At 56.0% G+C, this 68,418-nt stretch overlaps 4 protein-coding genes and 1 long non-coding RNA gene across 5 annotated transcripts; 2 read left to right on the plus strand and 3 right to left on the minus strand.

The window, feature by feature from the left end:
• Positions 1-816: 816 nt before the first annotated feature.
• Positions 817-15,866, minus strand: FADS3 (fatty acid desaturase 3). Its single transcript, XM_087821912.1, has 12 exons — positions 15,636-15,866; positions 6,846-6,956; positions 6,164-6,361; positions 5,315-5,416; positions 5,062-5,184; positions 4,731-4,791; positions 4,049-4,125; positions 3,521-3,618; positions 3,040-3,136; positions 2,800-2,879; positions 2,491-2,616; positions 817-1,179 (listed from the first exon to the last, which is right to left on the minus strand). The coding sequence occupies exons 1-12, from the start codon at positions 15,864-15,866 to the stop codon at positions 1,128-1,130; spliced, it is 1,356 nt and encodes a 451-aa protein (XP_087678038.1). The 3' UTR covers positions 817-1,127.
• A 7,008-nt stretch (positions 15,867-22,874) lies between these two features.
• Positions 22,875-40,090, minus strand: RAB3IL1 (RAB3A interacting protein like 1). The gene is made up of 10 exons (XM_016200463.2): positions 40,028-40,090; positions 31,577-31,835; positions 31,104-31,199; positions 30,954-31,031; positions 30,120-30,338; positions 28,838-28,966; positions 28,640-28,752; positions 27,054-27,153; positions 24,882-24,948; positions 22,875-23,869 (listed from the first exon to the last, which is right to left on the minus strand). Exons 1-10 carry the CDS (start codon positions 40,036-40,038, stop codon positions 23,787-23,789), a joined length of 1,155 nt encoding a protein of 384 aa, XP_016055949.2. The 5' UTR covers positions 40,039-40,090; the 3' UTR covers positions 22,875-23,786.
• Positions 40,091-40,470: 380 nt separating this feature from the next.
• Positions 40,471-44,879, plus strand: LOC107527683 (uncharacterized). Its single transcript, XR_001602296.2, has 3 exons — positions 40,471-40,553; positions 43,774-43,818; positions 44,704-44,879. It is a non-coding gene; the product is annotated as an uncharacterized LOC107527683 (long non-coding RNA).
• Positions 44,880-54,593: 9,714 nt separating this feature from the next.
• Positions 54,594-63,883, plus strand: BEST1 (bestrophin 1). Its single transcript, XM_087822297.1, is given in 13 exon segments — positions 54,594-54,745; positions 56,199-56,293; positions 56,771-56,875; positions 56,878-56,923; positions 56,925-56,998; positions 57,547-57,701; positions 58,083-58,160; positions 58,496-58,648; positions 59,971-60,051; positions 60,358-60,509; positions 61,864-62,401; positions 62,403-62,503; positions 63,829-63,883. Coding segments are annotated over 13 exon segments (1,785 nt in total).
• Positions 63,884-64,225: 342 nt separating this feature from the next.
• On the minus strand, positions 64,226-66,677 carry FTH1 (ferritin heavy chain 1). The gene is made up of 4 exons (XM_087822395.1): positions 66,523-66,677; positions 65,053-65,199; positions 64,634-64,759; positions 64,226-64,546 (listed from the first exon to the last, which is right to left on the minus strand). The coding sequence occupies exons 1-4, from the start codon at positions 66,637-66,639 to the stop codon at positions 64,385-64,387; spliced, it is 552 nt and encodes a 183-aa protein (XP_087678521.1). The 5' UTR covers positions 66,640-66,677; the 3' UTR covers positions 64,226-64,384.
• Between the last annotated feature and the right edge of the window lie 1,741 nt (positions 66,678-68,418).

Below are 68,418 nucleotides of genomic sequence, written 5' to 3' on the forward strand. Positions count from 1 at the left end.
GGACCCTTCACTTCAGCTTGGAGATGAAGTGCGTGGGTACTGGGATTGCAGGGGTCCAGCAGCCCAGCTCTCCCACCTTCAGGAAGCCCCAATGGGCAACTCAAAGCCCTCCACAGAACTGTCAAAGACCACAGGCCTAAGGCCACTGCACCCACTTTTCAGATGAGCCTGAAGCTTAGGGAAACACAGTGCCTGCCTAAGGATACCAGCCAAGCCAGGGCGAGCCCCTGGATGCTGATCTGACTCCAGAGATGGCAACGGCCACTTCTCAAGAGCCCAGCTTAGTCACTGCGGCAACTGCAAAGCACCTGGCTCCAGGCAGACACTGGGGAAAGCGGTATTACCTCCTGTGGGTGACTGAGTGCAGTCCCCCACTGGTGCACCCCCACTGGTGCATTGACAAGTGTGATACTGAGATGAGCAGGTGGCCCACTGCCCATGCTCTAAGAGGCCTTTCATCCCAGAGGCTGCGGGAGGGGGCCAGCACAGGTCCAGAACATACTGGCTTCCCCATCCTATGCTCTGGGACCACCTGCAGAATGGCCCTCAGCCCTGGGCCCTGGTCCACTGGGCCAGCCCCTGTCCCACTGTGACCAGGAGTAAAATGAGGTGAGCCCATGTGACCACCTGAGCTTGATGGTGAGTGGGTGAAGAACAGGAAAGGACCAGGCCCTCAGGAGATGGAAGCCCAAGCTGTCAGCTCCCCGACACAGAGCAGAGGGGAACTCTGAAAGCCCCCATCCACCCCCCCCAACACCCTGACGGCCCAAGGGCCTGAACGCCTCTCGGGGATCTTGGCAGAATCCAGCTCCAAAATTCATGCAAGTTCAATACTTTATTCCATAATATATCTGGGTTTGTTTTTATATAAAAATAACAGTTTCCCTAAATTTTTGCTCCAGGAAAACATGCCGTGCTCACCATGTGGCTTTATGTACCATCGCCCTTGCCCCCCTCCTGTTGGGCCCAGAGCTGTGGCCCTAGGGCTGCCCAGCAGACAAGCCAGAGGACCAAGGGGAAGATGGCCGACCAGGGGGGCAGCAGGGTTCCCCAGGCCCAGGTGGGGTGGGGGGTTGGGGAGCCTGCCTGCGCCCTCGTGGCGGATGCTGGGGCCCTGGGTGCTGCCTTCACTCTTGGAGGTAGGCTTTCAGCCAGATGTTGCCAGACTTCTTCAGGGACCTGGGAGGTAGGGGTGGATGTGGGTGTTGGGGACTCAACTGCAAGACACCAACCCCATCTCCCCAAGATGATGAGTGTGAGTAGAGGTATCCCCATTCCCGAGTCCCCTTCCCCTGGGGAGGCAGCTGGGTGGGAATGAAGGGGTGGACTGGGAAATGAGGCTACCCTCCCATGAACTGGAGTGGAATCTGGACCTGGGTGGGGACAGGGGGAGGGGCAGAGCCAAGGCCAAATCCAGGAAGGAGCCAGGGTGGGCCTGACCCTCCTCCAGCTCTGTCTATTGCCTCCTTCTGCTGGGCCCTGCAACCCAGAGACTTCTAAGGCCTGGCCCCTGGCCACCACTAACCCGACGTCAGGCAGAGGAGCCAGAAATATCAACGACTTGCTAGGAAACCCTCTGCCCGGTGTTCTAACAGCGCCAGGCTGAGCGCAGGGGTTCAGAGGATGAGGCTGGGAAGGGCCGTGAAGGAGAGGCAGGAGTTCAAACACCAGGACATAAGGAAGGGCATCCAAGTAGAGGGAACAGCGTGTGTCCAGGCACAGAGGTGGAAGAGCTCTGGCTGGGGAATCTGACCTCTGGTCCCCACTGCCAAGGCTGCCACCTGGCCAAGCCCATCAGCCCTCGCCAGGACAGCTGGAGGAACCTCCGCGCTGTTCTATCTGCTTCGACTCCAGCCCCGTCAGTGCATTCGCCCGGCCAGCGCACCTTCCCAGAATCCAACTCCCGCGGGTCCCTCCTCCGCTCAGCGGCCCCCACACCCCAGCACCTGCTCGAGGCTTTTGCACTGCTGTTCCCTTGCCGGGAATATTCTTCCCCTGGATGTCTCCATGGCCGGCCCTCTCCCCTCCCTGTCTCTGCTCACTTGTCACCTCAATACCAGCCACCTGCCACCCTAGTGAAAACTGTAATCTCTGCCTGGTGCTCCCCAGCCCCTCTCCCGCCCCCACCCTTAGGTTTTGCTATTTTTTTTGTTTTTTTGCCAAAGCACTTCTCCCTTTCTCACGTTTTCTGTCATTTACTTATTTTAAGTGCTTGCTTTCTGTCTCCCCTGCTAGGACATCAGCGCCTACAAAGCAGGGATCTCAGCCTATTTTCCAGCTGGTGTCTTTGTGGCACCCAGGACAGGACCGGGGCCCATGGCAGGTGGCATGTGAGTGAACACTGGGAAGGGAGGCCACAGGATGAGCAGAGAACGGCTGACGGGAAAGGCCTCAAGGGTCAGCTCTTAGAGAGGGACTGGTGAGGGCTCAGAGGGGACTGACGGGGACCAGGGTGAACAGGGGCCCCGGGGAGCCGCCATGAGCCCTTACCCAACGATGTCCACTAGTGCGGTGAGGAAGGGCTTCACCTCATATGTGAGGCCGTGCTTGGCACACAGCGCCTTGACCAGCGGTGCAACCCTGTGGTAGTTGTGCCTGGGCATCGTGGGGAAGAGGCTGGTGGGGAGGAGAGCACATGCTGGCAACTGAGGTGGGGAGGTGCCAGAGGGACCACCACCCATCCCCACCCAGGCCCTGCTCCCTACTCCTCCTGGGCCCCAGGGATTCCAGGGCTCTTGTCTTGGCCTCCCCAGGGAAGACTCACTTCCACCCTTGCTGGGCCCCAGGGCCTCTACTCACTGGTGCTCGATCTGGAAGTTGAGGTGCCCGCTGAACCAGTCGATGAAGAGTGAGGGCTCCACGTTGCAGGTGGCTGCCAGCTGCCAGGAGCAGGCGGGGGCACAGGTGAGGGAGGCTGACAGAAGCCCTGACCCACGCATTCCCTGAACCTGGTAGCTCCATCAGGGTCCCCTTCCATCTCAGCTGTGACCCCCCCCCCACCCCAGGAGGTACCAGTCCCGGTCCACCTGTGCTGCCCACCTGCAAGCTGACCCAGTCCCGGTGCTTCTCGTGGCCAATCTCCTTGGGGATGTGGTTCATCTGTGTGACCCACACGAACCAGTGGCTCTCCAGGACCCTGTGGGGAAAGCCCAGGCACTGCCCCATGTCCAACACACCACTTACACCAGACCTGGGCCTCAGCTTCCTCATCTGTACAATGGGATTGTGGCAAGCTCTCCCTTGCTGGTGTTTGAAGCAGCTGAGAGGAGCAGGCTCCATGCCAGACTGAGCCCACAGCAGCCCAAGAGAGTGAGCAGCCACAGGGCCCCTTCCGCCAGACCCACTGTCAACGGGAGCCCGCCCCTCTCCTGTCTCTTGATTCTTCCACACCCCAGGGAGGCAGTCTCGCTGTTCCCATTGTGCGGAGGGGGAAATGGAGGCCCTGAGAGTGGAGCACTGTGGTCAGGGCGCCCTGCCGCCGGTGCATGACCACCCACTCCTGCCATTCTGAACCGCGTACCTGACGGCCACGAAGAGCAGCAGCGCCCCGGAAACGCTGTAGAAGGGGATGTAGGACATGAAGAAGCGGTAGTAGAAGCTGGCGGCCCAGAGCAAGTCCTGCAGGGGCGGAGGACAGAGGTCTTGAAGCAGCTGGGGGGAGCTGAGCTCATCCGCCCCCTCCGCTGGCATGCCTCGGAGCCCTGGACAGGTCACCGCCCGTCTCTGGGCCTTGGTTTTTTCAGCCAGGTAAAGGGACAGGGTCCTTGCCCTGCCAACTGAGCACGGAAGTGAAGGTGCCATGGAGGAGCTGAGAGGGGGAACCAAGGGCTGCCTGGGAGACAAATGCCTGGAGGAGTCGGCCCAGCCGATCCCACCCCCAGGGAGGACACCCCAAGCCCTGAGCTCACACTGGCTCTCCCCCTGCACACATGACGCACTGTTGCATGCACACACACACACCTGTTTGCATTCGTGGACAGGGCTGCCCCCCGAAGCACCCCCTTCTGCCACAGCTGTAAGCCTGGGACCCGGAGCGGGGCGCACTCACCCTCCACTGCATGCACACCAGCATGTAGGCCAGATTCTCCACCTCGAAGTTCACCAGCGTGAGCAGCGGCGGGCCGACTGCAAGGAGGCGGGGGAAGGCTCAGGCACAGGGCGGGCGCCGGCAGGGTGGGCAGACACGGTGGGGTGCAGCGCTCTGTGGCTCCAGGGACACCAGTGGGACTTGGTGTCGGGCCCAGCCAGCTGGGATGACCCTGCAGCACCCACAGGGCCTGGTCGTCCCCAGGCTGACCCTTGCCTCACTGCCTCCTGTGTCCCTTCTGCAGGTCAGGGCCAGCTTTACATGTCCCCACCCTGTCCCCTTTGGCCACATCCCATGAATCCTCATCCTGTCCACCCCAACAACTGCTCAAACTCTCTAGAGCTCTGGACCACCCTGATGTGAGGGCAGGAAGGGGTTCAGAAAGCTCCGGGCAGGGCTGTGACGACTCGCCCGAGGGTACCCCGGGGCAGAGGGACTGGCAGGGGCAGAGGCCTGGCTGCAGGCAGGGGCAGCGGAGCAGAGGCTGGGAGAGGCTTGGGGGTGCCACGATGAGGATGGTTAACATGCCTCTTCCCCAAGAGGTTGCTGGACGCTGCCCAGCAGACGTGAGGCAGACAGTGCGAGCTCAGGCGTGATCCCCACCCCAGCAGTCCCCACGTTGCGGGGACAGAGGAACACTCACTCAGGAAGAAGTACAGGTGCTGGTGGTTGTAGGGTAAGTATCTCCGCTTCTTCCTGCCGTACTGTGGAGACGGGCGTGGCTGGGAGGGCAGCTCCCCAGGCCCCTCCTTCTGGGCAGGGGCAGGGGCAGGGGAAGGGGCAGGGGCAACTCTGGCTTCTATCACCAGCAGACTGGGGGGGGGGAGTACATCTGGGGTAGGGGCTCAGCCTGGAACTAGAATGGGGGGCTTGGTCAGGGGCTCAGGCTGGGCCACAGTAGGGGACCCCAGGAGCTACAAGTCCCCCCTCAGCTGCAGGCCCAGCCGGTGTGTGTCCATGTCCTCCCCACGAACCTCAACAGATGACTCCCCCAAGAGGAAGATGGGCGCCAAGGTCACATCGGGGTCTTTGTGGGAGATGTTGGGCTTGGCGTGATGCTGGAAATGACGGAAGTTCCACCAGTGGGCAGAGAAGCCCTGCAGGAGAGGAGGGGGCTTTCAGGGGTGGGCCAGGCCGTGTCCACCACTCCATGCCTGTGCGCTTGGGCAGTCGCAGCATGGCACCCCAACTCAGCCCCTGGTTGCCCACCACCCACCCCACCCTCACCTTCAGCTGTCCCATCACAAACTGCTGGGCCACGTGGTTCCACCGGGACTTCCTGAAAACAGAGGTGTGGCCCAGGTCGTGCTGTAGATACCAGCTCTGAGCCTGGGGAGAGAGGCAGGTTCAAGAGACCTGGCACCTGACTCCGGCCATGGGGGAGGGTGTTGGCTGGCTGGGGGCCCAACCTGGAGTCCCAGTGAGTCCCCCCAGCTCATTGGGCACACCCACAGCTGATGCTGCAGTTTATGACCCTGTACACCAGCTTCCTCTTTTTACAGAACACTGAGTTTCGGGAGGTCTCGGGGCCTGCACGTCACGGAGCTGTCGGGCGGCAGCCCTCTGGATTCCCGTCTGTGCTTGCTCAGGGGTAAGTAAGGAGCTTCCTTAGCTCCTTAAATGCAACTTGAGCCTGGCTGGTGGCTCAGTGGTTGAGCACTGACCCATGAACCAGGAGGTCACAGTTCGATTCCCAGTCAGGGCACATGCCCATTTGGGGCTCGATCCCCAGTAGGGGGTGTGCAGGAGGCAGCCGATTGATGATTCTCTCATTATTGATGTTTCTATCTCTCTTTCCCTCTCCTTTCCTCTTTGAAAACTATATATATATACACACACATATATATATACTATATATATATATATATATACACACACACATATATATATACATATGTGTGTGTGTGTGTATATAAATGCAGCTTGACCCTCAGATACACACCTTATGGGGTCTCTGGCTGGTCGTTCATTCATTCGTTCATTCATTCATTCATTCATTCATTCAGCAAATATGTCCAGAATGTCCACATGTGTCTGTTGGGCACTTTAGGGGCTGCAGGACAGTGCTGGGTTCACCTGGGAGACGGTCAGGATGAGGGCGGTGACAGTGCTGGGCACCCAGCCGGGGCCGAGGAGGTAGATGACAAGCCAGGCGAGCACCTCCATGGCCAGGATGTGGCCCAGCAGGAGAGCGAAGAAGGTGGGGTTGGCCTCAAACAGCTTCATGTCCTTGGCTGCCTGGCGCAGGGCTCGGAAGTCCTCAGCCAGCTGGGCCTGCCACGGTGAGTGGCCAGTCAGGCAAGGAAATCAAGTCCCGGTTATCCCCAGAAACCCTCCCTAGCCACTCCTCCCGTTCCAGGCCCAAGGGGTGTGGCCCAAGGGGTGTGGCCAAAGGGGTCACAGAGACAAGAGCACCAGGCTTGGGGTGTGACCTGGGTACTGCCTGGAGGCAAAGGCTCCCCTGCAAAAGGTAGGGGTATGTGAGAAGCAGAAAAAGCCAGAGAGGGCAAACCCCTTAAAGCTTAGCTCATCAAAATCCTCATTGTAGATGGGATGCTGGGCCCAGAGAAGGGAAGGGCTTGCCTGGCCACAAGTGGGCTCCTGGCAGGCATCCCACAGCTCCTCCTACAACTGCCAAGGAAGGGATGGCAAACCAGCCTTGGCCCCGGGTCCCCTTGGGGCAATGCAGATGGAGCTGCTCCCGGCCACGCCCCACACCCTCCCGGGGTGGCTTGGCCTCCACCAGGGCCCTGCTCACATTCTGGAGTCCATCCTGGCTGGGCTCCTCTGGGGCCAGCTCTCCGATCAGCAGGGGCTGCAGGAACTTGCGCACAAAGTTGAGGTCCTGGTGGAAGGCATGGAAGGCATCCTGAGGGAGAGCAGACAGTCAGGTGGGCAGACAGACAGACAGCTGGAGCAGCACCCAGAGGCATCAGACAGGATGGAAGGACTGCTGATGGAAGGACAGAGCAGACAACACAGATGGACAGAGAGTCAGCCGGCTGTCCAGCGGTCAGAGAAATAGCTCCACAGAGGCCAGCCTTGCCCATGAGCCTGCCCTGGTCCTCCCCGGGCCTTGGTGCCCTGCCAGCCAGGCCCAGCTGCTGCAACCAGCACAGGAGGCCCTTCTCCAAACGTGGCTGGTGAATAAAAATCTGGATTTGCACAAAGGTCCAGACTCCTGATTTCCTTCATGACAGGGGTCAACTTTTCCAAAAAAACCCACAAAACTCCTGGAAAGTTTTCTTAAAATCACATGCTTTTCTACTGCATATAAAATAAGGTCTGGGTCACATATGTCACATTTACCCAGTGGGGGGGTAAGGGGTTACGACGGCGACTTGTACTTGCCCAGTGGGGGGGTAGGGGGTTACGACAGCAACTTGTACTTGAGGACCACTGGGCCACCAGGAGAAAATCAGTTGAGGGCCACACAGACTGAGTTTTTGGAGGTTTGCAAGGAAGATACTCCAACAGTTAAACCCATTTAATTTTAAAAGCAGGAACAGTGGCCTGGGCTTTGCTGAGGTGTCAGTGAGCTTGAACTTCATACCTGGGGCTCACTCAGTCTCCTGATCTAGTCTTGGTCTAATTGGCTCGTTGCTGTTCACAGTTCTTCATCTGATTTTTATCCTTGGACTTTCCGAGGTTCTCTCACAGCCACCCAGCAGCCTGAACTGAAGAAGCAGTGACTAGGTGCTATCCCCATGGGCCTGGGCTGGGTGACTGCTGGCTGCTAAAGGAAATACCTGCAAAGAAGGCTGACTGAGACCAGGGGCAGGTCTCCTATTGTTCTCTGACTAATAAACCTACCAGCTTCTAGTGAGTGACAGCCGGGCCCCTGTACTTACTGTCAGATGCCCCACAGTCCTGGGGGAAGGAAGCAGCTTGGGCATCCCTCAGGCCCCACTCAGAGGCCACACCTGAGGGATGCCTGCTCTCTTACTGGCCCAGGGCAGCCTGGGATGGTGGGGGTGGGGGTTGAGTTGGGAGGTTGAGGCTCCTGGAATAACCTAGGCTCTCGGGAAGGGGAGAGGGGGCTGTGTAGGCTGTTATGTGCAGACCGTCTCTCCTGGAAGAATCTTGATGGAGGGGCAACACGGCTGGGAGGAAGGGGGCTGGAGGGGAGGCTGGCCCCACAGGAAGCTGCCAGGACCCTGACCAGCACTGGAGGCAAGACTGCCCTTGGGGCTCAGCAGACTCCACCCAGGGTGGTGTTGGGCGAATCTGTTTTGCCTGGAACTAGGCAAATTCAGGGGCAACTCTAGGGGGCAAGACTCCAGGGCCATTCTGGCTCTGGACTGCAAAGTTTTTCCCCTTAATTTAATAAAATATCTATGTTTTTATTGATTTTAGAGAGAGAGGAGGGGGGAGGGAGAGAAAGAGAGAAACATGGATCAGCTGCCTCCCGCATGCACCCCAACCAGGGATGGAGCCCGAACCCTTCAGTGGATGGGACACCGCTCAACCAGCTTAGCCCCAATGGCCAGGGCTTTATTCTTTTAACTGTGATAAAACATACAGAAAATTTACCATTTTAACCATTTTTTACGTGTATAGCTCACATTGTTGGGCAACCATCACCACCATCCATCTCCAGAACTTTTCCATCTTCCCAAACCGAACGCTGTGCCCATTAAATACCAACTCCCATCCCCTCCCCCAGCCCGTGGCACCCACAATTCTGCTTTCTGTCCCTATGACTGCGACTAGTCTCAGGACCTCACAGAAATCATACAGTATCTGTCCTTTTGTGACTGACTTGTCACTTAGCGTGTCTTCAGGGTTCATCTAGGTTGCAACCTGGGTCAGAATTTCCTTCCTCTTTAAGGCCAAGTGAGCAATGAATGTGATCCCCTCGTTTCCCTCAAAACTGCCCCGGGGCACAGAGGCACGCTCCCAGGGACCAGGGGTGCACAGCGGCCACAGAAATGCCCTCAGCACCCGATGCTTGGCACCAGCTGTGCTGACACCTGCGGGCACACCCACCCCACCTCGAATGACCACTCGGACACACCCGCACCCTGGGGAACACCCACACGGTCAGAGCCCGCAAGCACACGCGGCCCGCACACAAACACAGAGCAGCACGCGCTGTGCTGGCCACCCAGGACTTCCCGCCCCCCAGTCCTTTCTTGCTCCATCTGTGTCTGCTCTGGGGCCACCCCAGCCACCCAGCCGACTCCCAGGTGCTCCAGGGCCATGCCGTGAGCTGAGGTGCTTTGGGAGTAGGTGGGCTTCCCCGACTCCTTTCCCTTGGTCCTGGGGATGCACTAGGGAGAGGACAGAGCCAGGTCCACCCAAGCGACTGCCAGCCGGGTCTATCCCTTGGAGTGACGGGGGAGGTGCGATGGCCCAGGGCCCCTGGCCAGGGTTAGGGGAAGGGGCTGGGCGGGTCCTTGGAGAACAGGTCCTTGGAGAGAAGGGCAGCTCCTGGGCTTCCATGCTCTTGGCACCAGCAAGGTGGATCCCTGGCCCCAGACCAAATGCCGATGCACCAGCAAATAGCCTTTCCTGGAACACTGGCTGGGGCCCTGTAACCTAGTCCTCTCTGGGCCTCTGCTTAAGGACCCAGGGACCCGACAGGGGACTCAGAGAGCCTAAGCCACTTATCCAGCTCCACCTGATGGAGGTTGGATCAGAACCAGGTCTGACTGTGCTTGTGGCCACTGGGCAGTAGCCCCAGGGTGGCCCCTCCTGGGCCAGAGGGGAGGCAGTGGACCTCCTAGGTGTGTGGGGGGATCCTTGCCATGAGGCTGGTCACCGTCCCAAGCAGCCAAGGACCTGGCTGCTCTGAGTCTGGGCTCTGGGGGACAGGAGGGTGGTCCTGGTGTTTCTTTTCTTTTTTAATCCTCACTGAGGATATTTTTTTTCATTGCTTTTTCAGAGAGAGAGAAACATCGATGTGAGAGAGACACATCCATTGGTTGCCTCCCACATATGCACTGACCGGGGCTGGGGATCAAGCCTACAACCGAGGTATGTGCCCTTGGCTGGAATTGAATCTGAGACTCTTCAGTCCGCGGGCCGGTGCTCTAACCACTGAGCAAAACAGGTTAGGGTGGTCCTGGCATTTTTTGGCCACACTGATTGAGTTTCAGGGATCTGCAAGAGGCACTGCGGTCACCCACCCCTAGTGCATTCGGAAGTGTCCTTCCAGGGACACGTGTGCAAACCCCGTGACCCTCCCCCACCTGACAAGTTGAAGGTGGCACTCAAGGTCTCTCATTGGGTCTTGGGACAAAGTTGGGAGTAACTGCTGGAATAAAAATTGTGCCCCTAAACGTAAGCTGCTGGTGGCTGCGACAGGCTCTATTCACAGCGGTGTCTTATGAGCAGGGGCTGGAGTAGGTGTGAGTCAGTGGAGAAGAGCCAGCCCTCCACAGCCCACGAAGCAGGGGTAGGAACCACTTTACTGCTGCGGGAACACAGGCTCAGTGCGGTGGGAACACCTGCCCAGGTCAGAGTTTGCGGCGGCAGAGTTGGGGTTAAAACCCAGGTCCACCTTCTGCGATGCCCACACCCTCTCAGGATAGAGCCACCACACAGCCCTGCCTCAGTCCCCCAGAAACCCTGGAGTGGCTCCTGCCCCACCCCCAGCCCTGAGCTCCCTGCAGCAGCTGGTTTAGGGGCGGACGTGTAGGGGGCAGGAGCCAGTCTGCCTGAGATGGAATCTGAGCTGCCACTTATGAGCCAGGCCAGGGAGCCACAAAGACCACACCCCGCTCTCCATTCTCTATTTTCTCACCAGCAAGTCAGAAACCACCAATGTCGCTCTCATGGGCCTGTGGGGAGGACCTAGTCAGTGCAATGGAGCACTTAAGGGCCCGGCATCCAGCGAGCTCTGACCTGAGCCTCCACCAGCCTGACGTGTCTCCTAAGACCACTCGGATTTACTGCCTGGAAGGGTGGGTGTGCAGGTGACATCTTATGACATGCTGTTTGTCCTGCATGGTCAAGTCCTGGCCAATTTGAGGCCGAAGAAAGACAGGATTGGTGACATCCCTCTGTCCCGGAGACACAGTGGGGGAAGGGAGCATTTCTGGCCACTCTCCAAAGATTCTAGAATGTTCCAGACCAGAAAGAGGGTGGAGCAGGGCTGCTGGAGTGGTCTGGGTCTGCTCCTTAAGCCTCTGCTGAGAAGGTGGCAGTGGGTTTTGGAGATGGGGGATCAGGGGATATGCCTCCAGGGACACCCAAGGAATTCTTCCCTCCCTCTCCCAGGTGGGAAGACAGAGCAGGAACTTGTGCCCAGCACTCAGACACTCCTTCTCATCCTCTCCCTGCCACTCCTCACAGATGGCCAACAGGCAAGCTCTATCAGTATCCTCGTTTTACAGATGGGGAAACCGAGGCACAAGTGGCCAAAGGGTACACACTGTGGACAGGGCACATCCAATGCCCACCCTTGCAGCTCAGGACAGATGCCCCCAAAAGCCACCCCTGTCTCCTCAGCACTGCTGGTGTCCCTGGTGATAGGCTGGCACACCTGTCAGGGCCTCCTCCACCCGGCACCCTTGGCCTCACAAGTGTCACTGACCCAGTGGTGGCCCCAAAGCAGCCAGGCCCTCTGGCTCTGGCTCTTCTCGGCTGTTCCATGAGCAGCCCACAGCAGCTTGGGACCCTTGGGAAGAAACAGGGAGGCTGCCAGCACCCTCACCTCGGCACACTGCGTTCCTGCCCAGTGCCGGGCCATCCGGCTCCCCGCCCAGGGAGGGAGCAGGTCACAGCAGCAACCCTGGGGAGGGGCTTGGGGGGTGGGACACTGAAGAAAATACCTACGGAGCCCAGAGAGGTCACATGTCATTAAGCAGCAGGGCTTTCACGGCAGCCAGCGTAGTGGATGGAAGCAGAGTATGGGCTCTGGAGCCAGATCCTCCAAGTTCATGACTGGTCCCCTCTGCACCCCGCCCTCACTCCAGAGCCTCAGGATCTGCCCTGCTTCTCCCCAACTCCCACCCAGACACAACCCCACCCTTCAAGCCCAAGGAACAAGGCCCTGCTGTTCAAGGGCCCCAAGAAGGTTCTTTTACATCACCCATATTCAGCCTCAGTCTCCTCATATGCAAAATGGGTTAACACTAGTACCCCCTCAGAAGGTTGTTATCTGAAGGCCACACTGAGCTACATCCCAGTGGCTCCCCCCGCGCACCTGCACTCACAACATCTCTTGCCCTCTGCCCTGGCTACACCTGCCTTTTGAGACCCATCATTTCTTCCTTCAGTCCCCTGCCCTTCTCCTGGGATGCTCTGCCTTCCCCCTCCCCATTAGGGATCATTTAAAATCTATATCAAATGCCCCTGGTTTCCCTGCTGTACCCTGCAAGGCCCCCTAAGAATAAAACAGAAGTTCAGCAGGCGCAGCCCCTGCTACCCCTCAACCTAACCACCGGCCCCTCTCCCCACTGCTCGACTCCAGCCACACAGGGAGCCTTGCTGCTCCTTGAATGGCAGAGCAGGTCCCACCTCAAAGCCTGTGCTCTAGCTGGTCTGCCTGCCAGGAACTGCCCCCTGGCAGAGGGTCTGTGCACAGCTGTATCTTCAGAGGTGAGCACAGACCCTGGCGCTTAGGATATGCTCACTGCATATCTACTGATGGGTATGGTAACCCGACAGCTGAAGAATGAATATATGAAATAAACAGCTAAATCTCAGTGTCACGTGTGGTGGAGAGCATGGGCTGTGGGTTCAAATCCCGGACCTAACTTTTAATTTCAAGTCATTTTGCCTCTCTGAGTCCATTTCCTTACCTGTAAAGTGGGAATCATGACAAGAGTACCTGCCTCACAGGGTATCCTGGGGATTAAAAGAGAGGGTATCTATAAATCTGACTTCACAGCTGCAGTGGGTGCTCAGTGCCCGGCCCTGGTACACTTCTGACCATGGAGTATTGTGAGCCCTTGGGATACGACACAACCTCTTTCGCAACAGCCAGGCCTTGCTTCTCCCCAGCTGGCTCCCCTCCCCTCAGGCTGCCTATGACTCTTAGACAAACCTGGCCCAGGGCCCAGAGCATTCTCCCCAGGGTACCCGCTTTGTATCCCAGGATGGCCACAGGCTGACTTAATGGCACAGGAACTCTGGGAATTTCCTGGCAGGAAGCCTTCTGTTGCCTGGACATGAGAACAGCTGATGGACAGCCAGGGGACGCCACCCTGGCAAGACAGCTGCCCTGCCCCCACCTGTGCTCCAGGACCTGGGATAGGAGGCCTGGGGTCCGGGCTTGACCACACAAAGCACTGGGCTGGTCCAACCCCTGGTCTGCCTGGTGGGCCCATTATGGACAAAGACTGGGGTCTCCCAGCCTCAGCCACCTCCTAACTGCTTTGGCCTGAACAGACCAGGTGTTTCTGGCAACTCCATCCCCGGGTTTGGGGCCTTAAAGAAGCTAAGAAATGGTTTAATGCAACTTTTCCTGTTACAGACATAGGCAGAACCAGACAAGGTGACCCAGCAAAGGGGTGGCTACGCCATGGCTGTCCCCATGCACAATACAGTTTGCAGGGCACACCCACACTCATTACCCAGCAACATATACTGACCAGGAACAAAGGCACGGCAGCTGCAGCTACAGAGTTATGAAAGCGCAGTCCTGCCCTCAGTCAGATTGCTGTTGGGCTCAGCTCTCCCCATTTTACAGATAAGGAAAATGAGGCTCAGAGGAATGACATGCCTGGTTCAAGGTCACTCGGGGCCTCCAATGGCTGAGCCATGACCCAGCCCCAGGGAAGATTATTTTTTGGAAACAAGAAATAAACTTCATTGATGATGAATCAATAAGAAAACTGTCAAATGGAGGTTTTGGGGTCAAGAACTAACTGTATGATGGGGTTCCCACGTGGGAGGGTCCCCAGCACAGGCCTGGGCAGCAAGGAGGAAAATGCAGTTAATGAATGCTCCCCTCATCTTCTTCTCACCTGCCTCCATCCTGTCCTACAGATCAGAGGTTGAAAAAGGCCGGAGCAGGCATCCATAGGATCCTGGAGGGGTGGCCAGGGTTCAGTCAGGCTGAGGGGGGAGGGGCTGTGGCGCCTCGCACCCCCCACACCCCGACAGAAGTGCACACACATACAACCACACACAGACACGCACAGCATTCGCACACATACAGGCCTGTACATGGTCACACACCTGTTGGCCACGGTTAGCTTCAGCGCCGTGGCCACCACTCGACCTCTCAGCACCTAGGGACAAGGCTTCTGTCAGTTTCTGGAGTTTTAGGAGGCTTCTGGCCCTAACCCCTCAGCTTTCTGGGCTGGAATTGGGGAAGAAAGACCTCTTTCCTCTAAAACAGCTATTTTCAACCCATGTGCCGCGGTAGGTACACTAGTGTGCCACAAGAAATGTTAAAACATGCAATACCTGACTATTTAGTTAGGGCACTGACCTCTTTTCCTTTAGATTGTCAAATAAAAAAATGACAACAGTCAACACAACAATAGCCATCTGGTATGAATGAATCTAAATTATACCTTTTTCTTCTGATGGGCAAAAATATATATTTTTTGGTGTGTTGCAGAATTTTAGTGATTAGTCCATGTGCCATGAGATGAGAAAGGTTGGAAACTGCTGCCCTAAGAGTCCTGTGAAGATTGCACAACACATGGCAGAAGGCAGTGGGCAGAGAGCAGGTGGCCTGGCAACAGGGACCCTGGCCTTCTTGGGATAGAACACAATCTCTTTTGCTGCCTAAAGTTTTGACAGTTAGGAATTCATCCCCTGGGATCTTGAAGACCTTTCTGGTACCCAGTGCGGTCCACCTAGTATTTTGGAAGGTCAAGGACAGAGCATCATGGCTCCAACTCCTGTTGCCCCCATGGGGGACTTCAGGAAAGGGGTTCATGAGGAGTCCCAGTTGGCTGCTCTGCCACTGGGCTCCAGCCAGCCAGTCTCAATGGACCAGGCCACACCCCTCCTTGGCCAAGGCAAGTCTAGACATGGGCTGGGAAGGGGAAGAGGGGGTCCCCAGGAGCCAGCCTGTTCCTGGGGTGACTGTGGACCCAGCCTGGCTGGCAAAGTTCTCCCACCTGCATCTGCCAGCCCAGGAGAGGTGAGTCACTGATCCTTACTGATATTCACAGCAGCTCCAGCCCAAGCCACACACCTTTGGGCCCAGCCCAACCCCTGCTGCCCAGTCCCCAGTCTCTGATGGCACATCTTTGCCCATCCGCTAGGGTCTTGGCCCTACCCCTGGCGCCCAGCATGGGACCTGGTCTGGGGGAACGCAGAACTGAGAGGAGCAACCTCAGAGCAACAAGAAGGGTCCTCTTTAGGGGGCTCTTTTGGCCATGACACGCCCACCTCCGAGAGCCCCCTCCTCCAGCCCAGCCCTGGTCCATGGCCCGAGGCGCAGTCCTCCAGGCAGGGACGTGGCCCCCCTGCCCCACATCAGGCCCTAGTCAGTCTATCCCAACTCGGGGTCCCGGGCCGGGAGGTCAAAGGTAAGCGAGGGAAGGACGCTAAGCCCCCGCAGGCGGAGCGGGGCGCGACGCCCAGGGTCAGGCCAGGCGAGCGCCGGGCTCCGCCCGCCAGCGCCCGGTTTCCTTACCGTGGCGTCCTCGGCGCCGTGGTGGCCGATGAGGCGGCTGCCCCCCGGGTGCCGCTGTGCCCAGCGGCTGATGTCGTAGACGCGGCGCTCGATGACCAGCCACTTGTCGCCCGGCAGGTCGTGCGGGCGGATCTGTTCCCAGCGAAAGGTGGGCAGCGGCGCCCCGAGCTGCGCGGGCGCCTCGCGCGGCGCCGGCCCCGGCCCCCGGCCCGGCTCCCCGACGCCGCCCATGGCTGCGTGCAAAAGTCCGAAAGTCCCCGGACACTGGGACCTTCCCGAGGTTCCCGCGATACGCCGAGGGGGGCGAGGTGGCCCTCCCGGGACTCCCCCCGCCGACTGCGCTCCCCGGCGGCCCCGCCCGCTGCCGCAGCCACCGCACGAGCGCGCGCCGCCCGGCTCTCCCCGGGGCGCAGAACTTTCCTCCCTTATAACCGCGCCGGCCGCAGAGCCGCCGCCCGCCCCGCGCTCCAATCCCCGCGCGGCGCCCCGGCCCCCATTGGCTGCTCGGCGCTCCCGCCTCCGGGTCGAGCGGGCCCGCCCCGCCCCCAGGCCCGCTGCAGCCACGCCCGGCGCTTCCCGGCTCGGTCCGCTCGTGGGCTCCGGCTCCGTGGGACGGGAAGGGGAGGGACGCGCGCGGACACGCACGGCCGGGGGGAGCCGCGCCCTCGGGCGCCCACGTCTGCGCCTGGAGGGCCTGGAACGACGGTCCGAGGGTAATGGGCTTCCTGCCACGCGTCCTGGGACGCTAAACCCGGAGCGCACAGAGGTGGGGGCGCTACCTCGGGGTGACCGTAAACAGCATTCAAACAATGGACCCCCGAGGACTGCGCGCAGAGACCGCCGTCGGGGCTGAGGGACGGGCCCGGTCCCCGCGGGGCGCCTCTGGGGGCCGGTGGTCTTCCCGCTGTTGCAGCTGTAGGGCTGGGGATGTCGAGGGGTGACCACCGGGCGAGAGGGATGGAGGGGCCCCGGAGTCGGTATTGGGGCGCTGCCATTCACTGGGGGCTCGCTAGGTGGCTTGCTTGTTATGCCCCTCCCAGCCCATTTTTTACTTAAACACAAGTTCTTTTGAGAGTGTGAGTTTCTAACAAGTGCCCAGGTGATACTGATGTACCGGTTCAGGCAAAATACAGCTGAGACTTGAAAGACGGGTTTCAACTTTGTGGGTGGATGTTTTTCAGTAAACATACTGTGGTCCCTCTCTATTTCTGGGTTTCTCATTTACGGATTTAACCCACTGCAGGTGGAAAACACTAGTTTCCATCCCAAGTTGGGAATCCCTGGATGCAGACGGCCAACCATATGCATGGTTCTACACCATCTTATTATGTAAAGGACTTTAGAATCCTTGGGTTTTGGTATCTGTAGGGGTCCTGGAACCAATCCTCTGAGGATACCAGCGAACTCAAAAGCTGTAAGTAGATTTAAAATAATTTTTTTCTTATTTATTGATTTGAGAGAGAAGCATAGATTTGTCATTCCACTCATTCACTGGTTGATTCTTGTATGTGCCCTGACTGGGGATCGAACCTGTGACCCTGGCCTATCAGGATGATGCTCTAACCAGCTGAGTACCCCACCAGGGCTATACACAGATTTTCGAGTGCAGGGCATAGGCACCCCTAGTCCCTGTGCTGTTCGAGAGTCAACTGTATATTTCTCTTATATGCTAATATTTTATCTTGGTCTAACAATTTGTAGGATATCACTGTAGCTAACATTTGTGAGGTAGACAGACCAGGGCCCAGAAGAAGGGCTGAGGAGGCCTCTGGGTTCTCTTTGGTACCAGGAGGGCCCCTGGTTGCCAGGACAACCAGTGAGGCTGTGAGGCCGTCACCAGTGGGGCTGCCCGGGCCCTTTCCACTGTGGTATTCTCAAACCCACTCCACAGCCTGTGTGTGTGTGTAGTGGGGGTAGAGGAGTGTGGCTGGCAGCTGAGGCTGGAGATCACTGCAGATGCCCCTTCTCCCACCACGTTCGCACGTGGGCATGTGGATGGAGGAGGCATCCTCCTGGAGGAAATAAACCTCCCGCACCAAATTATAGAGATGTAAACTGATGGTTGCCAAAGGGGGAGGGATGGGTGAAAAAATAAATTAAAACCCCGCGGTGGTGGAGTCCGTGCCGGCTACCCTCTCCTTCCCGCAGCTGTGGGTCAGCAAGTAGCAGGAGGAGTCGGGCCCACCCCCTGTCGGCTGCAAATGCCTCTAAATGATGCAACTGCAGTGTTTGTGACATGAGTTCATTCACAAGTATAACTTTGCCCTGGTAAAATATGTACACTTATGCCAAATAAAAGATTGAAGTTCCTAAACATAAGACCTGAAACCATAAAACTCCTTAAAGAAAATATAGGGGAAGAGCTCCTTGACATTGGTCTTGGTAACAATTTTGTGGATATACCACCAAAATACAAGCAACAAAAGCAAAATATAATGAGTGGGACTATATCAAACTAAAAAGCTTCTCCGCAGCCAAAGAATCAACAAAACGAAAAGGGAACCTACAAAATGGGAGAAAATATTTGCAAATAATGTATCTGATAAGAGGCTAATATCCAAAATATGTAAAGAACTCATACAACTCAATAGCAAAAAAACAAACAATCTGATTTAAAAATGGGCAAAGGAGCTTAATAGACATTTTCCAAAGAAGACATTCTAACGGCCAAGAAGTGCATGAAAAGGTGCTCAACCTCAGGGAAAAGCAAATCGAAACCACAGTGAGATATCATCCCACACCTGCTAGAATGGCTGTCACAAAAAAGACCAGAGATAACAAGTGTTGGCAGGGAAGTGGAGAAAAGGGGAGCCTTGTGCGTTGCTGGTGGGAATGTATGGAAAGCAGCATGGAGATGCCTCAAAAATTAAAAAGCAAACTACCATACGGTCTGGCATTCCCACTTCTGGGTATGCCTCCAAAGGAATAGAAACATGATCTTGAAGAGATGCCTACCCTCCCACGTTCGCTGCAGCATTATTCACGGGAGCCGAGATGTGGAAACAGCTCAGGTGTCCGCCCTCAGATGAATGGATAAAGGTGATGTGAGATGATGTGGAATATTATTCAGCCATGAAGAAAGAAGGAACTCCATTGTGACGATATGGGTTACCCTGCCATTGTGACAACATGGGTGACCCTGGAGGGCATTATGCTGAGTGAAATAAGTCAGACATACTGCATGGTCTCACTTATATGTGGAATCTGAAAAAGCCAAAATCACAGAGAGAAAGGTGGTTAAAGGCCTGAGGGGTAAGGGGAATGGGCAGATGTTGGTTGAAGGGTAAAAACTTTCAGTTATGAGATGAATGAGTTATGGGGATCTGATGTACAGTGTGGTGATTACAATTAATACTATATTATATACCTGAAAGCTGCTAGGAGAGTAGATCTTAAATGCTCTCACCCAGCCCCTCCACGGGCGCATGGTCCTCACGCTGCTGTCTTCAGCTGCCCTCAGTGGTCGGTGCTGCCCCCTGATGCCCCCTGGAGCCTGGCCTGCCCCCAGCTCCTGTGTGAGGCAGCTGGGGGCTTGGGGTGAGTTAGATCCTCCACGTACCCCCTGCTGCACGTGGTGAGATGGGGGAGGGGAAGGCCTGCACAGGGCCTCTCAGGAGGTTATGTAAGGACAGGGGTCAGTGCCGTCGCCCCCACAGGCCACTTCATCCCAGCGGAAGAAGGAAGTGCTCGAGTCCTCTGGCCATCCGGGGTCGTGTTCCCATAAAGCCCGAATTGTGTCTTCTCCCCACCGCGTCCCACAGGATTTCTCTGCAGGCCTTGGGGCCTTCAATAGGTTGCTTCACCTCTCTGGGCTGAAACCCAGTGGATCTTGCAACTCTCCTACAGTCAAGGGAAACTGGGGACTTCATTGTCCCCACACCCCCATCAAGGCAACCGAGCCCTTTCTGACCACTTGGAAAGGGAGAGGCACCACTTGACATTCCTGAGCTGCCACTGGGCCACCGGCAGTGTTGGGTTTAGGGAGGAGAAGGGGGAACTGGACAAAAGGCAAGGGAGGGTCTGAGCAGCTAAAGCATTTTGGGAGGGGGCACTCAAACACAGCCCTTGTCCCAGGCCCCGCTGGGCTTCTCCCTACCACGAGCTGCCACACAGGCCTCTTGTTGGGCACACTAAAGTCTCCACCCAGTGGAGCTGCCAGCCACTGTTCCGGAGCCAAGTGATGCTTGTGCAAGCCAGTGGGGCTCAGGCAAGCAGCACGGGCACAGCGGAGGCCCAGTCAGGAAAGTCGATGAGAAAGCACCGGGCCTCCCAGAGAGAGCGGTCACAAAGCCCGGACACGTTCTGTGCAGACACACGAAACAGACTCCAGCCTGAGCTTCAGGATTTGGCTTTGAGTTCAGGCTCACCACACTGCCAGCTTGGTTGGTAGTCCCTGGACACAGCTCTTCTGTGAAGAGGGAGGTCTGGGGAGGCAGGGCCCGCAGAATTATTCAAGACCTGTGGCCCTCCCAGCCACAAAGACTCTCCCCAAAGGCATCACTGTGGTGGCACAGTGGAGCACCTTAGAATGGATGCCCTGTAGTAAACAGAGGCTGCGCACAGATGACCACGAAGCACATGAAAAGATGCTCAACATCACTAATCTTCACAGAAATGCGAGTCAAAACCAAAATGAGACATCGCCTCACAGCCATTAGCATGGCCATTATCAAAAGACACCAAGGTAGCCCTGGCCAGTTTGGCTCAGTGGTTAGAGTGTTAGCACACGACTAAAGGGTCCCGGGTTTGATTCCAAGGGCATGTACCTCGGTGGCAGGCCTCGGCTGGGACATGTGTGGGAGGCAACCAGTCGATGCGTCTCTCTTACATCAATGTTTCTCTCTCTCTCCTACCCTTCCACTCTGAAAAGCAATGGAACAAAAAAAAAAGACACCAAGGTAATAGGTGTTGGCGAGGATGTGGAGAGATTGGAAGAACCCTTGCGCACTGCTGGTGGGAGTGTAAATTGGTGCAGTTGCTATGGAAGAGACAGTGTGGAGGTTCCTCAAAAAATTAGAAATAGAACTACCACATGATCCGGCAATCCCGCCTCTGGTTAAATAGCCAAAGGAATTGAAAGCAGGGTCTCAAATACAGATAGCCGCACAGCAGCCTTATTCACAGTAGCCAAAAGGTGGGGACAACCTGTGCCCATCGATGGTGGGCAGAGAAAATGTGGTCTATACACACATGGAATGTCATTCAGCCTAAAAAGGGAAGGCGTCCTGTCCCATGCTGCACCAGAAATGAACCTTGAAGAGTCATAAAAAGACAAACCTTGCATGATTCCACTTAAATACCTGAAGTAGTCAATTTCATAGAAACGAAAAGTAGCCTGGCGGCTGCCAGTGGCAAAAAGAGGGGAGTTGTTTAATGGGTGTAGTTTCAGATTGGCAAGATGAGAGAGCACTGGAGATCTGTCTCCCCACAGTGTGAATATACTCCACACAACTGACCTGTACGCTTGAAAATGGTTAAGATGGGAAGCTTTATGTGTCTACAATGAAATAAATGAAAAAAGAGGGAGGGGGGCCTGCAAAGGTCGCTTAGACCAATCTTCCCAACTCACAGATGAGAAAATTGAGGCACAGAGAGGAGTGACATGCCCAGGTACACAGCCCTGGCAGGATCAGATCGGGACAGCCTGGCAGGCGGTGGGATGTGACAGAGTGATGCATAAGGTCACTGCAGCTGGGCTCAGGCTCAATGGCCATGGTCAGTGCTTCCAAGAGGTGGCCACAGCCCGGCCAGGTGTGGCTCAGTGATTAAGCACCGACCTAGGATCCAGGAGATCGAGGTTCGATTTCCGGTCAGGGCACATGCCTGAGTTTCAGGCTCGATCCCCAGCAGGGGGCGTGCAGGGGGCAGCCGATCAATGACTCTCATCATTGATGTTTCCATCTCTCTCTCCCCCTCTCCTTTCCTCTCTCTGAAATCAATAAAGATATATTAAAAAAAAAAAAAAGAAATAGAGGTGGCCACATGTGCCAGGGCCAAGTGGGTTATCTAGAAAATTCACTGAAGAGGGACAACTCCTGTGTGGCTGACGTTGGCTAACTGTCCCCTCCCAACTCCAGGAGCCAAAGCCCTGAGCTCCTTTAGAGAGCCCCCCACCCGTACCCCAAGCCAGAAGAACAAGGGTAGGGGAAGAGGTCATGGGCAAAAAATGTGGGAAACAAACCCAGATTTGAATCTGACTCTGCCACTGCCTGAGCCTCCCCTTCTCCATCTCCGAAAAACAAGGAGGGGCCTGACTGGGTACCAGGCACATGGCAGGTTCTAGTAAAAGGAGTCTAGGGTGCTGCTTAAAACTGTGGGCTCTGGAGCTAGGCTCATTCATTCCTGTCGTGGGGCCACCATTTCCTCTGTGTGACCTCTCAGTCCCTCAGCTGATTCATCTGCAAAATGGGGATAATAGTACCACTTCGGGTTGCTCTCAGGATTAAGTGTATTTGTTCATTTAAAGGGCTTGGAACCAAGGACATGACAAGTGCTCAGAAATTAGCTATTGTAAGGAGACAATGGGCCAGAGTGTGTCCCCCCATCCCTCACACACAGCCCTGGGTATCGCAGGTACTGTTTGCTCATGGTAGTCCCACGTGGTCCTGACAACAGAAGTGTCATCTATCCCAAGTGTCACCTATTGCAGAGGCAGACAGAGCAGGTCTGGGTTGTGGGACCCTCTGCCAGGCCTCTGGAATGTTGCTTAGTGTTTCCTTGGTCTTAGGTGTGACTGGGTCAGGGGGACAGGTGCCAGGGGCAGGGATGGGCAGTACCAGGGCCCAGACCTTCACCCTTTTTTGTCCCCCATTGTATCACAGTCCCTGCCTGTGTGATGGCGGACATCCCCAATCGATCCTGCCCCTGTCCCATGAGCACCAGGCAGCCTCGATGCTTTGACTCTGGGCTCCAGGCTTCCATTAGACCGAGGCAGGGGGACTGCAGGGGGATCGGCCCAAGCCCTCTGGAGGGCGGCAGAGCCAGCCATTCTCCCCGACAACAGCCACTCCCCTGGGGAAAGGAAGCCGGGCTCATCCCCCAACAACCACAGCCCACAGAACACCGGGGAGGACACGAGGAGTCCTCTCTACAGCAATCCCTTCAGGATTTGGGTTTAATCCCAAGCACGAGGGTGGGTGGGCAAGGAAAGGATTTGGTTTCATTCCCCTAGATGTCCAAGCTTTGGCCCGGGCCCCAGGGCACAGGAGTGAAGGCGCGTGGCTGCCCAGCCTCTACCAACAAAGGCTTCCTTTATTAAATAGAGATGGCGTTACATTCCATTCAGAGGAGGGAATTGGACGTGCTGAGGGATGTGTCCAGGTTCTACCCCAGTCCCAAGTGGGCTGTGAGGGGTGAGGAGGGGCCTGGGGCCCCACCCTAGTCTTGCGTGCAGGGCTTGGTGACCTCAGTTCCCTGTTGTCTGAATGGCCACCACAGCTGAAAACAGGCATGGTGCCCCGAAGTCCTGTCTGTGTTTTACTTTGGGAGAAAAGTGCCAGAGTCCTTGCAGCGGCGATGGGGCCTGATCTTCTGGAACACAGGGCTCAGACAGGGACAGGGCAGGTCAAGTGGGAGGGCCAGTTGGGGTGGAAGTCCCTGCTGGCCCCTCCTAGCACCACTGCCCCTCTGCAGGATGGCAGGCCCACTGAGGCAATCCAAAGTAGAGGCCACCAGGGATGGGGTGAGGGATGGCCACAAGGGGGTGCTGGTGCCCTGGGCTTGGGAACTGGGGTGGGGGATACCTGGAGATGAGGAGACCCAGCAGGTTCCTTTTGGAGGAAATGGCAGCAACAAGGCACCTGTAGGCAGCAGCTCCAGGAACTGGGGCTGAGGGTGCTGGCTGCCTTGGTGTCCCCCCAAAAGCTGAGCTCCTGAGTGTGGATCCAGGCTTCTTGGTCTTTGGTGCTTTCTAGAGTCTCCTGGTGGCTGTAGTACCACCGGGGAAGAAAGAGAATCATCCCATGAGATCCTGTCTGACCGGGAATGGATGTTGGTACCGGTTCAGTGCTGCCTCCATGGCCTGGCCATTTGTCCATCTGTTCAGCTTCTGGCTCAGGGCTGGCTCCAGTATCCTGTCTTCCTGTCCATCTATCTGTCCTGGGGCAGGTGTTGGCTCCAGCTCCGAGCCCCACTCCAGGCCAGGGCCAGGCCCTAGGCTTCTTGGGGGAAGAAACCCAGCTTGGCCAGCGACATCTCCTTCCGCAGCCTCGTGATCTCCCAGAACATCGGCTCTGCTGTAGACAGAGAGAGGTGGACAGCTCTGTGACAGCTCAGGGTCACCCTAGGTAGATGGCCTGGTCCCCTCCCATGGGCAGGGCAACTGGCAGGCATTCTAGGGCTCCCCAGTTCCCCAGGACAGATGACCTCAGCGAGGGGCTGAACCTCTCTGAGGCTCCAGTCTGAGGCCTTGTAAACAGTCTGAGGCTCCAGTCTGAGGCCTTGTAAACTTGTGAACACACTGAAGGATCTGTAATGTACTGGGGGAGGAGGTGACTGCCACTCCCACAGCCCGACACAGATGTGCATGTTTACACCACCACACACTCACAAATGCTTTCCAACCTCACCTCCCTGAGGTCTCACAGTGACCCTGAGCAGTGAGCAGGGCCACAGTGTCAGTCCATGCTCCCGAGAGGAAGTGGCCCCTCAGGGCTCATCCCCTGACCAGGCTTTGGCCTCCCAGAGGGACTTGACCCCCACAAGCTGAAAGGAGAGACTCAGACTCCAAATTGGATCAGGAGAAGACTCATCAGGAGACAAACTCTGGAGGAGAGGGGAGCGAGGCTTTGCAGAATGGGAGGAGGGGGACAACCGGTGGATGGAGGACCTGCTGGGCAAGGGCACTGTGGGAGGCCCATGTTCAGGGGACCATAAGGAGGCCACACCTGGAGGAGAGAGGATTCCCAGGGGAGGCCCTTCATGCATGTCCTCAAATGCCGGGCCAGTAACAGAGACCTGTCCCTGTGGGCCCGAGGGCAGGGAGAGGTTTCTGGGCAGAAGAAAGCAGTCAGACCCAGGTATGGGGGTGGCATCGGGCTAGCTTTCCTGGTAAGGCGGTGTCCAGGAGGCTCCTTCTGCAGCTCATCTCAGCACCAGGAGGCTTACCAGCCCTCTACTAACCCACAATCTCCCCCCCTCAGAGTCCTGGCCTCAGACAGGGACAGCAAAACCCTCTGGTTGATCCCGCCCCTGCAGGCGAGCCCCCCCCCCGGCGCCATCCCTTGCCGGCCACCAGGGGGCGCTCACCGTCCTGCCGCACCAGGCCCTGCTGGATGTAGCGGATGTAGGTAAAGAAGTTGCACACAGCCGTGATCTGCAGGAAGAAGGGGGAAGGGTGTGACCCGCCGGCCCTCAGACTTGGGGTCCCTCAAAAGCCAGGGCAGACCAGAGACCAGAGCAGGAAGCCCCACGTCCTGTCCTTTCACTAGATAATGCTCCCTGAATTGAACAGGGCTGGGCTGTTTAATTAACAATAGAGTATTATTACTACTTCTAATAAAAACAATAGCAGCAACTAACAAGAAATCAAGTGCTTGCATCCAATGAGGCAGACATGCTTATCATTCCTGTTTTACATGTGGGGAAAACGGAGACTCTAAAAATGAAGCCAGCTGACAACTGTGGAGGTCACAGAGCTCGCAGCGGCAGAGGGGGAATGTGAAACCAGGCAGTCTGCCTAGAACCTCCACTCACCCCTGGGCTTGCCTGCTCTGGATGCTGGAGGCCCCGCTAGCCAGGCCTAAGCCAGGCACTCTCTGTAATGCCTGGAAAGTCAAGGTGCTCAGAAGCTATTCACCCGGCAGCCCTGGATCCCCAGGCCCCAAGCCCCCAGCCTCTGTGCCGGGCCCTGTGCTCAGACCCAGGCCCTGCCATGAGGACTCTCATACTGTGCCCTGCCCAGGCCCTTTCCCCAGGCTGGGGCCCCATCTCCCCGCTGCTGAGAGTGTTGGCCACTAATGGCTCATAGGTGCCCTTCTGCCAGTGACTGACCGACATGGGTGGAACCCACTCTGAGCTGCAGCCAGACTCCAGCTGAGGCCACACTGTCCTTTGCTCTACCACTTCCCCTTGCCCTCCACCTCATTCTGCACCCTCACTAGCTCCTCAGGCTTGCACACAACTTCTCTTAGGCTCTGCTTCTAGCGAAACCCACCCTGAAATAGGATGGAAGGCAGCTGGCAGCTATACCCACAGCAGTCCCTACTGAATGTCCAGCACTCTGGGGAAGGGATGTCCAGTGTGTGGGGGCCATGGTCTGGGGAGTGGAGAAAGTTATAGGGAGGAAGCAATGCTCTTTCTGGGCCCTCAAACACACAGGAACCCTTGCCAGGGGGACAAAGTGGGTGCAGGGCGGTTGGTGGCCCAGCAAAGGCAGGGAGGTATGAAGAGAGTGCGGCCAAGTCAGGGAACTTGCGGTGGGCGGGGTGGGACATGGCAGAGGATGGGCAGGAAAAGGCCATGGTGTTGCTCAGTGGCCAGGGGGCCCCCACAGGAGACTCGTGAGCAGGGGTGGCAGGGAGCAGTGGGGTTCCTTCCCCATAGCTGTGCTTTGAGGACAGAACCCTTCTCCCTATGAACACCACGCTCCTTGGTCTCTTCAGGATGGGGACCACATCCTAGGGGACCACAGCCTAAAACTTCACACCCTTCTCATCTCCCATTCCCGGCCTGCCCAGCACAGAATGGGAGACCAAGGTGGGCTGAGACCCAGGCATACTCTTCCTTTCTAAGGCTCAGACTCCCTTCGGGTAAGTGGGAGCCCAGCTCACTTCTGGGGGGTATTCACCAGGACCAGACAAGCTGCCCTCACTGACCAGTCTGCTGCTGAATGACGAGGCCATTTGTTTATTTAGTCCCCATGAGGATCCCCTGGTAGGTCCAGGAGAGAAGACGTTTCCTCAGAGAGGGCCCATCCACAGTGTCACCTCTGCACCCATGGCTGACTGTCAGGCTTTGCAGCAGACATGCCTCAGAACCCTCTCCAAAGCCTGGGGCTGGAGCTGTGACCTGAACTCTAGTGTCACTCCCCTGATTAGGTTTTAGCTAGGGAAAAAATGAGTATCTCAGTCCTTCAGCCACAAAGGAACTGAATTCTGCCAGCAGCCACGTGTGCTCAGAAGAGGGCCCCAGTCTCCAGAAAGGATGCAGCCGACTGACACCTTGACTGCAGTCTAGGAGACCTGAGCTGTGCCCAGACTCCTGACCCAGGGAGATGAGAATAAACAGGAGTCTGAAACCACTAAGTGGATGGTAATTTGTTATGCAGCAATAGCAGGCTAGTACGCTTGGCTTGGCTGTGTGGCCCAAGTCAGTCTCTGCACATCTCTGAATCTGTTCTGTAGATCAAGGCCTGGGGCCCGGAATGCCAGCCCAGGGATCCCATAAGGAGCCAAATGACACTCCAAATGGATGACTCACCCTGGCCCGGGAGGATGGCGAGATGTAGTAGTGGCTCTCGGAGTCCCCGAGCCGGATTCGATGGCGACAGGCACGGGCCAACCCACTCAGGGCGCATGTGCTGGGGGAAAGCAGAGGGGGCCATTGGGGCCACTGGGGCTCACCCACCCAGCCACGCAGAGAGGGTGCAGCAGCCAGGAGAAGGCACAGTGAAGGGGCAGCAAACAGACCTGGGAGTGGGACTGTCCCAAGGAGTCCAGGGCCAGGCCAAGGATGGGGGCACGCCAAGAACTCCCTGAAATGGCCTTTAAGCTAGACCCTACCCCAGAGCCCCTGTCCTTGCCCCTGTTGGGCAGGAGAGCTTGGTCAACCTCATGCCAGGTGTACCAAAGCCCCACCCCACCCCCTGAAACCACTGAAAATGCCTCTCCTACCTTACTGGAGCCCTCAGACCCAGTCACCCCTTCCCACAACTAAGCAGGAGTCCACTCTCCCCTCCACTTAGTCACCAAGTCCCCAAACTAGGTCATGCCAGCAGGGCCTTTTGCCTGGCTCCCCTCAGCTCCTTCCAACCAGTCCTGTGCCTTCTTTTTCATGTTACCGTGGGTGCCAAGGGGTCAGGGCTCCTCCAAAACCCCACATCTAGCCCATCATCTTTCCCTGCTGCTTACCTACTGCCCAGGAAACAGTTATGAAGAATCCTGAGTAAAGAAAGTTTAAAGAGGCTCCTTGGGTGTGGGACTTATCAGAGCCTTTGCTGCCTCCAGGTTCACTACGACTCTGATTGGGCCAGAGAACCCTCTTCTCAGGGACATCTTTCGGTGATTTGTGAAATGCTAGCCTAGCACGTTAAAGCCCAAATCTCATTTGAGGACCTTTACACTCCGGCTCCAAACGCCCTCTCCAGCCTCAGCCCCATCTCTCTGCCCACCCCGCTGCTCCACCCACTGACTCAGGGTGTTCCCATTAATCTCCAGCTTCTCCTACCTGTACTCATTCTGCTCCCCCTGCCTGAAAGGCCCTTCCCTACTTGGCAAACTGCTATTCATCCTTAAAACCTGTTTCAAATGCCCCACCACGGGCCTCCCCTGAAAGCCCATCCCCTGGGCTGCGAGGGGAAGTGCTCCCCAGTCTCCATCCCTTGCTCCATCCTGGCAGCTTTGTTCTGCTCTAGCCCTGCTCGGTCCCGGCTGAGTAGCAGGAAGGACGAGATGCCAGGGCCATTCAGTCATTTATTAACAGAAGGCAGAGCTGGCAACGGACATCACTTACATGTCCATCGGGGCCCGGAACCCACTGCTGGGGGGGGGGGAGGGGAGTATGCATCAGGCCAGCCAGGAAGAGGGAGGCCCCAGCTCCTGGACTCCCTGGAGACCTGGGGGGCCATGACTGGGGCAGGGTGGGTCAGTGGGCAGAGAGCCAAAAATGCCTCCTTGCCCTGCATGAGGGCAGCCACTGTCCCTCTTCTGTCAGGTGCCCCTGTACCCCTCCCCAGCCTGGCCTATATGCGGGCAGGCAGAGGCCCAGTCCTCCCTGGCCACCCCTCGGCAGGGTCCAGGTGGGGGGCTCCCCGAGTGGCAGGAAGGAGTGAAGGGGGCTGAGCTTACTTGGTGCTGCCGTACTCAACTGCGGCCACCTTCACCGTGGGCGGTGTTTGCGGAGCCACGGGCTCGATGGTGAGCGTGTTGTCCTCCACGGCAGCCCGAACCAGAGCGGAGAGCTGTGGCAGACCAGGGTGCGGGGGGTGAGGGGCGGCTGCGGCTGCGGGGCTGGGCCGCTGGCTGGCTGCCCTCGCCCGCGCTCACCTCCTGCGTGGTGAAGTCCAGGCAGGGGCCCACGTCCTCCCGGTAAACCCTCTCCAGGAAGGGGCTGTTCTTGTCCAGGGCGGGCGATTCCCTCCAGGCCTGAAACTCCGCAAACAGCGTTGTGTCCACCTGCGGGGGAGGCGAGCGGGGTGGGTGGTCAGGGCGCTGGGGGCCAGCAGGGCAGAGACGGGGAGAGCGAAGGAGGCGGGAGCCAGGAAGGACGCAGGCAGACAGCAGCGTGCCGGGGGGCAGTCCCCAAGGGCCGAGCAGGAGAGCCGAGTCCCGAGAAGAGGAAGAGGTCCCTTCTTCCGCTGCCCCAGAGGCTACAGCTGTGTCCCTTCCAGGTGTGTATTCTGTTCCCTGCACTGCAGGACTACAGACTTGGGTCTGGGGCCTCATTCTGAAGACCCTCGCTGCCTCCTCAAGGAGGAAGGGTTGGAGTGACCCCACAGGTACACGCAGGTACCCCCCAGCACACACAAGCACGTGCACACAGGAGGAAACACACACGGCCGCCCTGGGGTGCATGCGGAGTGAGGGAAGCAGAGAGGACAGAGGGGTGGCCCCTCTCTGGAGCCATTACCTGTCGGGAAAAGGAGAGAGAGGTAGTGGAGGTGGGGGCTGCGGGCGGCTCCCCAGGTGGGAGCTGCCAGGCCGGCTCGTAGGTGAGGTGAACCGCCTTGCTGGGGATCACACAGAGGAGCAGGGAGAGGAGGGCGGGCAGCCCGGGCTGGGCAGATGGGGCCAGGGGCAGACAGACAGAAGGAAGCAGGTGTTAGTGTCTGAGAAGCACAGAACTCAGAAGGGGGACAAGAGGCCTAGCCTGAGCCTCCTCCTGGAAGCTCCGGAGACAGGACAGGATGGGGCTTGGAACCACCTGGTGTCAGACATCCCGGGAGCTGAATCCCACTAGCCCTTGTGGGACTTACAGGGTACATCCCTGAGCTGAGCTCCTGACACCCACACTCTTCAATTCCTCTAGAGCCAGGAGTCCCCATCCACCATGTGAGGAAACTGAGGCACTGACAGGCATCCCCACTCGCCCGAGGAGCCACAGCCAAGGATGCTGAGCACCATATGTCTCATATTACAAGGATTCTGTCCAGCCCTTGTGGTCAGAAGACACAGAAGCCCAGAGCGGGCAAGACAGGCTCCAGGTCACACAGCAGAGGCACGCGGGGGGGGGGGGGGGGTGTCAGGCTGGGCCCCACCGGGCTCCACTGCCCAGCTGACAGTGGGACTCTCCCTTTCCTGTGTCCACTGCCCACCCACTGCCCCTCACCTCTTTGCCCTCCTTGTCTGGGGTGAGGATGTGGCCTGCAGCAGGGCACACAACAGGGCAGAGGGCACTGCTGGTGCTCTTATGACGCAGGTGGCCCTTGCGGGGCACGGCCTTGGTGGGGCTCAGCAGCTGTGGGTGGAGCTCTCGGTTGGGAGAGGCCGGTGTGGACGTGATGACCAGTGTCTTCAAGGCTGTCACCTCTGCCTGCAGCATGTCGATCTGGCCAGAATGAGATGGCTGCCAACCTTAGCCCAGAGTGGATGCCACCCTGGCTGCCACCGCCTGCCATGCCAGCTCAGGACAGCAGCAACTGGCACCTAACCCCAAGAGTTAACCTTGGAACAGCCCACAAGGTGGGACCTGAGACAACTATCTTACAGACAGGAAAACTGAGGCTCAGAGAGGTGACACGGCCTGCCTGAGGTCACACTGCAAGGCAGGACTGTTAGATGCCCATGTCTGGGAGCTGTCTGGGCTTCCCACTGAGGGGCACCCAGAAGCCAGGGACAGCCCAGCCCTCACATTTTACAGATGGACAAATGGGCTCCGACACAGGAAGTTACCTGCCCAGGCTCACACAGCCAGACTGGGGTTTCTGCTTTATAGAGGGGGTGTGCAGTGGAGGGGGGAAATGGCAAAGACCACGGGATCCTCCCTGCTCCTGGAAGGCCCCGGGAAGGTCTCTGTGGCACAGTGGAATTTCCAGGGTGTAATCTCTGCCCGGCCCTCTGAGCCTCTGTCTGCCCATCCCTGGTGGCCCACCGGGCCACGCAGGGTCTGACTGAGTAGGGAGGTGGGCAGGAGCTCTGGGCAATTGGGGGCGGGGGAGCTCACCTTGCCCCGAGCCTCTTTTAGTTGCTTTTCTGACGCTGCCTGCTTCATGTTGGCTTCTCGAACCATCTTGTGGGCTTCCTGGGAAGAAGGCAGTGATGAGGAGCGGATGGACACCCAGCAACCCCAGTCCCCAGCTGGCCGGCCACGTACCTCGAACAGACTGGCCGTCAGCTCCTCCAGCTCCCGTTCCAGCTGCTCGCGGACCTTGGACAGCCGCTCACACTCCTCATCCTTCAGCTTTAGCTCCTGGGGGGCACGAGGTGGGTGGCTGTCACCCTTCAGGGGCCCTCAGGCCTGACACTGGGGAGACCAGGCCCCTGACCAGGCTCCATGCCCCGAGTCATCCTATGGGGGCTTGAGCATGCCTCGTGCGCCGCTCTACGCTCTAGTTTACGAGGCATTTTCCATTTAGCTCCTGGCAGGAGGCTGAAACCCCAGCTGTCAGTCCCTTAGAGCTTGGAACTGGTTTTCAGAGAACTGCCTTATACAAGTCAGCTTAGAAGCCCTGGTCTGTCCTTCGTTTGCACTTCCCTCGTGCCCCGCGCAGGCCTTGAGAGGTGCATGAGATCTCTGGGCATTCTGCGGGAGCCCACAGCTCTCCCAGGTACCCCCCAGGCCCCCACCTTCTGGGCTTTGTGCAGCTCCTCCTTCAGGAACTCTGAGCCCTTCTCGCGGATCTCCATGGACGAGCTGCGAAGGCGAGACACGTCCAGCCGGGCCTGGGCGGCTGCAGGGCCCTCCTCACCTGGGGTCTCCTCCTCTGCAGAGGCCTCCACCTGGTCTCCCGGGGACTCCCTGCGGCCTTTGCAGGAGTCCACACTCTTCCAGGAGACCGAGACAGCTTCAAGGGGCGGCAGGTGGCCCTCGTCCGGTTGGGGCTGGCTGTGAGGCAAACAGTAAACATGGGGTGGGGTCCTGAGACCTAGAGAGCTGAGCTCAGGGACCAACCCTGGGCAACATATCTACCATTCTGGGCTCAGTTTCCCCCTCTGTAAAAGAGGGATGCTGCCAGTGAGGCCATCACCAGGGTTGTCACAAGGGCAGAATGGCCAAACGAAATCTCTTGGGGGCAAGAACAGGACTCATTTATCTTTGTCCACCACAACCCCTCCAGCCCAGGACCTAGGACTGTGTGTGTGGCACACAGTAGGTGGTCAGCACACAGCAGGTGCTCGGTTCTGTTTGTCCAACAGGTGATTGTCAGTTCATTGGTGTTGAGATCTGAGTTTCCACTTGCATTGTGTGGACAATATCAAGGGTTGCTGAATGCATAAAACCTTGACACACAGGAGGCACTTAACTGCCTTTGTTATTACTGTTAATGTAAATTTTATGCAAATTAAGGGCAGACCAGAGAGGAAGGACCAGCCAGAGCTGGCAGGGCTGAGGCCAAAAGATTCCTGGAACAGCAAGGCAGACCCACTTCCTGCCCCCTGGACCCAGCTCTCCCAGGTCTGCCTTGTGACTTTAGGCAAACCGCACCACCACCACCCCGCACCCCCCCACCCCCGTCCCCCAGTGCTCTCGGCCTCAGGACCCTCCTCCCCTGGAGGCAGTGTGGGGTGGGGGCCACCAGCAATGCCCTCCTCTCCTTCAGTCAATCCACATTCCCCCCATGGAAGATGACCCAGGGAGGGAGGAGAGGAGAGGGGGGAGGAGGGAGGGGGCTTGGCCAGCAGTGGTTTGTGCAGAGACAGCACCTCTGGACTCGCTCACTCAGCAAAAGCTGGTGGTTCCTGAGCCAGCAGCTTCTGAGTGGCTGTGGCTGGGCTGAGGGTGGGGGGCTGGGCCAGGCTACAGATAACAGTGCGGAAGTGGAGGGGAGGGGGCTCAGGGGGCCCACACAGGAGGGAGGAAAGACAAGACCAAAAAGCCCTGAGATTCAGGATTGATGAGGGGAAAGTGTGAAAGGCAAAGCTGGGGACTGGTCCTCCCTCCTTGTCCTTTGGACCCTGGGACAGTCACCAAGCAGCCCCTCAGCCTCAGTTTCCCCCAGGGTAACACCAAGGAACTGGGTACCCAGGAACCCCAGCAATGAGCCCACTCCTAACCCTTCACATGGCCCTGTCCAGCCAGCCAGCACAGCTGGCCCTCTGCTTTGACACTGGCCCAGGCGTGGCCTCGAGGCTTCTTGGGCTGGGTCCTACCTGGCAGGGACTTGGGCTTTGATGAGTAAAGCAGAAACACATCCATCGCTTCATCAACAGTGTGTGTACCATACAGGGTCTTCCTAATCCCTTGTTCCCATGTGTGACACCGTTGTCCCATTCTTTTGGAACCCTCCCCTACAATACCTGGGAGTCCCTGAGGCTTGAGGGGCTGTGGCAGTGCTCTGGTGGCCCTGGGCTGTGTCTGAATCCAGGGGACTTACACTACGCTAGGAGCGATACAGGGTGCTCTGCCCATGCCATCTAGTTTCAAACTCTCAACAGCAGTAGTGGTATTGTCTCCATTCTACAGATTAGGGATGGAGTCTGAGAGAGGTGACAAAACTTGGTCAGGGTCACACAGCTAGCTGGTCGGTGGCAGTGCTGGGACAAGTGGCTAGGCCTTCAGCCCAGGCCCAAAGCTCCCAGTGGTTGGGGGGTGTGAGTGTAGAATTAGCACTTCTGTCGTGGGTACAGGATGTTGGGCCCAGAGGGACTCAGGAGGCTCTTCCTTGACTGTAGCAGAGAAATCTGACCCAATTCCTGCCCCAACGGGCTTCCCAGCCTCTGCTCAGGCCCAGAAACCACCCCCGGGGGGAGGGCCAGGGCTGGGTGAGGTGTAACTGAGAGCAGAGGCCAGAGGTGGGCAAGCCCGAGGCCATGCCAGGCTCTGAGCTGGGGTCCATGTGAGCTCCTGGGAATGTCACGGACACCTTCTGCACCTGCTTCCCACCTGGGGATGGGGGTTAAAACCTGCAGGAGGTGCACTAAGAATTGAATGACAAGTCCCTGGACACGGCACCGGGTAAAGGTGTGCAGCCCACAGCCACGTTTGGCAGACATCGCCCACCCCCCATGCCTGCCAGACTTTGGGTCCCGCTGCTGAAACCTCAGCCCTGGAAAGTTGTCCCCACTGGCGGTCTGGCGATCAGGGGCTGGGGACTCAATCAGGCGGAGGTAGCAGATCCCACTTCAGTGTTGCCCACTTTGATAGAATGAGCAAGAGCGAGAGCCCAAGGGTGGGGGTAACCCACAGAGACAGCACAGGGCACAGACAGGGTCCCAAGTCCCAGACACCCAGACTCCGTGCCTTTCCCTCTGCAAGGACCACCCTGCCATGCCCCACACCCCTGCCTAGGAGAAGACTGCCGCCGGCCCCTCCCAGGAGGGCCAAACTTTGTCTACCAGTGTGGTCTGGGCCTCTGGCCACAGTGAAAGTCTCTAACTCTCCTGCTGGTCCCAAGGGCATGGGCTGGGGATGTGGCCGGACAGCCCCCATCAATTTCCCACAGGCCCTCACTGCAGCCCATTTCCAGGGGGATGGGACCCTATTCTGCTGCCAGAGGAAACAGTGACCCTGAGCGGCCCCAGACAGTCTCTGTGATGCCCTCCCCTCCCCTCCCCTCCCCTCCCCTTCCCTCCCCTCCCCTCCTTGCAGTGGAAAAGCCCAGTGTTCAAGTTCTAATGGCAGAAAGCGTGGGAACAGCAAGACCACCCCGCAGTCATCATCTGTCCAATGCCGGGGCCAGGGCTGCAGGAGCAGAAGGGAAAGCAAGGCCTACCCTACCCTGGGGGAGGAAGCTCCAATCTGAGGACCCTCCTCCTCCCCTTTCCGGACTGTGAGGCCAGCTGGGTGACTCAGAAATTTCAGACTAAGCAGGGACCCCAGGCCCTTGTTCCTTGGGTCAAACCCAAGCCAGAATACCCATCCCCCACACACCTCAGCCACCCAGACCACAGGCCGGGTAGCCTGGGTGTGAATCCCTGGGTGCAGGGGACACATTTCTCTCTCAGGTGAGCAGCGGCTACCTTAAGTTCTTTGCTCTGTCTCTCTCCCTCAAGTCCAGGCCCACGCCCTCTGCCCAAACCTTCTCAGCCCCCGTTCCCCGCAGAAACAGAGTCCAGCATCCAGAGACGACACTGCAGGGGCCACTGGGAAGGAGTCTGCGCAGGGCCAGGAGATAGGAAGAGTCAAGGTCACAGGTAAGGGGGGGCCGCTTCCTAGAGCCCAGGGCAGTTCGTACAGGAAGGGTCCCACTGGGTCACTTCCCTTGGAAACATACAGGGGTGGGGGGAATGCAGCCACCATAATCCTCACCCTCCATCCAGGCCTGCCCTAGGACAGCCAGCGGGGCTTTTGTCCCCTGCCACAAAAAAGGGCAAACAGAATGAGGACCCCTGGATTCTACGGTCCCCAGTCACCCAGCAGCCCCCATTGGGCCAGAGGCCATTCCTGAGGCCAGAAGGCCCAACTAGGGTTCTGTTCCCCCCTTTCCAACCCCGGCCAGACCAGCCTGCCATGAGGTTTTTCTGCCCTCCAACCTCTCCCTCCACTGCCACCGGTGCCCAGGTCACCTCTGAGCCAAGACCCCTGAGCTAATGGGCATAATGGGTTCATTAAACAAGCAGGGGTGCTGCCAGCAAGGGAAGCTCCAAAGCTGCAGGAAGAACAGGGCTGGGAGGGCGCGCTGGGACTGCTCTCCTGCTGCCCGGGGCCACCAGGTCCACGGGTCAGGGTGGCTGCGGCTAATCTGCTGCAAGAACCCGGGGCAGTGCCATGGCACAGGGGCTGGGTTCAGACTCATGCTCACACACTCAGCAGCATCCAGCCAGCCCTGAGGGCACTGAGGCTGACAGTCAAGTGACCAGCCTCCCAACCCCACCTGGCTCAGCTTACTAAGAGGGGCCAAGTCTTCAGCTCCAAACCCAGCAGCATGTTGGGATCCAGGGCCCCTGCCATGGGTATCCACACCAGCCCACCACTGCACTGGGTGGGTGTGAGGGTTACGGTGGCTGCACTGCCCCCACCCTGGACACCTGTATCCACAGATGTCATTGTGTGTGAACCTCTTTACGCCACTGCCGGGAGATGCTCTCCTCAGCCCAGTTTGAACCATGAGGCACTGAGGTTCTGAGAGGGAGGGTGACTTGGCCGGAAGTGGCAGGGTGGGAATTGAACCCAGAGCGCTGGCACTAGTGAGTCATGTGGCCTGTCACCCAGAGAAGCCTGGAGGGGAGGAAAGGGGAGAAATGGTGCTTTCGGAGAAGTGAGGCAGGATGCAGTCGCGGTTTGAGGAAGTTTGAGACAGTGCCCAAGTGGTGGTGGGTCCCACCCAAGGCTGCTGCACAAGCCAGGCAGGCTCTGAGCTAGGAGGGGACATGCAGAGGGGACACACAGACACAAAAGACTCTGACATGGGGTTTGTGGGAAAACCAGGCACTGGCTAGAGAGACAGGAAAAAAAAAAAAGTTGCAGCAATTAATTAATGTATCGGAAAACCAAGGGAAAGGTGAATGAGGACAGTGGTACCCATGGCAGGAATGAGGGACTGGGAGGGGGTCCTTCAGGGAAGGGAAAGGGGGTGGCTGAGGGGTTTGGGAAGTGCCGGCTGAAGGGAGGCAGAGGCACCAAGCCGGAGGGAGCAGCCGCAGCCTGAGCCTGGCTGAGGGGATGGGCAACAGAGTGGAGGCCAGAGAGCCAGCCTGGAGATCTGACAAGGAGGGGAGAGTTCCAGAAGAATGGGACAATGGGTCATACATGGGAACAGAAGAGCAGCACTCCGGAGGTGGGAGAGGGTGGGCCTGGACCACTCCAGGAAGGGGAAGCAGGAGTGGGCACGGGAGGCAGGAGCAGCAACACCTTGTAGGAGAACAGGGAGCAGGAGCAGGAGAAGGTCAGGAGCAGCCTTGGGATGCTAAGGAGGGAGGTCAGAACGCCTGAAGCAGGTAGGCCAGGTCAGGCCTCTTGCAGCCACAGCCCCAGGCCCAGGCCTGTGGCCCGGCCCAGCCCTGATAAGGAAATCCAGCCCTGTGTCGCCACTGAAAGCCAGCATAAGGCCTTCGCTGGGCAGGGCAGGGAAACAGCGCGTGCCCCGCATCCACTTGTTCAGTGCTGGAAGAATCTGACACCCAAGACCTCAAACGTCCAACACATACGCAGCGAGTCCCGCATACAGATGTGCTGACTATGGAACTGTTGAGGGGAAGGGGGAGGCAGTAATTCATGGAGGACTTCCAGGAAGAGGCTACAGTGAGGGTTGAACAACCCCCTTCCCCCTGCTCCTGACCCTGAAGCCCCAGGCCATACTTCAGAACTGTCTCAGGGAGGCATTTGAGATCTTGCTTCCTGGCAATGTGAGTAGTTTGGCTCAAATAAAATCTTATAAAAATTAAAAGAAAAAAAGAACTATCTCAGAGCTATAGTCTCCTGTGATTTAGGCCTTCTAGGCAAGAAGAGCTCACAGATTCAGACCCCTTAGGGAAGCCATGGCCCAGAGCAGCTAAGTGACTTGCTCAAAACCACACAGCCCTTCTGCAGCCCTGGAGCTCTCTAGCATCCTGCCTGCTGCAGACACAATCCCCCATGCCTGGGAGGTCGGGGAGGTCCATCTCATTCCTGCAGCCCATCAGAGCCTGGCCCTCCCCGGGACAAGTATGATTAGCCCCATCTCTCAGATGGGGAAATTCAGACTGAGGGGGGCTACATCAATGTCATGTGGCCACTTAGCTGCAAAAAACTAGCCCAGACCCAATCTCTGCTGACCAAGTTCCAAGTGCCCAGCACAGTGTTAGCTGCAGAAGTACCCAAGACACAGTCCTCGCCCCATCCCCTCAGAGCAGGTTTGGCGCCCAAAACGATGGACTTGGGGCACCGTTGGGGATAGGGAAGGGAGCAGCCCAATTTGAGGGGAGCTGCCTCTGGGTCCAGAGTTAAAGTCCATGCTCAGAGTCCCAAGAAAGAGGGTGCACTTGAGCTCCTGCACAGTCCTGACACTGCCATCTACCCCAGGGGGCAGCCCTGGGTCTAGGGCCGGGGGGTGGTGAATGAGCACCATGCCCTGGCCATTAACAGCAGTTACCCAAGAGAGATATCTCACTTCATCTTGCAGATGCGGATGCCAGTGTCACCGATTCTTAATCCCAGATGGCCCCGAGTCTAGGATGAAGGGCGCAGTGCACAGCTGCCCAGAGTTCTCGTGAGCAACTGGGGACCACAAGCAGCTCATCAGTTATGAGGGCAAGCGTGGCCCCCAAGCAGGGTCCCTCCAACTGCTGCTAGGGTCTGGGTGAGCTCCTAGGACATCAGCCCCCCACTGGGTGCTGGCAGCTTGGCCCTTGATCTCTTGATCCCTGCCTCCAATATCCAAGTGAGGGGGTCCATAAAAAGACAGTGGTCAAGGTAACCCCAACACTTTGCCTCCCACTCCCCAGGTACCCAGCTCCTCATTCTGTGTCCTCATGCTCCCATCTGCATTTATGAAGTACCTACTTCGTGCTCTGCATCCAGCTAGACCCCGGGGGATTCAAATGTTCATACAAGAAGTGAGATTATTGCCCAGCTGGTGTGGGTCGACCCATGAACCAGGAGGTTACGGTTCCATTCCCCGTCAGGGCACATGCCCGGGTTTCGGGCTCGATCCCCAGTAGGGGGCATGCACGAGGCAGCCGATCAATAACTCTCTCATCATTGATGTTTCTCTCACTCTCACTCTCCCTTCCTCTCTCTGAAATCAACAAAGACATATTAAAAAAAAAAAAAAAGTGAGACTACTGACGATCGAATGGGGGTCAGCGTGGCGACCTGGTTCATCCAGAAGGTCGCTGGGGATATGGCAAGGAGGCTGGACCGGGGACCTTCTCCAGAACCTTGAGTAGTTTCTCTGATTCTGTTTTTAAAGAGAACGTCCATCTCCTGGTGGAGCCCAGCCCCGGCGGTCCCACCCTGGCTTGGATGCCTCCAGGGCCTGGATCACTCCCCACCCACAACCTGCTCATTCCACCAGAGGCCCAGAGAAGGGAGACCATACTGTCAAGATCAGACAGCAGCTCAGTGGCTGTGTTTTGCATTGGGCACACCTGACACGGAAGGTCACAGGTTTCCTCCAGACCAGGCTGCCCCTCAAACACAGTTAACCCCAGGCAGGACTGCCCTCGCCTCTCCAGGTATCACCAACCCACCTCAACCACAGGTCCCTAAACTCAGTCTCCATCCCTGGAGGCGCAGGTCCAAAACACACCTGCTCCGCTTCAACACTCACTCCCCCTTTAAGAGTCTCTGGCCTCTGTACACCTCGCCCCTCCCAGGGGCCCCTTCTCAGCAGCCCTCGCTGAGGATGAAGCCTGTTCCTCCCCTGGCATCTCAGCTCAGGCTTTGCTCGTGCCACAGGGCACACTGGATCCGGCCAGCCTCCCCAGGAGGCTTCCCTCACTCCCCAGCTGCGGCCGGGAGCCCTGTCCTGGGACCACCCATCTGGTCCAGCTTTTTACAGGAATACAACCCACCCTCACTCTGGCCACATCCCCACCCAGGACCTAGTCTTTCCAGGTCCTGGAAAAGAGGAAGTGTTTACCCAGCTCCATGAGAGGACTGCAGCCTCTCTGTGCATGCAGAGCAGGGGTCTGCCAGGGCCGAGGACCACCCCTGAAAGCCAATGAGCAGATATGGGTTCTGAGAAGAGATCCCACCCTGCACCTCTGAGCCCTGCCGGCTGCAGGAGCCCCAGATGGAGGCTTAGCAACTTGCAAGCGACTTTGGCAGAGACCCAGTCCTGTTTCCCCATCTGCACTGCTTTCCAGGGCTTCTTTAGCCTAGGGGGGCCCTCCTCTGGGTTCGTACCCCAGACTTCCTCTGACTTGCACCCCTCCCCCCTCTCACTTGCTGTCCAGATGAGCTAGGAGGAGTTGACGCTGTCACGCTGGGACCGTCTGCTACCCACCCCCACAACCGCACCCCCAGGCACCCTGACCTCTCCGTGCGCAGTGTCCTTGCACCTCCGTCTGAGAGTCTTGCTCTCGGTCCTCGAGCTACAGCGGGCTGCTGGGCTGCGCGCAGGACCGGGGAGCAGAGCACCTCCCAGTCGGGGGTGCAAGCCCGGCAGGGATCCCCGACCTCCCCAGCCCCGAGGCCGCGAGCGCGCCCGGACCTACCCGCTCCACATCCCGCAGCCTCGGGGAGCCCGGGCGTCCGTCCCCGCCGCCACCTCCAGGTCTCCCTGCGCCGCGTCCCTGCCGCCGCCGACCCCGCCCCGGCCGGCAGGCTGCCCCGCCGCCTGTCAGTCCCGTCGGCAGCCTGTCCGTGGGTCCGGCCGCTGCTCTCACCCCGGCCCCCAGCTCGGCCCCAACCCTGCCCTCGGGGGTCACGTGGCCGAGGGGTGGCCTGGGGACACGTGCCTGGCCCCGCCCCTCCGGCCTGCGGGCGCAGATCTCCAGCTCCCGGGCTCTCCCGGCCCAACCCCACCCGGTCCCAGCCCCGGGACTGGCCACGCTCTGGGGTGCGGGGAGGAGCCGGAGCCCCATCACCCCGCGGCCGGCGCCGCGCGCAGACGCTCCCGCTGTTCCTGGTCTCGGGTCCCCGCCGCCCGGGCGCGCAGCCCTCCCTCCGGGCCACTCCTCAAGGACCTACAATGGTTCCCGGGCTTTCCGCGTCCTGACTCTTACCGGATTGTTCCTGCAGGTCAGCGGACACTCTCCTGCCCCTCAGCGGCCCTCCGGCCATCACTCCTTCCTGAGCTCCCCGCTCCATGCCTGTCCCTGTGCAACACCCTGCCTGGTGGGAAGGGGGGCAGACCCCAAGGCAAGCGGTCGCCTTACTCTCTGAGTGCTTACCCCAGGCGGACCCACCTTTGGCCCAAGTCTCCAACCCCAGCCTCTCCTGCCTATGAGCACCCCGTCCATCCTTGCTTTTGGCCACAGTCTTCTCTCTGGGGGAGTGCCTCCCCCTGCCCCCTACACACACCTGGCTGGCCCCACATTTTCTGCAAAACCTTTCCCTGAACCCCAGACCGTTCGCCTCCGCGTCCCTCAATCTCTCTGTCCCCCTGCTAACTATCCTGAGCGAGCTCTGACCATTGCATTGACCTCAACTTCAACATGGGACTGGATCCAGGGAGAGCATAACCCTGTCTCTCCTGTGGGACAATGGCTCCCACCCTCCCTGTCCACAGGACCACTGGGGGGGTTGGAAGGAGATGCTTCTCTTCTGGATGCTTCCAGAACTCTAGGCACTAGTCTTCCAGGCCCACAGAGCCAGCGTCCCAGGCTTGGGTTTGTCAGGTCTTCATCTGGGGACACACACTGGGGTGGGCAAAAATAGGCTTACAGTTATGAGTATGCGAAATAGTTTATTCTTGTATTATTATTAATTATTGTATTATTATCCATACAAATAACTGTAAACCCAATTTTGTCCAGCCGTGTATTTCATTCATTCATTCATTCATTCACTCCATTCATTCATTCAACCACCCCTTCTGGGTACAAAACCAGGGACTGTACAAGGGCTGGGGACCCAAAGTAAATAGCTAGATACAAGCTCTGTCCTCCTGGGGCTCCCATATAGTGGGGAGATGGGGGTACCAGGACATAGTCTCAAGGACCTCCACTTCCAGGGCCACCACTTGCCGAGGACACACCCACCTTGCTCAGTGAGTGATATCTTTGTTCAAAGTAGAAAACAATATTTCTTTCCTAGGTGGGCACGGCTCACACCAAGGTCCAGGACTTGGTGAGCGGAGAGCAGGTTGGATTCCTCACCTTGCTCACTTGTTCCCTTGGCCAGGACCTTATACAGTGAACCGCCTGGGCATCCCTTCCAACCTCCCAGAACCATTCGGCCCAAGCCTCCCATACCCTTCACTCTGCAGGGCAATTGTTTCCACTACTGTGGTTTTTCAAGGACAGGGACCAGCTCCTTCCTGGCGCTGTGTTGCTCCATCCACCCCAGCCCAGTCTTGAGCAACTGCTGTCCTCTTGGCCCTTGCTCTGCTCACTATTTAGGGGAAGGCGGAGAAGATGACACTAAAGGAGCCCAGGACGGGAGCCTTGCCGTCCATCTTCACAAGCCCAGGCAGGAGATAAGACCTGGTCTAGTCAGGCAACCCAGACTGGTGGGAGATAAGGGGTGGGGGCTGTGCAGCCCAAGGCCGTGGTTCCAGAGGGAGAATCCTCAGTATGGGAAGCCTGGGGGCTGTGGAGGTCCTTGAGCAAGGTCTCAAAGGACAAGTGTGGGGTCACCATTCTGGGAGCATTGACACCCCATTTATTAACCAAAAACATCCCATCATATATTTATCCAGTTATCTTGGACTCACAGGCTTTACTAGCTTTCCCCACAGCCTTATAAGCTCTTCTCCTCAACTGAAAGGATGGCCTCAGAGAGCGTAAGGAATCTGCCTGATGTCACACAGCCAGAAGTGGTAGGGCTGAGACCCTTTATACCCGTTTTCTGAAAAGACAGCCTAGAAACCAGAGGACTCACTGGAAGCTGCATCTGCATGCAGTCAGGCAACAAGGGATGCCTACTAGGTGCCTGGGAGAAATATAAAAAGGTATGTCCTCTGCCCCCAAGCCACTAGCCTGCCCAAATCTCCCTCCCTCCCAACTTCCCTAACCATCCCCATCCCCAGCTTTGGCCATAAACCCTTGGCTGGAAGGAGATGTGGAGCAGAACTGCCAGCCTGGGCCACCCAAGCCCTGACTCTGTTTTCAGTCCACTGTGTGACCCAGGATGAGTGTCCTTGCCTCTCTGAGCCTCAGATCCTATGGCTGTATAACCACCAAGTTACACAAGACAATCAGGGCCACCCCCTTGAACACTGACCTTGTAAGAGGCTCATGAAATTCCTCATAGTTCCAAGCCAGTCCCCTGTCTGGAACTTGGCGTCTCAACCCCGCCCCTAAACTCCCTTAGAGTGGCAAGATTCCCTCCTCCCCTTCATGTCCCAGGTCACTAGCTCACCTGTCTGTGTCCCAGGACTCCTCTCCCAAGTTCCCTTCAAGTGCAGAGCCCAGACCAGATGGGGCATAGCGAACAGTCCCTGAGCTCATCGCCAGGTACTCGGGGCATGTCCCTCGGGCAGGGCACCTGGAGCATTCCTCAGGGGGGTTCATGCTTGGAGGGCCAGACCAAGGGTCCCTCTGGAGACTGCCAGGAGGGCAGGTGACAGAAGCCTTGTCCCCACCCCCAGGCTCACACTAACCTTTGCTATCTCTGAGAAGCAGCTGCCTGGGAGGGAGGAGCCTCCCAGACAGGCCTCTATCTCCTTAAACCCATAATTATTAACTCCTGTGGCTCAGCAGGCAGCAGAAAATTCTGGGGCCCTCCTTCCTGCGCTCTGGGTCTGGGAAGGTGAGTCCTTGAAGGGAGGTGGGAGCCTCCTCTACATGCCCAAGGCCCCAGGCTTCAACTAGGCACACAGATGGGGCTGCTTATTCCCTACATGCCCAGGTGGGCAAGTTGGAAAGAGCCTGTCTAGCCCTAGCTTATCACTAGCTGGTGTGTGGCCTTGGGTAAGGCTCCCTGACTTCACCACCCTAACCCCTGGTCTCAATGTCCCCTTCAAACTTTTGACCACCAACCAAAAGGGGACAACTCAGTAAAGCAGTTAGGAACACAGGCCTGGAGTCAGGCTGAATTCAACCCCACTTCCAGGCTATGAACCTCTGGACATGTTAGTCTCTCTGTGCCTCAGTTTCCCCAAGTATAAATTAGAATCTCGCCCTGTAAGGTACATCAGGCCAGCTGTTACTGCCCAGTTATGCCCTACAACCTCCCTTTGCTCACATTAACCCCTTTCTGCAGCTTCCACCCCATCCCACCCTGCTGATAAATTTCTCCTTTGCTCATACCCCCTTCTCCAGGAAGCCTTTCTCTGAATTTCTTTTTTTCTCTGCAGGCATCAGGCTCTAGCCCTCAGACACACCGTCTGCTTTGTGTCATGGTGAGTGTCCCATGGTACTGTTGGACACCCCTGTAAGAACTGAGTGACCCAGGGCAGAGGCTGGCTCACACTCACCACCAAATCCTCAGTGCCCCCTCGCCTGGCACATGGCCAGTCTCAATCCACCCAGGAGAGGTTGAATATTTCACCCTGTCTCGTTTGTCCTGAATTCTAAGCCTAGTTCTGCCATTCCCTGGCTGTGTGACTTTGGGCAAGTCACTTGACCTCTCTGGGACTCAGTTCCCTCATCTGTAAAATGGGAACAATTCTCCCCTGTGACGTTGTGAACATCTAATTCGGTAATATTTGTGAAGAGTCTGCCTCAGCGGAGACTGGGACGAGCCTTTCCTGTCCTCTTCACCCCGGCCTTCCCTCTTCTTTCCGGTCAGCCTCTGAGTTCCCACTGGGGAGAAGCTGCCAGTTCCTGACTAGCAGTCACACCCTGCCCGCCCACCCGCCTGCGGATAACAATATCTCCCACTCAGGCTTCGGCTCCGAAGTGCTCTCAGCCTAATGCGAACCAGATGCTGGCCTCCCTTTCCTGGCAGTGAATTTTCCATGGCCTGCTCCCACCCCCTTCCTGTTTTTGCTCCTCACGGATCCCCTGCTAAATTCTTCTGTGCCCCCACCACGTCCTCTGCAGGGCAACCTCTGGGCCCACCTGGAAACAATTAATGAAAACAGGATGTGTGAAAAAGGGGGGGGTCTCCCCATCATCCCAACATGGCAGGAGGGGAAGGGGCTCAGTCCAGCTGGTGACAAGTATATGTCAGATAGTCCTTCCCTGCCAAGCCCCAACCAACGGGGGGGGCGGGGGGAGGGATGACTGAGTCAGAGTCTCTTTGGGAACTGTATAGAAAATTTTACCATTTTCTGGACCTTTAGGCACAGCTGGGACTGAACTGGGAGCTGTCAGGGCCTTGTCCTTGGCTGCAACTTCTTAGAAAAATTGGAGCCAGAAGAGGCCCCACCCTTTCCTGTTGCAGGTGAAGAAACTGAGACTGGGAGACTTGTCCGGGGTCACTGGTGAGTCTGAGGCTAGAGGCAGCCGCGTCTGAAACCGCCAGCCAATAAAAGCTGCGTTCCAAAGTCACCTCCGGGGATGCTATCTCAGCGTCGCTCCCTCCCTCCCCTCCCGCCGAGCCTAGTCACGCGGGGAGGCTCCCAGTCTCCTCCGACCGCAGGCAGAGTCTGAGGCCCCTGGCCCGCAGGCCTCATCTTCCCCACCCAGGGCTGGCACGCGGCGGGCCTTGGGCAAACCCTCAGGCAGCACCAGTGCCTGTATTGGGGGCCCTTCCCCCACCCCCAGGCCCTGGGAACCCCTGGGGCACCTAGGGCCGACCCTCCTGCGAGGACTCCAACACTTGCAACAGCCTAAGGGCTCCAAAAGCCTGGCTCTGGCCGCCCCCTCTCCGCCAGCTGTGCGGTGTTTGGACAACTGGATGGAATGTTTTGCAACGAGAGTCCTCCCTGGATCCCCGAGCTCATGTTTCAAGAGGGTGGGAGGAGAGGATACTGGCTCCAGGGAGAGGGGAAGACACTCAAGAAGTCAAATGTGGGCCTGGAAGCCTCCCCCCAGGACTGTCCAAAACACTGCCCACCCAGTCTCAGCGGGGTGGGGAGCTGCAGCCAGGCCCAGGCCCCAGGGGAGGGCAGGACAGAGGGTGGAAGCAGCCCAATGGAGTCAGATAGTTGACAGGGCCAACATGGTGAAGTCAGGCCCCAGGGACAGTCTGGGCTCCAGGAGGGGCCCAGCCCAAAACAGCACTTGGAGACGGTTAAGTTCCCATGACAAAGATTGTCCCATGTACCACTGCCCCCATTTTACAGACAGGGCAACTGGGGTCCAGGGGGGCCAAACACTCTCCCCAGGTGGGTGTAGAGCTGGGCTGGAATCCAGGGTTCCTGGATCTTAAGCTCACTCTTCTCACTGTCCAGGCCGTCCCCACTCTCAGACACCTGGAGACTCCCTTCCAAAACGGCAGAATGTGGAGTGGGGCTGGGACCTTGCTAGGATATTTACACTTGATATCAGACATAGTTTACCTTCGCAGCCACCCAATGTGGTACTTCCTTGCCTTCTGTTCTCATACTAAAGATGAGGAAACTGAGACTTGGAAGGGTTAAATAATTTGGCAACAGAAAACTACTCAAGGATTTAGGATTTTTTCCACCATTGCTTTTCAGAGAGTGAAAGAGAGAGAGAGAGAGAGAGAGAAACATCGATGTGAGAGGGACACATTGATTGGTTGCCTCCCCCACTCTCCCCAACCAGGGCTGGGATCAAGCCTGCAACCAAGGTACGTGTCCTTGTCCGGGAATCAAATCCAAGACCCTTCAGTTCCCAGGCCAGCGTTCTAACCACTGAAGCAACCTGGATTTAGGACTTTAATCCAGGTTTTTCTGACTCCAAAGCTCATGTTCTTATCCCTCCAGCATTTACTCTCTCAGGAGGAAGGAGGGCTTGATGGAGCAGCACAACTTAAATACATAGAAATGACAAAATAGAAATGGAGGGACCATCAGGAACAAAGGCTTGGGGGCGGGGCGGGGCAGGGCACATACCGAAGAAGTAAACCCTTCACTCTGGGAGAGCTCAAGCTGATTTGGGGACAGTGAAGAAAAGAGGAGATGGGCAGGCTCAGGATGAATTACGAAAAGCTTTGGGGGTCAAGTTAAAGCGTTTGGACTTTGTTCTAAAGGCTCCAAGGAGTCTTTGAGCAGGAGATTGATGTGCTCAGAGCCCTGCTTTGGGGAGATGGAATTGACAGCAGTGTGCATGAAAGATATAAGTGAACACTTATCAAATATCCAGAGAGGACAGACTTTCTAAACTTAGAAGCGCCTGAAAGGTCCTCAAAAGAAAGATCAATAAGTCTGTTTACATTAGAACTGACAGCTTCCCTGTGTTCCTCCCTTCTCCAAAAAGTAGCCAAAATTAAAAGGCAGATAGCCTGGGGAAAATTCCCAGCAAATGGCAGCGTTAAGATCTTTAATAAAGAATTCACAGAAAACACACTGGGTGCTCAATAAACATGTTTATTCATTCAACAAATATTTAATGAATGCCGTGCCAAGCGTGGGGACAACTGTGGGCGAGACAGGGTTTCTTCACTCAGGGTGTATACAGTTTGGGGGAGGGGTGTGTAGGAGGCACTCAGACATCTAATTCCAACACTGTGTGACAGGTACAGGGGTGGGAAGTCCCTCAAGGAACTCCTAACCTGGACCTGGGAGCTGGGAAATATTCCCAAGAGAAGGGTTGGGGAGTGGGGGGGGACTGTTGGAAGAGATGAGTCCAGCAAGGGCACCAGGGGCTAGATCACACAGGGCCTTGCGTGCTAGGTAAGGAGCTCAGACATGATGCTGGAGTACAGAGGGGAGCCCCTGAAGGGTTGAAGCGGGAGTGTGATATGATCAGATTTACACGTCAAAAAATGACGTATCAGGGGCTCTTACAGATGTGTGCGGAATGGATTGGAGAACTTCTAGTGATGTGGTGGGCTTGGAGCAGCGGGGAACTTTCCTACTATTCCCAAAAAAGAGGCCATGATTCCTTGAGGCCCTGTTGTCTACCAAGATCTCTAAAAAACACTTCTTAGCCCACAGAGGAAAGTGAGAATGAAGCTGGGAGACTGGCCAGGAGGATGACTTTTTAAATGATATACTCATGTTACTACTTTGATAAAATCAAAATTAATTTTAAAAAGAAAAAGAAACTCAACAAGGATGTATGAAAATGGAAAAGTATAAGCCAATATCACTAATTCTAGATGCAAAAATTCTACATGCAATATTTACAAACTGAATGGAGCAATGAATACATAAGGATAGACATAGAGATCAGTGGAACACAATCAAGAGTCCAGAAATAAGCCCATATATCTGTTGTCAGTTGATTTTCAACAAGAGTGCTAATGCCATTCAATGGGAAAGAATCATCTTTTCAACAAATGGTGCTGGGACAACTGGATATCTGCATACAAAAGAGTGAAGTTGGACCTTTATCTCACACCACATACAAAAATTAACACAAAATAGGTCAAAGACCTAAATGTAAGAGCTAAAGCTATAAAATTTTTAGAAGAAAACAGAAGGGCAAATCTTCATGACCTTGGATTTGGAAGTAGTTTCTTAGATATGACACCAACACACAAACAACAGAAGGAAAAAAAATCAATAAACTGGAGTTCATTGAAATAAAAAATTTCTGTACACCAAATGACATTCTCAAGAAGATGAAAAGACAGTTCAAGGAATGGGAGAAAATATTAGTAAATCAGATCATATATCTTATAAGGGTCTAGGATCCAGAATATATAAATAACTTTTACAACTCAACAATAAGTAATCCAATTGAAAAATGGGCAAAGGGCTTGGGTAGACTTTTCTTCGATGAAGATATACAAATGGGGAATAGACACATGAGAAGATGTTTAACGTCATTTGTCATTCGGGAAATGCAAATCAAGGCCACACAAACAGATACCATGGCACACTCACTAGGATGGCTACAAAAAAAGAAAGAAAAGAAAATAGAAAGTGTGTCTGAGGATGTGGGGAAATTAGTTAGAACCCTCATACAATGCTGGTGGGAGTTTAAAATGGTACAGCCACCATGGGAAACAGTTTGGTTGTCCTTCAAAAGTTAACCATAGACCTAACATCTGACCCAGCAGTTCCACTCCCCAAACTGGGGACAGAAGTTTAAACAAAAACTTTTACATAAATCTACAATAATAGCCCCCAAAATGGAAACAAATTGTGATATATCCATATTATTCAACCAAAAAGTAATGAAGTGCTGGTCTTGCTACAACATGAATGTGTAGGAGGCGCTGGGTGGGTGGAGTGTTCCGCCAAAGCCAAGGTGAGCTGGAGCCCTCCCCCAGGAGCCTGTGGTGTAGGCCACACTTACACTGGAAAATTATTGTTTATCTGAAACTCGTATTTGATGGACTGTCCCGTATTTTTATTTGCTAACTCTGGAGCCCCAGCCCAGGGTAGAGAAAGTGATGGAGCTGTGGCTGCCCAGGCAACCTTGTGCCTGAGCACCTCAAGGCAACTAAAGGCAGCTTGCTTGGTGACCCTGTTGATCAGACAGATGTCACCAGCGTGGCTCACTCATCATTCAGTGTGCCCCGTGCCGTCATCCCCCACTGCCTTGGGTCCGTTCCACCCACCTGGCCACCTCCTGAGGAAGGCTCCTGGAAACTGGCACACAAACTCACCCAGTTTAGGAGTCTCCTCCAGATGTCCCTGCCAGGGGACCCCGAGGACAGCAGCTAAGAGCCAGGAGGCAGTTTGCACAGTCATTTCGGCAAGGGCTTTGGACCAGGCAGACTTGGGCTCAAGTGAAGGCTGGGGCCAGGTACTTACCTTCTTCTCTGGGCCTTGACATCCACCTGTAACGGGTGGATAACACTTCCTGTACCCCAGGGGGTTGTTCTGATGAGGAGGTGACATCATTTCTAAACAGACTTAGTGCCTGCCAGGCACCAGTAAATGCTCAGATGGGAGAAAGCATTGTCTCTTCTCCCCCCCAACCCAAGGCCAACCCCAGCGCCAAGCATAGCTGCTTGTGGAACTAAAACCACAGGAACATTCTGGAACAGAAAAGAGCCACCCTGCTCTGACTCAGACAGCAACCTCCTCACACCTCCCAGCTCTGACTCTAATTTTGGTGACTTGAGCCAAGTCAGCTTCTTTCTCTAGGCCTGGGTGTCTTTGTCTACAAAATGAGCAGCCTGCTGAGAAGCCATTCACATTCTCTCAGAGCGTGTCAAACCATGAACATGCCCATTCAACAGATGAGGAAACCTGAGGCCACTGGCTTATAGTGAATGCACAACAGCATCCAGGTCTTCTCACACCCAGGAGAAGCCTGACCTGGGAGGCTGCTCCTCTTCGTCAATGGCCCCAGTTCCCAGCTGGGGGGTGGGGGGGTGGGGAGGTGGAAGGGGTCTATGCCTCACCTGGCTGGCCTCAGCAGGGCAGAGTCCATGGGGACAGGGCAGCTCAGAGATCCGAGTTCTCCCCGGGGCTGTGGTGAATCCTCTTGCCTTGCGTCTCTGGTAGGACTGGCTCTGGCCTATTCCATGCTATTCCGTTGTCATTGGTGGGACTGGGCTTAGTGAAGCTGGACCCAGGCGTGTCCCAGCCTCTCCCTGCCTCTTCTCGTCCCTGGGTCCTTATGCAGGAGCCAAAGCTTACGTGTTCATCTCTCTGAATGTTGAGTCTACCTAGCCCTTCAAGGGTGAGGGCAGAGGTGTCTGTCTTACTTTCAGGCCCCAGGCTGGCAGTATCCCTTCCCTCCCCTGTCCAGCTGTGCCAAGCCCTTCTTTTTCTTTCTTGGCTTCTGCCCTGTTTGCTCTGTGTTTGCCCCAAGAGAGGGGTGTGGGCTGGCAGGTGCCCTATGTAGAGCCTGGAGGCAGCATCCAGGCCTGGCTGGCCCACCCCACAGCCCCCTGCCCACTGCCCCCAGCCGAGCTGGGTCCCCTTCTTCCTGCCTGGCTGAGGCAGGCCCTGGAAGGGCACAGTGGCCACTCTCTGTGATGATGCTGTTGCCATGGTGATCCTAGATGAGAAGGCCATAGCATTCTGCCTCTGGAACCCCCACCCACCTGCCCAGCTCTGCTCTGCCTGCCCCCCGGGGATGGCTCTCTGCTAGGGGCCTCGAGAGCACAGGCTCTGCTGCAGTGATGTCTCTTCCATGCCGCACAGTGATCAGACATTTATATACCTTCCAAAGTGACCGCTGTAGGTCTAGTACCCACCTGGTGCCATCATAGTTATTACACTGTTCCTGACTCTATTCCCCAGGCTGTACTTTACATCCCTGTGGCTGTTTTATAACTACCAGTGTGTACATCTTAATCCAGTTCCCTTTTTCCCCCAACCCCCGTCCCATCTGGCAACCATCAGTTTGTTCTCTGTATCTATGAATTTGTTTCTGTTTTGTTTTTTTGTTGTTTTTTTAGACTCCACATATAAGTGAAATCATATGGTATTTGTCTTTCTGTCTGACATTTTATTTAGCATAATACCCTCCAAGTCCATCCATGTTGTTGCAAATGGTTTTACAGCTGAGTAATAATATTCCATTGTATATATGTGCCACATCTTTTTCATTCATTCGTCTATCAATGCACGCTTAGGTTGCTTCCATGTCTTGGCTATTGTCAATAATGCTGCAATGAACATAGCAATGCATATAATTTTTCTAATTAGTGTTTTGGAATTCTTTGGATAAATTGACTATGAATTCTTCGAGGTGGGAATCAGGATAGTCTCAGTTTTGGCATCAGAAATGGTCTGGTGAATGACTACTTTGCCAATGGAAAGCAGAAAGGCTGACTCTGACTGCACTGAGCCCCTTCCTGGAAGGGGTCAATCCTGGGGCCCTTTGTTCAAGCGTGACTTGGGTCAGTCAGTGCTTGTTGTGGCTTTTCTGTGTGCCCAAGCTGCCCCTGGCTGGCTGGGAACATTTTTGTGGCTGAGACCCAGTAGGAGATGTCACAACCTGTGCCTGGAGTGTGCCTGTCTTAGCATTGGTGTGGTGCCAGGAGCACCTAGCTGCCCAAGGTTGTTTCTGGGGATAGCCTGGGTCATCTGGGACGGGAAGAGGGCCTGGGGCAGCACCATTAGCTGGTCCTGGTGAGACTTTGGGGATATTGTAAAGGAACCCGCAGTTCAGGAGAAAGGAAGGGAGGACTCCAGTGTCTCCCAGCTCCTCTCATGGCTCTATAGCTGCTGGTCAGGGTCAAGGAGATGAAGGAGCCCAGGTCCAGGGTCCACACAGATTCTAAGCAGCAGACCAGTCAAGTCTAGGGTGCCCTCTAGTGGCCACCATCGGGAGGCAAAACCCTGACCCCGCAAAGGCCTGGGTTTCATTTATTCCTTTGACCAATGCAGAGTGAGCCTTTCGGTGCCAGGCACATGTTTCAATTTTAACTAAAATACGTATTTATTAATCATCTGCTAAAAGGAAAGCTCATGTGTTGGTGGGGGAAGAGGGAATACAAGGTAGGGAAATACTCCCTTACAGCAGCGGTTCTCAACCCAGACCGTCCTGTAGACTCGCCTGGGAAACTTGAAAAAACTCCAGCACCTGGACCCTGTCCAGGTGAACGGAGTCTGGAGGGGTGGGGCAGAGGCACCCTGGGTTTGCAGGTGGCCCAGGGAAAGTTAACAGGCAGCCGGGCATGAGAGTCAGTGGTGTGGAGAGTTGACTAAAACGTTTCTCACCGGCTGCTGAGGTAGGTGGTGGTGTCCCATTTTGCAGATGAGGTGACTGAGGTTCAAGTGAACCTTCCTTTCCCTGATGGGGAAGGTGTTTCCCACAGCAAGGGAAGCAGGGGTGCGAAAAACACTCCTCCAGGGCTGTCTCCAATCTCTGAAGAGACTCCTTCATAATTGTTTGTCAGGAATAGGAAAAAAAAACAAACAACCAAGGCCATTGTGAAATAATTATAACTTTTTCTAGGCATTGAATTATAGAGGCAAAAATGCTGCGCACCAAAGTCACCTGCAGTCTCAGCAGGTTAACACTCAGGAGAATGTCAGAGAGAGGGAGGAAGGGGGTGGTGGATTCATTTCAAGGCTCAAGGTCAGATTGCAAATCAGGGCTCCTGGGAGTGTGGTACGAAGACCACTGGCATCATAAGCCCACCATGCGTGTTAGAAATGTAGCACCCCTAGGCCGCCGAAGCAGACTCTGCAGAAAGATCCTGAGAAGACTCACATTTAATAACTACTCCCAGCCATTCCTGCGGCCACTGAAGACCAAGCGCCACCACTGTTTTGCTTTCCCTTAATTCAAGAGGAACGTGTCCTAGACACGCATCACTTTCAGTGGCTCAGGAGGGCCCTCGAGTTTGGATTGATGCATTAAAATGTATGGAGCCAGCCGGCTGTCCTTGGGGACCTGGGTACATACTCCCATTTCGCATGGGCTGGCTGGAAGCACCAGAGTTGCTGTGTCATCCGCACACAGCAGCTCCCTGCCCCCTTTCTCCTTCCCTAGCTCCCAAGCATCCTAACTCTTACTTGCCAGCCAGTCACAGCCCGAATAGCTGATGTCACCAGCAGCCAATCAGAGCTCCTCCTGGGTATACACAAAATTCTGTCCCTCTTACTGAGGTGATGGAATTCTGAAGAAACACCATCCTTTGCAGATAGGGACACTGAGGCCTAGAGGGGAGCAGAGGCCCACCCAGGGTCATAGCACACAGGTGCCAGAGCCCGACTTCTGAGTGTGGCTCACGATGTTGCCAAAGCCCCACAGGGCCTTCCTGGCAGAGCCTCCCCCTCTGCGGACAGCTCCGGCCCTCCTCCCCACAGCACTTCCTGCAAGACCTCAGGGGTCAGAAATGCATTCCTCAATCTCCGGAATTTAGGGCCCCAAGAAGACAGCAGCAAAGGCAGGGCCCATGTTGGAGGGGGGTTGCCGGAAATTTCAGCCCTGCTCTCAGCCCCATGTTCCCTCCTCCCCCAGGAAGGAATTAGAGGGGTCCTGGGAGGCTGTGCTGACTGCTGTTTACAGACAGATTATGGGGAGGAACCAACACAAGGGCTCCTTTGTGGAGGTGCTGGCTTAGGGAGTCAAGTGACCGCCTAGCACCCACATGGGCAGTGCCAACCCCTAAGTGTTGGCACTTAGGGGCACTGGCCAAAGGACCCTAGAGAGTCCCACCAGTCCAGTGGCCAGACCTTCTGTGTGATCGCATGACCAGTCTGGAGCCCAGCCTGTGAGTAGGGGTTGCCCAGGTGGGCTGGGCTGAGGCTTTGAGGGCCTTTGAGGTGGATGACTGTCCCAGCATGTGTGTGTGATGTATACAAACAGGCAACATGCGTGCAGGGGTGTGGGCACCGGTGTGTCTGTGCAAAGGCACTGAGGTGGGAATGAGCTTAGTATGCACCAGGCACAGAGACACAGCCGGAGAGGCTGCATCAGAGCACATGGGGGAGGGGGGAGCATCAATCATTGCTTCAATATATTTTTACTGAGCGCCTCCTTTGAGGACACAACAGGAGCCTCCATTCTAAGGAAAGAATAGGCAATAAACAAGCAGATAGTGTGCAAACTATAATTTCAAGTATAACATGATTAAGTGCTGTGTAGAAAGATTGAGGTGAGGGGATAGAAAGTGTGGGTGGCACTGAGATGCTATTTCCAGGTAGGGTGGCTGGGGACATTCTTTCTGGAGAGGTGACCTGAAGTGGGAAGGAGCCATACAGTTCGATCAGAGAGAGCATCCCCCAGGCAAGAGGATAAGGAGGTGGAAAGGCCCTGGGACCACCATTTGGTAAACATTATTTGAACATCTCTGCCAGCCAGGCTCTGTTCTGGGCACTGGGGATAGGACTGTGGACAAGACTGACCCCTTCTTTCTCCAGGGTGGCTGAGGGAGCTCAGGGAGCTTACAGAAAAGATGGGCTCAGAATAGAGGTCTGAGCCCAGTGTGTGCACTGTTGTCATCGTCCCTGTCGTACAATTTAAGGGCACAGACCTATCTATGTCTTCCTCGCCAAGATCATGGGCAGCCTCTGGGTTCCCTTCCTGCCTCACACAGGCAGTGAGAGGGGCAAGGGCCTTAGAGACCACTTCATCCGCATCTCGGTGTCCTGAAGAAAGAGCTGAGGATCAGAGCAGGGAAGCATCCTGGCTAAGGTCACACAAGAGCCCCAGACAGGCTCTGACCAAGGCCCCTGCTCCATCCTGCGCCCCCATCAGTGTCCCTCTCTGTCCACCTGCTACAGCCCAGTGCCTGACCATGACTGTCACCTACTCAAGCCAGGTGGCTAATGCCCGCTTAGGCTCCTTCTCTCGCCTGCTGCTGTGCTGGCGAGGCAGCATCTACAAGCTGCTCTACAGCGAGTTCCTCATCTTCCTGCTCAGCTACTACACCATCCGCTTCATTTATAGGTACAGGTAGAGAGAGGGGCTGAGGTGTGGCCTGGGAGCGGTGCAGCTGGGGCTTGGAGCTCCTAGGAGACCTCCAAGCCACGTAGGGGGCCCATGCACCAGAGACCTACAAGGCTCAGCTGAGCTTGTGGCCCAGCCCTGGGGGCCGGGGGCTGGGCCTGGGGGCTGGGGAGAAGAGAAAAGGAGGCAGACTGGTTGGAAGCATCTTAGACCCCATTCCTCCAGCCCAGGGAGGGCCCTGGAACCCAGGCCTTACCTGGTCCCACTCAGCCAGCCTGTTTTCCTGAATCCCACACAGGCTTATAGGTCCAGACTGTACCTTTTTTACTGCCCAATAAAAATGTTTATTTAAAATAATATAGGCCAGATATAATCACAGAATACATGATAGCATTTTAAATGGAAAACGCATTAATGACTGAATGGATTGAAAATACCTGATACATAAAATTCTTGAGTTCATAGTGGGAATACTAATCACAAAGCACATTGATTTTCCTTGGTTGTTACTAGGGCACCAATATAATCCTCTTTTTTTAATTAGGCTTTATTTTTTAGAGCTGTTTTTCATAGTCGAATTGAGCCCAAGGTACAGAGTTCCCATATAACCCCCCTCTCCACACACACACACACAGAGCCTCTCCCACTATCAGGATCCCTTAGCAGAGTGGTACATTTGTTATAACAGACAAACCCACAAGGACACACCATCATTACCCAAAGTCCATTTTACAGTTTACATTAGGGTTCACCCTGGCCTTGTACATCCTCTGGTAATGACCTGTACCCACCATTAAAGTGTTGTAAAGCATAATTTCACTACCCTAAAAACCCGCTGTGCTCTGCCTACTCATCCCTACCGGCCAAACACACTTAGTTTCAATCTACTTCAAACACAACTGTCCTTTGGATCCTTTAAAAGGGCTCCCAGAGCCCAGCTGGGCGTAGCTCAGTGGTTAAGCATCGACCTAGGATCCAGGCGATCAGGGTTCGATTCCCTGTCAGGGCAAATGCCCAGGTTGCGGGCTGCAGCCGATCAATGACTCTCTCATCATTGGTGTTTCTATCCCTCTCTTTTCCCCTCTCTGAAATCAATAAAGATATATTAAAAAAAAAAAAAAAAGGGCTCCCAGAAAATGGCAGGATTGGCAGAGCACGTGGTGGAGGGGGGGTCCCTAAAAACTGACCCCTTCAGCCTGACTTTCCTTCCTGCACCTCAGAGAAACCTCCCTGGGGAACCTCCTTTGGCCATGGAGCTCCGTTGGGGTTCAGGGCTACCAGAGGGCAAGTGGGACCTGGCTCAGGCCACAGGAAGGGCCCTGGGCAGCCAGTGCGGGGCAGGGAGGCTGCGGGGCACCAGAGGCAGCCACGCTCCTGCCCCAGCCTGGCCGGAGCCGGGCCGGTCTCTGCCATCCCCTCCAGGGTCTACACAACTTCCCGCACCCTCCCCCAGGACGGCCCTCACGGAGGAGCGGCAGGTGATGTTTGAGAAGCTGGCTCTGTATTGCGACAGCTACATCCAGCTCATCCCCATCCCCTTCGTGCTGGGTGAGCTCCGTCTGAGGGGTGCTGGGTCCCCGTGGCTGCTGGGACCACGAGGAGTTAGTGGGGGTGGGGTGGGGCGGGGGAGGGAGGCCAGCGTCATGTCAGTGCCTCCCGGCCATTCCGGGAAGAGGGGAGGCTGCAGCCAGAGGGAATGCCCTTAGACGTTAGGAAGGACCCCGCGGTGAGCACTCGAGACCTCAGTTTCCGCGGGCAGGGCTGACGGCACGGTCTCCGGAGCCTGTGCAGGCGGGGAGGGCATCTGGCGGATTTCTCCGACGGGAGGGGAGGGGTCCGGGGTAGCTAAGCCGAGGCTCTCCGCCTCCAGCGGGGCTCCGATGGCCTGCCCTTCCCGGGCGCCTCCCAGGGCGGGGCCGGGGTCCGGGCCCGCCGCGTCCCCGTTAGGAAGCGGGAGACGCCGAGGCGTCGCCCCCTGGGCTCTGGCCGCAGCCCGGGCCTTCGCCCCCCGCCCCTTCTGCCCAGGCTTCTACGTGACGCTGGTGGTGACCGGCTGGTGGAACCAGTACGGGAGCCTGCCGGGGCCCGACCGCCTCTCGGCCCGGTGCCGGCCTGTGGAGGGCGACGACGAGCAGGGCGGCGGCCGCGGCGCACGCTCGCGCGCTACGCCAACCTGGGCGGCGCTCACCCCGCGCAGCGTCAGCGCCGCCGTCTACAGGCGCCTCCCCAGCCCCCAGCACCTGGTCCAAGCAGGTGGGCGGGGCGGGGCCGGAGGCGCTCGCAGGGGATTGGGTGGGGCCCCGGGGCGGGGCGGGGCGGGGTCGAGACCTGGGGCCCGAATTGGCCCCGCCGGGTTGAGTGACTGAAGGTGGGGCCAGGCCGGGGAGCTTTCCTAGGAGCACCGGGTTTGAGGTAGGACCAAGGACCCCTGAGGGGTAAGGGGAGAGCGGCTGGAGGACAGGCGTGGGCGGTGGGTGGCAGGGACCGGGGGGCCTCGGGAAGTGGTGAGGAACTAGGGTCTGCCTCCCTCTGCCATCCCCCATCTCGTTCTCCTGTCCTCTGGCTTCCAGGCCTGTACACCTGTAACACAGCCCCCTCTCACCTGCTCAGCCCAGAACTGCACATAGTAGGCACTCAGGAATTATTCTTTGAAAGAAAGAGGATGGCGGAGGAGCTCCGAGGTCCCTACAGGCTCAGCAGGGACTTGGGCCTGAATCCTGGGCCCCCCGTGGGGCCTGGCCACCTGGCCAGCCACCCCTCTACAGGACCCCCGCCCACTGCTGCTTCGCTCTACCCTGCAGGCTTCATGACTCCCGCAAAACACAAGCACTTAGAAAAATTGAGCTTGCGGCACACCACGTTCTGGGTGCCCTGGGTGTGGTTTGCTAACCTGTCAATGAAAGCTTGGATTGGAGGTCGAATCCGGGACCCTGTCCTGCTCCAGAGCCTGCTGACCGTAAGCCCACTACGCAGATGGGGCTGCAGCAGAGCAGGGAGGGTTGTGTCCCAAGAGGAACAAGGCTTCCAACACAGAGAAGGCTCCAGCCCCTGAGGGTCTTTCCGGAGCCTGCCTTGGGATCGTAGGATCTTTTCCAACAGGATTCCACAGCCCAATGTGACACCTTCCAAAATCTCCTGCATCCCCTCCATAAAGTGAGCCTCTGAAAGCCTGGTTCCTCTTTGATAGATGAGGAGGCTGAGGCACAGAAAGGTTAAGTGACCTGCCCATGATCACACAGCTAGGGCTGGACCATGAGCACAGACCCTGGTACCTGGGGAAGAGCCTGGGAGAGAGCAGGTGTTGGTTAGAACCCCACCCCTCCCTCCCACCTCCCAGGAGATGAACGCCTTGCGAACACAGTGTGGACAGCTGTATGCCTACGACTGGATCAGTGTCCCGCTGGTATACTCGCAGGTGAACACAAGGCCAGTGAAGTCACCCCTTTAGGAAACTGAGGCTAGGAGGACCCTGTGATGGGAAGGACTCACTTCGAGGCTGAGAAAGAGGCTCACCCTGGGAGTTGGGTCTGGACTTTGCAAGTTTCCTCTAGTGCCAAGTTCGAAGAGTCCAGGTTCCTGCCTGATCCAGCCTGCTGGAGGCAGTGTGACTATCCCCATTTTAAAGAGATCACAGAGACCCCAAATCCCAAGAGTGTGTAAGTCAGAGCAAGGCCTTGTCCTCCCAGCCTCGGGAGCTTCTGACCCCAGGTCCCCACCCAGCCCATTTCCACCACCTCTTTCCTTGCCCAGGTGGTGACCGTGGCGGTATACAGCTTTTTCCTGGCTTGCCTGATTGGGCGGCAGTTTCTGAACCCAGCCAAGGCCTACCCTGGCCACGAGCTGGACCTCGTTGTACCCATCTTCACATTCCTGCAGTTCTTTTTCTATGCTGGCTGGCTGAAGGTGAGCCCTGGGGACAAGGTTGGGCTGTGGGCGTGGCTAGAGGGGTCATGGCCAGCCAGGAGAGGAGTCTCAAGTGTGGAAAGTAGGGCACTGGGTCCTGACCATGACCCTCTAGTTTCTCCACCTCTTTACATACAAATAACGTGAGACCCAAAGGAGAGCTGGGCCTGCGTGAGGCCTGTATCTGATGGCAATGCTTCGCCCAGGGCCTGGGACTTAGCAGGCACGAGAGACGGGGAAAGCTCAGTTGTCAAACCATTCGATGCCTCCTTGAGAAAATAATCTCCAAATGTCTGACAAGAACAAGGGGATGTGTGAAATAAGAGTAGCAGCAGCAGGCAGTTCTGGCAAGGCGATTTCTCACTGTCCCCAACAATTAGGTCCCAAATTTGTTCACTGTCCTTAGTAAAACTAAAGCCCTGAGATTAACCACCCCCAGTCCCCACCCTTTACAAGATAGATAAGCACCACCTCTCTTTACTCAGATTGTCCATGGTGGCATAATAGGGGTCGTCGACCCCACCTCAAGTGGCTTATCCAAGTCCTTCTTCCCATCACATCCAGCGCTCTTACTAACAGGAGTTCTGAGTGACTGTGTTCTGTCTACCCCTTTATCTCTCCATCCATTTCCCGTCCACTCTCCCTCTCTTCCTATATTTTTTGGTGGTGGTAGTGTCTCCCTCTCTCCCTCCTGTCCATGTGTCACACACACACAGAGCTATTCACGCCCCTCCCCAGTTATCTACAGATCAAACCAGATCACACCATTTTGCTGCTTGAAGTCCTCCTGGTGGCTTTTAGGATGTCATCTGACCCCTTAGTGCATTGCACTCACTGCCACTGCAGGGCCCTGTCAGGAGACTGCAGAGGTCAGTGCCCAGGAGTCTGCCCTTTAATTCAGCACTGCCTCAGCATATACGTCTGTTGCATTAGAAATAATGAATAAGTGAATAAATGAATGTTTGAAAACATGAATAACTGAGCAAATGAGTAATTATTCCAATGCAGGTGAGATGCAGTGAGGGGAGATAAAGGTGGTGACTGGGCTGAGTGACACACTCAGAGACTGGGTATTCAGGGGGTTCTGGCTCAGGGGAGTCAGAAAGGCCCAGTGTCCTAAACAGGGAGAGGCAGTGTGTGTGGGTGCCCCCAGTGTGGGTGGCAGGAGCCCTTACACAGCGGCTTTGGAGATGATGGTCAGTCAAGAGGGGATCCTGGGGGAGGGGCAAGGGATGGAAATGTCAGGAGCTGGGGCTTAAGAGGGGGAAGCAAGGCTGCAAGGAGTCCACCTGAGGATTCCTAGAGCCTCACTTGTCCCCAAGGTGGCAGAGCAGCTCATCAACCCATTTGGAGAAGATGATGACGACTTTGAGACCAACTGGATTGTCGACAGGAGCTTGCAGGTGTGGGGCAAAGGAGGGAGCCCAACCCATGGACCTCCCCAAACTGGACTCAGGGAGGGGGACCCCACAATTCTGTAGAGAGACCTGACAGTGAATATCCTCCTCTCCCCTCCCCTGCCAACCATTCACTCCCAGGATTCTCACCCCAACTTTTGAGGCTTCAGGTAGGCAATAGTCTCTCCATTTCGCAGGTAGGGAAACAGGCCCAGAGACACAGAAGTGACCTCTCCTAGTCACCCAGCAAGTTCATGGTCCTGCTTGGTCTGATCTTTCTGTTAGACTTCGGTTTCTGTCCCTGGTGACCAGGTGTCCCTGCTGGCTGTAGACGAGATGCACCAGGACCTGCCCCCATTGGAGCGGGACATGTACTGGAATGACCCAGAACCACAGCCACCCTACACAGCCGCTTCTGCCCAGTCTCGCCGACCCTCCTTTTCTGGCTCTACCTTTAATATCAGGTGCCAGGGAACCACTTGGTGGATAGAAAACCCCAAGTGCCTGCCTGGGACCTTAGAATGGCCTAATTAATGCATACTGGGTGCTCACTAAGTGCCAGGCATTATACTAAGCTCTTTATATATATTAACTGTTTTTCTCTTCCCAACAGCCTTGGTTTGTTATCTCCAGTTTTCAGATAAGATTAATTCCAGGTTCAGAGAGGTTAAGTTGTCCAGCCCACCATCACATAGCTGGCAAGAAGCACATGTGGGCCAGCTGCTGCTGGGCCACAGTGGGCTGAAGGGTCACCCCAGACAGCTCTCTCTTTCTAAGATGAGAGTAAAGAGGACTTTAGGGCCTATTTGGGCCCATAGCATCAAGGTTTTCTTCCACAGTATTATGCTCTGTTCTCTTCTTGCTCTTTTTTTTTAATGGTTGGCAGTAATACAGATGTCTCCCATTTCCCCCCTTTTGCCCCCTTCTTCTTGCTCTTTTAAGAACTGAATATTCTATTAAGCTGTGATTAAAATTAGCTGGAGTTCCCCAGCTGGCATGAACAAGGTTTGGAAAAGTGATCAAATGAAGGCTTGCTTAGATCAGAAACATTTCTGGAGGTTGCCTTCGAGTTCTACATGATCTGAGCTCCAGCAGCTGAAGGTTGTGGAGACAGAGGGGGAATAACAGAAAATAATAACGCATAGGCCTTGCCTCCAAGGAACACACTTTAGCGAGGGAGCTGAACCTCTGGATACACAGTACAGGTACTGGATGCCTGGGAAAGGGACAGGACACAGAACAGAGGTCACCGCTGGCCACCTGGGAGGAGGTAGCCTCTAGCTGGGCCTGCAGCTGGGCCTTGAAGCGTGGGGAGCATTTGGACAAGGGCAAGGGCAGGCCACACGCTGGGGTAGGAGGGCTTTCTCTTGCAGAGTAAAGGCCTTGGGCAACCAGGAGGCAAGACTTCTCTCCTTGGGGATGCTGCTCGCTAGTCAGAACCACAAATCCCTGGCTTGCCCAGTCGCTCCTGGGCTTCATGTCCCCACCCCTGCCAGGGGACCAGTGATCCAGATTGCCTGGAGTGAACAGTGTGAAAGGGAAGATGTGGGTATGAGCAGGAAGCCCTTAAATGCCAGGCTAGGGAGCCTGGATGTTAGCGTGGGCAAGGGGGAGTCCCAGAACAGTTGGGTGAGCTGGGCCAGGAGGCATTAGTCAGGAGGTACAGGGTGGATCAGGAGGCGGGTCAGGGCACTGTGAGGAAGGCTGAGTCTTTGACCTTGGGCCAGAGGGACGGAGGAGAGGAGGTGAGGGAGAAATAGGCCAGGTTTGGTCCGTCTGTTCCCCCTACTCAACCCTCAATCTCCTGCTTCTCTCCAGTCTACGTGAGGAAGAGATGGAGTTCCAGCCAAACCCAGAGGAGGAAGAGGAGGGTGCTCATAATGGCATCATCAGTCGCTTCCTGAGGCTGCAGTCCCACGACCACCCCCACCCCAGGACAAGCTCGAAGACCAAACTACTACTGCCCAAGAAGTCTGTCCTCCATGAGGCGCCGGAGAATCTCGCTGGGGCCAGGAAGAGCTTTAGGGACCAGGAAGATAGCAGGGCCTGGAAGATGAAGGGGGAGGATGCCTCTAAGCCCGCTGCGCTGTACGGGAGGCCAGGCTACCACAGTGCCCCTCAGATGCCGCTCAGCTCCACCCCGATGGTATTTCCATCAGGACTGTGGGCACCCTCAAGTCTTCACAGAGTCTCAGGTGTAGACAGCACTGCCAAAGACCCAAGCCTACAGCCTGCCACTCCTGGGACCAAGACAAGCTTTGAATTGCTCCCAGTGTGTGCAGGGGCTTCACTGGAGCACCCGGAATTGTGTCACATCAAGAGGAAAACTGTCGAGTTTAACTTGACCGACACACATCAAGGCCCCTGAAAGTCATCTCAGAGAACCACGTACACAATCAACAAGCAACATGCACACTGTACTCAAAGATCATGATCCCTATTGGGCTTTGGAAAACAGGTCTGTGCTCTACCAAACCAGGGTCACTGTACCCACTCCTTGGGTGCCCCCCAACCCCCATCTAGCTTCCCTTGCTCTGAGCCTACCTACCCTTCCTTCCATGATTTCCTTATGGTCCCGTCACTGCCAAAGCATGCTGGACCTATGCCCAGCACTGGCTTGGGGCATACACTTAGCCACCTCAGCAGGGGCCCTAGGGAAGTGTTGGGGACTTTTGCTTATTTCACCGGAGCCTGGCAACACAGGAAAAAGTCCCTGGGACCTGGGTGAAGGAAGATGAGTTTACATGGACAGGAATGATGCTAGGAAGGGCTACCAGGCCAGGCTTAGGTGGAGACATTACCCCTGGATCCAGCCCACTTTCAACAGTGTGGCAGACACAAAATCATGGGGCAGAACTGGAGGCTCTAGTTTGTCAGGAGCCTCTTTGCCCAAGTTTAGCTGGGAAGACTGTATGAGCACTCCTCCAAGACCACTTGGTGGCCCTGAAGCTCCTGCAAAGGGTGCCACACCTCTGGGAACCGGCACATGGTTAAGGTGAGGGCATGCAGGTCCCTTGGGGTATCTCACTGCTTCGGGAACCTCAGCAAGACTTCTGAACTCAAATGTGCTTTCCTGCTTCCTTGGGGTCAATTTAAGCTGTCACAAAACCACCAGCTATTTCCCTTTAGCAGGGATGGGGAACCTTTTTCCTGCCAAGGGCCATTCAGGTATTTATAACACCATTCAAGGGGCCATACAAAATTATAAACTTAAAAATTAGCCTGCTATATTTGATCAAACATTTAATGAACTCACCCCTAATGTGATGGCTGGAACTGCTTCTTCGGTGAGGCCTTGGCAGGGCCAGACCAAATGATTTCACAGGCCAGATTTCCCCCACCAGTTTTATTCCATTTTTAGTAGACACTCACCCTGTTATACATCTGCCCTCCCCTCCCACCCCATCGTGCCGTGGGAGGGAAGTTTTAACTTCCTATTTCTAGATTCTCGAGAACTTCTGTGGTTGGAATACACAGCTTTGACTGAAAACTAAAAGGGGCTACCTTCTTACTTCTAGGGCTAGATAGAAACTTATCACTGTGGCTTGTTTGGGAAAGGATATTAACAGGTCTGCAGTAGCCTGATACTAGTCATTGGTTTTCAGTATTTAAGATGTCTCAATCTTTGCTCTCCTACTGCAGCTAATTTAATATTGAAATGAAGTTATTTTCCATACTCATGTAAAATTTCTCATTTTCAATAGGGATGAAGTACATTCCTAGCCTGTTTCCTAAGGGGGATGCTCCACTGGCCTGGTCTCACCTGCGTGTACACCGATCCAGTCGTAGCCATGCAGCTGTCCACACTGAAGAATATGTTCCTGACAGCCTGTACTAAATGGTTAGCTCAGTGGATAACAATAATCATTAGTTTCAGGACTACTTAAGCTTTTAAATGCCTTTTGTACATAAAAATAACAAAAGCTAGAATAAGCCACTGGAAACATGCAATTCAGAATCAGGAGTCTTGAAGTCCTATCCGAATTCAACACACTCAAGCCTTGGTTTCTTTACCAAACTTAGGAGTTTCATATAACTAAGGCTTAATAAACTAAGGATTTTCATAAATACAAGTCCTCTCAGGTGTTTCATTTTGATTAGTGTGAATTGTGGCACTTAGATTTGGCAAAGATGGCCTAAGTACATTTCTAGCCGATCCCAAGAATTCAAAGACAGCAGCTGGGTACCAAATTACTTTATTTGAAGGAACGGTACAAATGAAAGACGTAAGTGGATGATTTGGTACAAGTTATAGAAAAGGTAAAGGTAACTCTAACATGCAGGTACTGCTCTGGTGACCAGGAAGTCACCCCGTGGCTATGGGAAGCCAGCCTAAGGCTCAGCTCTCATCACTGTCTCCCAGGGTGTGCTTGTCAAAGAGATACTCTGCCATGCCAGTTTCAGGGGCCCCCAACCTGCGCAAGTTGGTTACGTGGTCACCCAATTCTTTGATGGATTTCACCTGCTCGTTCAGGTAGTGAGTCTCAATGAAGTCACACAACTAGAAAACAGGACGGGAAGAAAGTTATTGATAAAACTTTCCCAGCAACCAAGGAAAACCATTTCCTCCCAGGTTGCCAATACTCACATGAGGGTCATTTTTGTCAGTGGCCAGTTTGTGCAAGTCCAGTAGTGACTGATTCACACTTTTTTCCAAGTGTAATGCACACTCCATTGCAGTCAGCCCATTCTCCCAGTCATCCCGGTCTGGTTTCTGGAGAAGAGGAAGTTAGGTTAATGCATCTGTAATTAAACCAAGCAGGTACCAAATACGTAACCTTTTGGCAAAAGGGACATCTAAGTTTCCCTTGATAACAGCTTCCAGTTTAACATCCTTGCCCATTCCTGTTTGCCTACTCTGGCTTAGATGGTGGGCCCGAAAAAAGCACAAAAGCCAAATGTATCCTCATTTTAAAAGGGAAGCTGCTAGTCTCTGAGTGTAGTTTCTGACACCTGAGGACTGCTAGATAAATTATGCAGCATGACATCCCTCCGATCTTTGTTCACCTTGATATCCTGAAGGTAGATTCGGCCACCACGTTGGTTCTGCAGCTTCATCAGTTTCTCAGCATGTTCCCTCTCCTCATGAGATTGGTGAAGAAAATATTTGGCAAAGTTCTTCAAAGCCACATCATCTCGGTCAAAGTAGTAAGACTGAAAGTGGAACATGAACAAGCTATGTTAGGGGCAGGCAGTGTTCCTGCATTGAACACAACAATAATCAGTTTCTACTCTTAAAAAAAAAAAAAAAGGAAACCTGGTCTTTCAAATTGAAAGTTAACTATAAGGAACCTTTAGAGTATCATAAGAGTTGCTTCCAGTATGAAATGTGTTCAGGGCATGTATTACTGCAGTTCCTAGAGCCAGTGTCAAATTTCACTGGAGAGGGTGCAGTTTACCCTGCACTATAGTGCCTTCTCCCCCTCCTCGCCAATAAACTCACTTTAAAACAGGAGCTTGCCAGCTTACAGGCAGACTGTAGGATTTCTAAAATTAACCCACTAGGCAAGGTCACAACTGTGGGCAATGCTATTGTAGGTAAATATTACCAGTAGAAAGCAAAAATCTGATTCAGTGTTAGATACTTGCTGTACTCAGGAGCTCCTGAAATGGAATGGCAATGATAGAAACCCAGGCCTGTTTTCAAATCCATCTGGAACTTGTCTATTCTTGGATAATTTGCACAGTCATAAGACAACTCTAACTAAAACTCCCACCACACTGCCTAAAACCAGGATTTTGGAAAACTGATTCTACCGATTACAGGGAAAAACTCCTTGCCCAGTAACTGTTGGTGGATTTTACCCAAGAACTGAGCATTCAATTAGGGGGCTACAATTCTTAACACACGAAAGGATAAAGAACTAAGTAGGCACTAGTCAAAGGGGAGATTTCTAAGACATGCTTCAATTCAAGTGGGGCTTTGAGATAACCAGAGCAGAGGGGTGGAGACAGCTGCTCGGGAGTGGGCGCCCACGCGAGATAAGCCACAGCGCCAGCCCCCAAGGTTGCTATTCGACACCATTACCCAGCAGGCTCCGCCATACCCTGGGGGATGGGAGCTAGACCTCTCGGTCCGTTAGCCAAGCAAACCGAGGGCATCAGGGGTACATGATCGGACGCAGGGGAGGGGAAAGAAATGCAAAAATCCACCTTCCCAACTGCAAAATTGTATACACTGTATTAAGTATCGCCCGGAAACCAGGCTCTCAACTATAAAGTGGTGCGCAGAGGCGGCCCTTGCCTATGAGGAAGCCCTCCCAGGACACAGTCGGAAAGGGCGAAGTGCCCAGGATTTCTGCGCAAGACAAGTCCTGAGAGGCCTCGAGCAGCCTCCATTTTCCCGAAGGGCGCACGCAGGCGGGAGACCCCACGGTAGCCACACCTCCGCCCCGCCCCGCCCCCGAGAGGCCGCACCCGACCCCCGTCCCACCGCCGACCCCGCTGCTGCAGCCCAGGAGGCCGCGGCGCGCTCACCATGGACAGGTAGACGTAGGAAGCGTAGAGCTCCAGGTTGATCTGGCGGTTGATGGCGGCCTCCGAGTCCTGGTGGTAGTTCTGGCGCACCTGCGAGGGGGACCCGGTCGTGCTCATGGTGGCGGCTAAGGTGAGGCGGCTGCGGCGCTGGAGCGGTGGCGGGGGCCTTGGGGCGGTCGGCGGCGCGGTGCGGAGCTGGCGGGGCCGGTCTGGCCGCTGGCTGGGACGGGTGGAGCGCCGGGTTCCGTCCAAGCACTGTTGAAGCAGGAAACCACGGCGACTCTCCGCGAAGACTGTGGCGCAGGTTTCAGCCGCGGGCCTTTTACGGGAGCGGGTCGGGCCCGCCCCGGCCAATCACACCGCTCGGCCGCCGCGCGGAGCCCCGCCTCTTCCTGTGGGCGTGTGCGGGGGAGCCCCCTGCGGGGGCGGTGGGGGAGGGGAGCCTCGGAGGCTGCGGCGCGTGTGGCGGAGCGTGCGGGGGGCGGGCAGGCGTGGCTCTGCTCTGCTCTGTGGGGCCCGTTTGGTGCGGTTTGTGGGGCGGGAGGCCCAGCTCGACCCGCACCCCAAGGCCTCCTGCGTCGTGGGGCCGCCGGGAAACCGCCCCCGGCCCAGGGCGTCAGGGCGATCCCGAGGTCCCCGGCGGCGCCCCGATGCGCTGGGCGCGGTGCCTGGTCCTTAAGGCGCCGGAGCAGCAGTTACACCCGAGAAGACCGCCCGACGCGGACCGGGGAGGCCGAGGGAGTCGGGTGGGGCGGGGAAAGAGCGCGCTTTCCCTCCCTCGGGGTGTGCGAGGCAGCGAAACGGGCGCAGCGGGCTCCCCGCCGCCGCGGCTCGGCCGCCCGCCTGGTGCGAGAACAAACATGGCTCCTGGGCAGTTTCGGCAACAAAGGCTGGGCGGGCACTGAGGCCGCCTTCCCCGAGGGAGCCTCCTTGGGGTTCTGAGGAAAACCCCGGTAGTGCTTAAAACTCAGAGATGGCTGGTTAGGAAAAATAGGAGCAGCGACTTGGGTCGGAGCCGATGCTGGGAGGCCATTTTGAAATGGCCTCGTGTATCAGGCCCCGGGACCCCGAGGGGCAGGTCCGCCGCGACGGCTCGCAGCCTGTCCCGGGCGCGGTGTGCCTTCGTGGGTGGCAGAACCGGAGTTGGGCCCGAGCTGGCTTCGAGGTCCCCGGTTCCCTGCCAGGTCCTTCCACACGTCGCGGGGAGACCTACCCAAGACCCCTCTCAGGATGCTCCCAGAGGTGGAACTGGGAGATGACTTCCAAACCTTAAAAAAAAAAGGGGGGAGGATTCTATTAAAATATTAAAACAAGTTGCCGATGGAATTATGGCACTTTCTTGGGTCTTTGTTCATTTCAAAATGAACATATATTATTTCAGGAAAAATTTAGTGGGGGTAGAGCTACAATACAGTAAGCAGAAAGATGCTGGGAGAGATGGGTGCTTTACCCAGCCTGGGGTAGGAGGTCAGGGGAGGCTTTCCTAAGAAAGTGAGGCTTGGGCTAAGTTTGAAGAAAAAGTTAAAGGAAAGGTGAAGTAGAGGAGGGAGATGGGGAAGGGAATTCCAGGCAGAACAGCATAGGCAAAGGTTTAAATGTGTGAAACTGCATGGTCTGTCCTAGGTACCTAAGAAAAGTATGCGGGCTTGGAAAATAAGGTCATGTTGGAGAATGCTGGAAGGGCAGTATAGGGGCCAGGGCCAGCTCGGGAAGGTTGTTAATTTTTGTCCTGGAGGACATGGTGACGCTCTGGGATTTCAGCCGGGGAGCTATCACGTTGGTCTTGTTTTCAGAAACCTTACACTTGAATCAACAGAAAAACCCTTAGGAAGAGCGTACAGCAAGGTCATCAGTTGCAAAGCTTTTCTATATAACAATAACCGCCAATTAGAAAAT

This window comes from Miniopterus natalensis, chromosome 11 (genome assembly GCF_054644295.1).
Source record: "Miniopterus natalensis isolate mMinNat1 chromosome 11, mMinNat1.hap1, whole genome shotgun sequence".
Classification (NCBI taxonomy): domain Eukaryota; kingdom Metazoa; phylum Chordata; class Mammalia; order Chiroptera; family Miniopteridae; genus Miniopterus; species Miniopterus natalensis.

Excerpts from the sequence above, each read along its gene's own strand:
- FADS3 (XM_087821912.1), bottom strand. The coding sequence starts at position 15,866 with ATGGGCGGCGTCGGGGAGCCGGGCCGGGGGCCGGGGCCGGCGCCGCGC. Across the intron at positions 5,185-5,314 it reads TTGTGATGGGACAGCTGAAG|GGCTTCTCTGCCCACTGGTG; the intron begins GTGAGGGTGGGG and ends CCTCTCCTGCAG. Across the intron at positions 3,619-4,048 it reads TGGTGTGCATGCAGTGGAGG|GACTTGCTCTGGGCCGCCAG; the intron begins GTGAGTGCGCCC and ends CCGCCCCTGCAG.
- FTH1 (XM_087822395.1), bottom strand. The coding sequence starts at position 66,639 with ATGAGCACGACCGGGTCCCCCTCGCAGGTGCGCCAGAACTACCACCAG. Across the intron at positions 64,760-65,052 it reads TCTACCTTCAGGATATCAAG|AAACCAGACCGGGATGACTG; the intron begins GTGAACAAAGAT and ends CCTCTTCTCCAG. Across the intron at positions 64,547-64,633 it reads CTGACAAAAATGACCCTCAT|TTGTGTGACTTCATTGAGAC; the intron begins GTGAGTATTGGC and ends CCTGTTTTCTAG.
- RAB3IL1 (XM_016200463.2), bottom strand. Across the intron at positions 31,032-31,103 it reads TGACGGCCAGTCTGTTCGAG|GAAGCCCACAAGATGGTTCG; the intron begins GTACGTGGCCGG and ends CCTTCTTCCCAG. Across the intron at positions 28,967-30,119 it reads CAGACAAGGAGGGCAAAGAG|GTGGACACAACGCTGTTTGC; the intron begins GTGAGGGGCAGT and ends CCTCCCCCGCAG.